The sequence below is a fragment of the Saccoglossus kowalevskii genome, chromosome 1 (assembly GCF_978046115.1).
Source record: "Saccoglossus kowalevskii chromosome 1, keSacKowa6.1, whole genome shotgun sequence".
In the NCBI taxonomy this organism is placed as follows: Eukaryota; Metazoa; Hemichordata; class Enteropneusta; family Harrimaniidae; genus Saccoglossus; species Saccoglossus kowalevskii.
The window spans coordinates 10,314,689-10,386,777 of record NC_140641.1 but is presented as its reverse complement, the minus strand read 5'-3'; the positions used below and the strand labels follow the sequence as shown (position 1 = coordinate 10,386,777).

The 72,089-nt window shown below is 36.8% G+C and overlaps 1 protein-coding gene across 2 annotated transcripts; it reads left to right on the top strand.

The window, feature by feature from the left end:
* Positions 1 to 30,630: 30,630 nt before the first annotated feature.
* On the top strand, positions 30,631 to 53,806 carry LOC100372818 (choline/ethanolamine kinase-like). 2 transcript variants are annotated; one of them, XM_085498680.1, is made up of 10 exons: positions 30,631 to 30,761; positions 31,947 to 32,166; positions 37,131 to 37,264; positions 40,130 to 40,237; positions 40,888 to 40,946; positions 44,558 to 44,639; positions 45,220 to 45,429; positions 48,059 to 48,140; positions 49,231 to 49,266; positions 51,755 to 53,806. In XM_085498680.1, the coding sequence occupies exons 1-10, from the start codon at positions 30,640 to 30,642 to the stop codon at positions 51,812 to 51,814; spliced, it is 1,113 nt and encodes a 370-aa protein (XP_085354806.1). In that variant the 5' UTR covers positions 30,631 to 30,639; the 3' UTR covers positions 51,815 to 53,806. The 2 variants fall into 2 exon arrangements, with proteins under 2 accessions (XP_085354806.1, XP_006816045.1); XM_006815982.3 differs by lacking the exon at positions 49,231 to 49,266.
* The last annotated feature ends 18,283 nt before the right edge of the window (positions 53,807 to 72,089 follow it).

Sequence of the window (72,089 nt, the reverse complement as noted above, 5' to 3'; positions counted from 1 at the left end):
ATCGCTACACTGAAAAGTAAGCAACCGACAGCCTGTATAAAAGGGGGCCTGTGATTGGCTGTTACTTACGCGAGATTTGAACGAGACTTACAGTTATTATTTTCAGTTTTTTTGCTGTGACAACCATTTTCTGTATATATGGTTGGTACCAGTATGCTACCATATTTCAACCAATTTGAATTCTTCCCTTTAGGTTGTAGATGAAAACATTTTCTCAGTTTTTATTCATGACCTTGTTCTGACCATTATGGAATTTGAAAGTTATTTTTATTCTTGCATGGTGTATCATTGTTATATCTTAACTTGTGAATATTGAGGATCATGCATGTATATATACTAGGACAACTACAGAAATAAGTTGTGCATATTAACAACTCCTTCTACTGCAATGCATTTTGTTACAGGTGATGTTTTCATTGAAGAGGAAGAGAAGATGACTGTAGATCTAAAGGATGTTCTTCAGTTCATAACTGGTGCCCGGTCCATTCCTCCACTGAGGTTTCAATTCAAGATAAACATCAAATTTCAAGATTTGAATGATCATGGCAACCTCCCATTGGTTTCAACTTGCACAAATACCATATGGTTGCCAGTCAAGTTCCAGGATCCAGATACTTTCAATGAGAAGCTTGCATATGCAATATTGAATGAACCAGGTTTTGGCCAAATTTAGGAACTTTTTAGGTGCGAGTCACATAAATGTCCAGTGATTTAGACAGTAGCTTATTTTTTGTTTGTTGTATTAACAGTTGACACACTTGCATTCTGTTGTGATTCTGATAAAAATTCTTGAAAAACAAATGTCGATTGCGTAAACCAGGGGTGAACGCAAAATAGCTGTGATAGCAAAATAGGTAATTTTGTGCCCTGCCTTCAGGGCAGCGTGTTTGCAGCTGTTTACATAATTTACATTTATCTTTCAAAATTTGTTATCAGAATTATAACAATCAGCAAGTATAAAAAAGATGTAAATTAAAGCAGAAATGGTAGTTCTCTTTTTGACTCCCATGTGCGAAGCACATAATGGGAGTCTTTGCAGTTAGTGTGTCTGTCTGTGTGTGTGTATGTATGTATGTGTGTCCGACTGTTCCACTGCTATCTCAAGAACCATACATCGGTTTTTGATGAAACTTGGTGCATAGATGCTCTGGGCCAATGCGCAGATTTGATTAGGTTTTGGTAAAAATCCATGCTCGTTAATTACCTAATTTGCATGATAATTAGCTAATTTTTAGCTGTTCTATGACTGTTCCACTGATATCTAAAGAACCACTCATTGGATTTTGATGAAACTTGGTACATAGATGCTCTGAACATATGCGCAGATTTGATTAGTTTTTGGTAAAAATCTGTGCATATTAATTACCTAATTTGCATGATAATTAGCTGATTTTTAGCTGTTCCATGATTGTTCCACTGATATCTAAACAACCACTCATTTGATTTTGATGAAACTTTGTACATACATGCTCTGAACTAATGCTAAGTTTTGATTAGTTTTTGGTAATAATCCGTGGATACTAATTACCTAATTTGCATAATGATTAGTCAATTTTCGGTTACTAATCATCGCATTTCAATGAAACTTGGTACATAGATCCTTTAGGACTATGCAGAGACCTGATTAGTTTTAGGGCAAATAATTGTGCATATTAATTAACTAATTTGCATAATTAATTTTCAGCTTTTCTACTGATATCTAAAGTACTAATCATCACATTTCAATGAATCTAGAATTATGCAGACCCAATTAGTTTCCGGTAAATATTTGTGCATATTAATCACCTAATTTGCATAATTAACCAACTTTCACACTGATATCTCAGGTACTAAACATCACATATCAATAAATGTACATGGATGCTGTAGGACAATAGACAGACCTGGATAATTGTGGGTTAAAATCTGTACATATTAATTACCTAATTTGCATAATTAACCAATTTTAAGCTTTCACACTGATATCTAAAGTACTAATTATTCTATTTCAATGAAACTTAGTACAAAGATGCTCTAGGAGAATGTACAAATCTAATTAGTTTGGGGTAAAAATTTGTTCATATTAATTCCCTAATAAGCATAATAATTCATAATTTTTTGGTTCTAATCACATTTCAATTAAACTTGGAAACATAGATTTTCTGTTACATTGCGCAGACCTCATTAGTTTTACACTCAAATCTGTTTATATTAATTTTCTGATTTGCATAATTAGTTTTCAGCTAAGTAATTTCGAATTATATTTAATGTGTCTCCAATACTCTCAGCACATGGGAGTTCTTTCTAAGCTTTCTTTGATTGAAATATATCGCAGCCCTGAAAGGGGCTGTTTGGTTTGTGCTTCCTTAGAAACGATTCCAGCAAATCTTACAGTATCGAGATCCGTGAAGCAAGTGTCACACTTGTTCAATGACGAGAGTGAAACTAGCAACCCATACTAGGAAGAGTTGTTGAAATTATGTTTTTGGTTTGATAACATATTTGGTAGCAGCTTGCGAATCCATAACTGGGGCCAGCAATTTTGCAATGTCACGCCGAAGACGCCAACTTTTTACCATCTTTCATCATAGCTTTTGCATTTCTGTCATGAAAAATATTCTGATGTGGGAGAAAATAAATCCAATTGTGTTCGTTTTAATCTGAGTATATCGTTACTAAAAAAAACAAGTTATTGAAAATGACGTGCTCGTCATATTGAAGCGGAGGGGTTGTCACAAGCATGTCCTTGGAACTTTAGTCCCAAGTGGCGTATACAACTTGAACAGTTTGTTTATTTACATCAAATTTGAACACTGTTGCGTGATGGTGTAAGATATAGCAAAGAAAAACATAGATCACAGTGAAAGTAAAACAAATTGAGGTGCATGTCTGTTATTTCACTTGCTAAAATTGTTTAAATGTACGGTTGAGAAAATGCATGTCTGAGGATGGGAATGAGGCACTAAAATTACATCTCATGAATATGAATGCTTGTTTCCATGGTGCCCTACAATAAATCTTTACATGTGGCTTACAATGTAAACATGTGTGTAATGACAGAATTTGAGATTCTGGGATAGGGAATACAGCAATTGCAACTCTTTGTAATTGTATTGTTTGTTCTGGACTAAAGTGCCTAATACACCCTTTATCCAAGTCAAGCGCCCTCTTGTGTTGAATACTATGGTGAAGGCAGTGTCCTCAAATTTGCAGTTTTAATAAATATCAGTTTAAAATGTGTTGAATAAGAGTAAGCTAGGCATAGACCCAATTCAAAAATGTCTATTAAAGCATGTCCAAGTTATCGCAATTTAAACAAACAAGATGGCCGCCAGTTGGCCATATTTAATCAAAGTGCAAATTGAATTGAATTGAATTGAATACATGTGCATGTATCCATTTATGGCATGCTAAATATCAATGAAAATGATACATGTGTGACAGATAGTCATATGGCCAAAAATAAAAACAGCCGTTATTCAGCCATCTTTGATCTGATTATGAAACACACTGATATGTATGATGTATGTGCCAAATACGAATGAAATGGTACATAAATTGTGGAAATATAGTAGTAAGGCCAAAAAGTCAGATGACTGTCAATCGACCATCCTTGATCCGATTTTGAAACAAATAGTCAAGGACATGCATCATAACATGTATAAAATATGTGCCAAATTTGAATGAAAACTGATAAAATATGTCCAAAATATGACATTTTCAAAAAACAAGATGGCTGCCAGATAGTCGTTTTGAATCAAATCCCAGAACCACAGCATGTGCATATGTCCCACATAAAGTACAAGGTACATGAACGGAATCTGTACAAAGGATTCTGAAATGTGGCTCCTGACGCACAGACGGAGACCGAATTATTTCGGACTTCGTTCGAACAGGGACTAATAATTGTATTTGGTGCACAAGGTTCGTTAATATGATTTGTTTGGAGAAAGATGCACTGGGTAATATTGTAATGAAATTTTAGGCGGTCTACTGTTTAATCCAGCAAGAAAAATGTATAAAATTTTAGATTAGCTTCTGCACTATAGTTTCTTTCATTTTGGATGGTCTAACTGCCGGCATTGAAAGTTTCAATGAAAATACAAGTCTCCAAAAATATTTGATAATTTTTTGAAAATTTTAACCCCAAATAAGCGAATTTTAACCCCGGATGAGCGAATTTATGTCAGAATCCAGAACGATGTATGTATTAAGTTTGATTGTGATTGGTCCAGGCATGTGTAGGATACAAGTCCGGACGCGCACATGGACACACAAAAGTCAAAACATAAGTCCACTTTTTCGTACTGTCAGAACAGGGACTGACAAAGTAACAGGACGCTGAGAGAAGGCCGTCAAACAGTAGTAGGTCTAAAGAGTTGTCAATGTAATCGCTTCTCTAAGTTTCAATTTTCACATACACTCAGTCTTTTTACTTGATCTCTATTTTAGCTGTGACAAGATGTTCGCTATATTGAATAGATGTGTTGATATCATACATCGTAATATCAATAGTGTGTTTATTTGAAGTGAAATTTATTGAATCATTTGTCTGAATCTCAATTTAATAGGCATAAAACATGGCAGATATTGTATTGCATTGAGCGTTTGCATGCAACTGAAAATATTCGCTTACGATTTTACTTGCATTTCATGACAATTTGTTTGCACGCTGTCACACGCAACGTAATATTACCGTAATTGGTATAGTACAGGTGTGATGGTTCAAATACCAAAATGGCAACAGTAACAAAAAGACTTCCCTGGCGGCGATGATAAAATACGAACACGGAGCCAACAGATGAGGTTTCAACTGGTACTGGTATTATTATACTCTGCAAACATCAAGTACAATAACGCGGTAAAACTCCACTACTCCAATAACTAGATACTTAAACTCCAATACAATTCAACGAGATCTCCGATCTGATCTCAGTGCTGAACAACTCCCCTATATATACCCACACTGTCTATAAATAGACCATTACATCAGCATACATAATGAGTCTGGAACTTACTACAAATTTCTAGAATGTTCCATTACCTTCTATTGCTTTCTACAGTGTCCTATTACCTATTCAACCAACTTCTAAAAATTCCACCCAGACACAGTACGGTTCTAGAACATTCTCAGTCACACGGAAGTGGTAAACAAATCGTATGCGACATGCCTCCCCTCTCAAGAATATTATAACATATAATATTACAAGACTAGCAACGACGTCAATGATACGAATACGATAACAATTTCAAATAAAACAACAATACAATATATCAAATCGAACTGAATAAAGCTCTGAGTACAAAAATTCGAAAATCACATACAGTAGAATATAATAAAATATGAAATACAGTCATAAACGAATAACATTCTACTATACTGTTCAAAAGTTCCTCAGTCCATCAATCTACTCAGGTAGTCCGCTACCACATTGTCCCGTCCAGGAATATCCTCAACAGTGAACACGATAATTATATCCTTGCAGAGTCATCGCCCATCTCATCACTCGGTCATTTGCAAACTTGGCTTTATCCAGGTAAGACAATGGTTTATGATCCGTCTGCAAAATGAACTCCACACCGGCTAAATATGGGCGAAATTTATTCACGCCCTATACAATGGCTAAACATTCCCTTTCTACAGTTGAATATTTCTTTTCTGCATCGGATAACTTCTTACTTGCATACGCAACTGGGTGAAGCTTCTCACCATGATTCTGCATAAGTACTGCTCCAATTCCTACCCGAGACGCGTCCGTCCGCAACACAAATGGTTTCTGTGGGTCTGGCAACTTCAAAATTGGTTTGCCCAATAAGTATTCCCGCAAAGTGTTGTATGCTTTCTCCTGGGCCTCTCCCCATACAACTTTGTTGGGTTGTCCTTTCCTTAGTAGATCACTCAGGGGTGCTGCAATAGTTGCGAATAAGGGGATGTGGTCTCTGTAGTAATTGACCAGCCCAAAGAATGATCGGACACCTTTCTTGGTCGCTGGTCTTTGCGCTTCTCGAATTTTTTCCATGTTGTCGTGACTCGGACTCACCCAATTGTGTCCAATTTCATGACCCAGGAATTCTACTGATATTGCACCCAGAACACACTTGGATGGTCTAGCTGTTATGTCCGCTGCCCTCGGTCTTCGTAACAACTCAGATAATACTTGAACATGCTCATCCCAGCAGCTTGAATAAACCATCAGGTCATCTATATAGCTTCCAACCCCCTCCATACCTGACAATAATTTTCTGATTCCCCGCACGAGAGTAGCTCCCGAATTCTTCATTCCAAATGGCATCCTTAAAAATTCATAAGTTCCATCAGGAGTAACAAATGCTGTCTTTGGTATATCTTCTTCAGCTACTGGTATCTGCCAATAACCCTTACTTAAATCAATTTTTGACAGGAACTTACTATTATGTAGCCTCTGAAATATGTCCCCTGTGAGGTATGTAAATGAGTCTCTAGATGGTAGTTGAGCGCGGAGTGTGTGTGTCTGATTTCAAGTAACCATAAGTCGCCAGTGTATACCTACATGAAGTTTTTGATTTACGCAAGATAAATGCCTGGATCGGCCACAATTATATTTAATAGTAATAAAGATGCAACTCTAAAGTTTGTTTTGTCTTGATTGTTTTCATTTGTCGCATCTGTAAACAACGCTCAGTGACAACGAGTTGTTGCGCACACTTGCATGAAGTGAAAGTTTAAACACAAACAATAAAGACGTTGTATTAATGAAATGTACATTCCCATTTAAATTGCTAATATGTCCGAATCAACATTCATAGATTTACAATACAGCAATGGCAGTGCGAAGTTACACGTCTTGACATTTATGCCAATACGTTTGACGTACGTGAATCATTCCGCGGTCGTACAGTTACGAATCATTTGGGACAAAACTAACGTCAGCGTTGCATCTAAATTACTATATTGTATTCGGTAGTCTACCCCAGCAGTCAAAAACTCCATGCATACAATGGCGACAAAAGTGAGCGTAAAATAATTCTGGTTTCTTGAAATGAGTCACGCATGTACTCCCCAATGTGTAATTCCATTGTTTTCCCACGCTTACTTTCACAGGCGGGCGTACGCTCTCTTTCTATGATCTCGAGTTGGACGCCATGCATATAGTACTTCGCATACTTATACTTTATTAAACACGTAAAATTCCCCAGGAGGAATTAAAATGGTTACATTTACACTAAACAAAACTAGACTAATAATAAAAAACATTAAGACTAAAGTAATGATTAAAAATATTAATAATCGAAATAAAAAACAAATAAAAAAACATGAATAGTAATAAATCTCACTAACAACAATAATAAAGGTAGAAACCATTGTTAAAAGTGAGCGTAGTCTCTCATTACCACACGCGTCCATCTTACAAGGTCATAGGGTTCAAACTGCGTGAATATTTAATTAAATATTGTTGCATCTGTTTTAAGAAACGTCCCCTCACGTAAATATGTGATATATCCAGATTGAATTTTTTAACTTAAGTTGGACCTCTGAAATGAACTTGCATCGACTTCATGTTAAACTGAGCGTAGCTTTCATTACATTATCAGCATTCCATGGTTTGTCCCCACGCTTACTTTTGAAAATGAGCGCACTCCAGCGTTCCATTGTTTGGTTCCACGCTTACTTTTGAAAGTGAGCGTACGCTCAACTCCTATCTTCGTGAAAACTGAGACGCTCAGTTACCGCGCTCAACTACCATCTAGAGACCATTTACATACATGCCCCTGTTGTTACCATTGGCTCAGGGTCGGTTACAGTGACCTTATTTAATTTCCTATAATCTACACATATGCGATTCTATCCATCCTTCTTCTTTACAATTGTCACAGATCCAAGGATTGGCTAAGCACGTGGGAGCACACAATGAATGGTGATGACAAAGTGCATACAGTTAACTAAGCTATTTTATTCTCTAAACCTCATCAACAGATATTCATACTCAGAAATTAACATGAAATTAACATGAAACTAGTGCACAAGAACTTATCACTAATAAATCACGTTAATCGACAAATCAACGACTTCAATCTATTATCCATTTATGCGAAATACAACAATATGCTTAATACATAGTTACGTAAAACTAAGTTGGGCCATACAAGGCCTTCGGGTCAGGGAATTAAGGCAAAGCAAAACTGTGATAAAGTTTACAGTATCAGTGTCCTATTGTAGTCCTGCAGTGTTCTGTTACGCTCCTCAAATCTTGGCATCAACGATACTTCAGCTACCACCCACATCAAGTCAATAGAGCTTCTAACACTGCCTGTGCCACCAGTAATCGATCCGGGTAGATATACTAGTTCAATCAGCTAATTTTCAGTCATGGGCTGTGAATGACTTTGCAGTCTTAAAACACAAGGTCACTGTTACAGCAAACAAGAAGGTGTTAAAACAAACAAAGGATGTACTGATTTCTTCAACTGAGTCTACCACAGGAAGTAAAATGGATGTCAATTCACAAAACAGTGATCAAGAAATGGAACTCTGTAACTGTAATGACAAAGAAAGTTTTGAAGATAAGCTGATTAATAAAATTCAATCAACACCAGCAAGTCCACCATTAAGTATAACTAAAGTTTTTCAGGGTCACTACAGATCTCTGGATAACAGACATAATTAACTAGAGGGTAAGCTAAACAATGTCAGTTTAGCAGTTGATATACTGGAGGAAAAGTATATATCACTTAGTGACAGTATAGATGATGAAAGAATCAAAGTGAATAATTCTATGACTGAAGAGAGGAAGGAGGATTTAGCTACCATTGAGGGAAAACTTAAATCTGTTAATATTAGGATGAACATAGAGGAAAAAAGAGTTGCAGAATTAACAAGCTCATTAAATAAACTTGCCACAAAATATGATGAAATAGAATCAAGATTGAAAGATCATGTACAGCATAGTGAAAACAAGCATGTTAAAGAGATGCAGAAAATAAAAGAATACATGATGGACTACATTAAGGAAGAATGTAGTAAAAAGATGGAGAAAATGAATGGATATTGGATGGCAAACAGTGAGAAGAAACAAGCTAATGAAATTAAGGAAATGAAAGAATACATGGAATATAACGAAATTAACCATACTAAACAGATTAAAGAAATGATAGATGCTAACTCTCTACTGATGAAAGAGAACATTGACTTGACAGCAAACAATAAAATGCTGGCTAGTCAAGTTAAGAAATTAGAAGAGAAGTATGATAACTTGGAAACAATAGTACAAGGAATGGATACTGGCTTTCAACCTGTTAAGAAGACTTCTACAGCAAGTCAATGTGATCCACATAAGCCAAGTGTAAAGAATCAAGTTGGTGAAAAACATAATACACATACTACAGAATCAGCTACCAGAGATTTGGACACCAAAGGAAGAAGAAATGTTAAAAATGACAAACAAATAAAGCCAAGTAACAGTGGTAAAAAAGATGAATCTGCTAAACAGTCCAATAAAATAGTACTGATTGGCGACTCATTATTAAAACATATTAATGAAGAACAATTATCTAGAAATCGAGTAGAGAAAGTACGCTCATCAACCTTAGCTGATGCAACTAACCACATCAATGCAATGTCGTTAAAAGATGTTGATAAAATAATACTCCATGTTGGTAGCAATGACATTGCTAACAATAGAAAAAGTGAGGATGTTGCTGAAGATATTATGAACTTGGCTCAACAAACTAAGTCTAACATGAAACCAGCCAATAAAGTCATCATATCAGGTATACTACCTAGAGGTAATACTGACATGAATAAGAAGATAAAAGAAGTTAACCTCAAAGTTAAGTCATATGTAGACAACCAAGATGGTATAGTGTTTGTTGACCACAAGAAACTATATGGTGCTAAGAAATATTACCATGTGGACAATGTACACCTCAATGATATTGGCACTAAAGTACTTGCATCTAATATAATAAATGCAATGAGAAATAAACCAAGAGCAGAAAACAGACTCTCAAGTGATAGACAACAAAGATATAATACAAAGAGACAAATAACTCAAAACTGTAGTACCGGTAGTACTAGCCACCATAACAACAACAAAAGACAAACAACCAGAAATACATCTGACAACAGCAATAAGGACAATAAAGAAATGGAAATTACCACTACCAGTCCTAATACAAACAGCAACATAGCTGAAAACCATGGGTACACTCCAATGTACCACATGCCTACACCTGACTGGTATCAACATGGGATTCACTTGTCATCGCAACAACCACCACTACCTATGCCTATGATACCAAAGTATTTTCCTTGTGCACCATACTCGTATCCTCCTTGGGGATATAGTGGATAAGTAATGAACAGATTCAAGCAACAACTGAAAGTTGCTTCTTGGAATGTACACGGTTTGAAATCTTGTATTAATGATAATCTTTTTATTGATTTTGTTAAAAACCATGATATTATATGTTTATTAGAAACATGGTTAGACAGTAGTGTTAAGATTAGCGTACCAGATAATTATTTGTATTTTAGATTAGACAGGCAGAAGAATAAAAATGCTCGGAAATCCTCTGGAGGTATAGTAATTCTATTTAAATCTACATTTAAGGAAGGTTTAAGTAAAATTACAAGCAAATGTAAGGAGTCCCTTTGGATTAAATTGCATAAAGAATTCTTTGGTTTAGATAAAGATTTATACTTATGTAGTGTATATATCCCACCATTGGGATCATCATATTATCTCAACAGTAATATTTCTGGTGAAGATATATTCGATATCATCATGGATGAAACTCTGCAATTTTCAAATTATGGAAATGTGTGCATTTTGGGCGACTTGAATTCAAGAACAGCAGAACAAAAGGATACTATGCAAGAAGAAAAAGATGCAGCTATACCATACATAGAACTCAATAATGACATTAGACAAACTATGGACAAGGTGAATAATAAATATGGCCAGTATTTATGTAGTCACTGTATAACAACAGATATGATAATTGGCAATGGTAGAATAGTAGGAGATTTATCTGGTAAAGTTACATGTTACCAGTACAATGGTGTAAGCCAGGTAGACTATTTTATTGTTCAAAAGATCTTCTTATCACAGATTAGATATTTTAGAGTTAACCAGTTAAACCACCTATCAGATCATTGTTCAATAACAGTTTCAATTAATGCCAATTATGTTACTAACAAGGACATTGACATCTCATTGTTTCCTTACAAAAAATATATCTGGAACAACTCTTCAAAATCAAGCTTCATTTCGCAACTAAATTCTCAAGAAACTACTAGTAAAATTAAACATTTTCTGGGAACTAACTTTGAACACAAAGACAGTGATAGCTTGGTATTAGAGTTCAATGACATAATTCATTCTGCTGCAGACAAATCTATGAAATTTGTCAAAATTAAGAATTCTAATAAAAATACAAAAAGAAATACTAAGCATAAATGGTTTGACAGTGACTTGGAAACTATCCGAAAGAACCTGAAAAACATTTCAAAGAAAGTTGACAAATTTCCATTTGATGTAACACTGAGAATGGAAAGACAAAAACTGAACAAGCTTTATAGAAAGCAAATCAAATTCAAAAAATGTAAATTCAAACAAAAACCGTTGAACAATTTATTAAGTATGGAGAAATATAATCCGGCACATTTTTGGCAAACCATTAAACAAATTAAAGAATTTAACAACTGTGATGGTAAACAAAGTTCACCTTCAGTTTCTGCAGCAGAATGGATTAATCATTTCTCTTCCCTCTATAACGTAAAGTCTGGAACTTCTGACAAAGCTACTGAGTTAGAAGTACAGACAGCACTAGAGGAGAGCATCACTAAACTAAGTGGTAACCCTGATCTTGATAAAAAGATTACCATTAAAGAAATTAATGGTGCTATTCACAAACTAAAAACTGGAAAATCATCTGGTCCTGATGCTATAACCAACGAGATGTTCAAATACTCCATGCCATCACTTATACTTTTTTTTTTTTGTATTTTAATATATTTTTTTATTGGGTACTCATAAAAATTTACATATCTGTGAATAAAGTGGTTATGCTTACATTCCTGTATAACTCAAAGTTTTTCAAAGTGACATTTCTCAAAGCTTCAGAAGAGGAATTGTTTATTGCTCAAACCCAGAACCTTCTATCTGTTCTAGTTCATACCATTTGCCCCTTTATTCCATATATGGTATTAAAGGGGACCACTTTTTTAAGTGCTGTATCATTTTATTGTTATGATTTGCTATCCAATTTTCACACTGGTAGACTCTTTTCATGTACGTTAGAATACCCTTGAAGTTGGGTTTTATATCATTCATTTTACAGTGGTAAATATGTTTCCTAACTAACAGGCTAATAAAATTTATTGTCAACGATTCGCCTGGATCTGATATTATTAAGCACATTCTGCTTGGTGGTGAATCTTGTTTTAATATCTTTCCCCAACTAAAAAGTAGGTCTCTCCAAAGTGCAACAACATATTCACATTCATAGAAGATATGTTCCAGAGTTTCTGGATTCTCCTGACAAAATGTGCACATCTGTGTAGGAAACTTTTCTGGGTTTATTTTATGAAGTTTGTCATTTGTATATAGAATGTTATGTAAAAGTTTAAACTGAAATTCACGTGTTTTGCTGTCGATACTCATTTTTATCATTAATTTGTACATTTTACTCCATTCTATTAGGCCAAGTTTCAGCATCTCTTCAAGTTTCTTTTGACTCACTGGAGGGATGAATTGCCTGTCTATTAATTCTTTTTTTATATAGGGTTTTGAGATTGCATCAAGCGGTGTTGGAATTCCAGACACCGATAAGCTTATCTCGTCTATGTCAGTGTTTTTGTATTTCAGATTTTCGGGGATGGCAGTAACAAGGCCAATCCATTTTAGTTTATGTAGTAGAGTCCATTCATTTTGGGTTATTGTTTCCCATGGTATAAGACCATTCTCGTTAAACAGGTCTGAAACTCTTTTAATTCCGTTTTCAGCCAATTCTCTATAAAAAATAGGTTTTCCGGCTATTTTTATATTTTCGTTATTCCAAATTACTTGGTTTGTGTTTCTGTAACTCATTTTAGTTTCAGCTTCCCAAATTTCAAGACATTCTCGCAGGAAGTCAGTACAGCGAATTGGTAAAAGTTTTGTTTTATAATTACATTGGAAGATGATATTACCTCCTATACTCTTAAGCTGCTCATCAATAAATAGTTTATATGGATGTTCATTATTTGGATCCACATATCTTTTAATCCATAGTAGCCTCTGTTGTTTTTTGAGGATATGCATGTCTGGGATACCCAAACCGCCCTGGCCCACACCTCCTATCATAGTTCTACGAGCAATTCTGTCTTTTCCTTCCCATATAAAATTATACACAGTCTTTTGAGCCTCCTGAATAAATTCATTCCCAACTGCAGTTGTACTCATAATATATGTGAACTGGGATATACCATAAGTTTTAATAATTTGGACTTTGCCAAAAAGAGAAAGTTTCCTGCTCTTCCAAGAGTTCAAAATAATTTTCATATTGTCCATAGCTTTTTTAACATTTATTTTCCTATTTTCCTTTTGATTGTGAGAAAAGTAAATTCCTACAATTTTGATAGGAGATGTGGGCCATCTAACCCCGAACAGTTTATCTTGCCTATATTTCCATTTACCGAGCCAGACAGCTTCAGTTTTGTCCATGTTAATTCTCAGCCCTGAGCATTTCTCAAAATCCCCCAATAAGTTAAATAGCACCTCAGCAGATTTTTCGTTTGAAATGAAGCATGACATGTCATCCGCAAATGCTGCTTCTTTAATTTCTTTTCCCGATATGATAATGCCTTTGATTTCTTGTTTTGATCTAATAGCCACCAGCAGAGTTTCTAAAACTAAAATGAAGAGCATCGGAGACAGAGGGTCTCCTTGTCTGACCCCCCTTTGCAACTCAAAGTATCCCGTACTATATCCGTTATTCATCACGCAACATACAATATTTGTATACAATGATTTCACCCACCTTTGAAATTGAGGACCGAATTGAAATTTCTCTAATGCCCTATCAAGATACTCCCAACTGACCGTATCAAAGGCCTTTTCAAAATCTACTGCTATTAGCAGAGCCTCCTTATCAGTTTGTTCTATGTAGTGATACACCTCACTAATTAATCTTGCATAATCACTAATATTGCGGCCTTTAACAAAAGCTGCCTGGGTTTCGCCAATTAATTCAGGGAGAACAGATTCCAATCGCTTAGCAAGACATTTGGATGCCAATTTTGCATCCACGTTCATTAATGAAATTGGCCTCCAGTTTTTCAATAAACGTTTATCTCGTCCAGGTTTTTCTATTAGTGTAATGATACTTTGTTTCTGAGAGGTCGAAAATTCTCCCTGCTCAAACGCCAAGTTTAATGAGTTCACTACCAGATTTCTTACCAGTGGCCAATATGCCTTATAAAACTCAACCGTTAAGCCATCGTTTCCTGGGCTTTTATTTTCTTTCATTGAAGTTAATGTATCAAAAATTTCCCTTGAAGTTAGAAGTCCCTCACATTTTGCCTGTGAACTTTCTGCCAGCACTGGAATTGCAGTATTATTAAGAAATTTAGTGGCCTCTATCGAATCCTTATTTGAGTACAGCCTAGAGTAAAAGGTTTTTATTTCTGTTAAAATGTCATTTGGTTGTTCTATAGTTTTATCCCCTTCTACTTTTAATTGTTTGATGCAGGATTTCTTTCTGTTATTTTTTTCCAAATTCAGAAAATATCTGTTGTTTTTTTCCCCTTTTTCATACCACCTAGCCCGTGATCTTATTATAGCACCTTCTACCTTATAATTATAATGGTCTTCTAATTTCCTTTTCATTTCTTCCATATTGCTATAATTGTCCTCATTTGGGCTGTCACTACACATCTGTTGAGTATCTTTAAGCTGTTTTTCCAAGTCCTCAATTTCCTGTTTACGGTTTCTTGCTTTTTCTTTAGTGTAATCAATTGTAAATTTTTTAATCTGGTATTTAATTAAGTCCCATAACTGACTTCTATCTATATCTTTAAATTCTTCCTGCCAGTTTTCAATCTTTTCCTTTATTAAGTTTCCATACTCTTTATCTTTGGTTAGAGTGGAGTTGAATCTCCAGTGAGCAGGACCATGTTTCTGACAAGAATTTTTTAAATGTAGCCAAACAGCGGAGTGATCCGAAGCTAAACCTGGTATAATTTCAACTTTTTTAACAATATTTTGCAAAACATCTGAAATTATTAGATAGTCCAGTCTACTTTGTTGAATAGTAGGGCGTTTTCTACGCCAAGTAAACTGTTTTTTGTTCTCATTTCTTATTCGCCAAATGTCAACTAAGCTAAATTGTTCAGTGATATCCTCAAAAATGTCTACCGATTTAGTCCAGGCTTGGGGGTTCCCTCCTGATCTGTCCATCAAGTTATCCACTGTAAAATTCAGATCACCTCCCCAGATTATCGTACTGTTTGGATCTGGGATCATATTAGTTAACCTAATTTTTAAATCAGTTAAGAATTCAGCATGTTGTGATTTTCTATTGGGTGCATACGTGTTTAGTAGAATACATTGAGAGTTATCAATTTCAGTTTGAATCATTAAGATTCTCCCATCCGTATCCTGTGTTAGTTTATTAACTTTATCAGTATTTCTAATTATAGTCATCACTCCTCTACTGGTGGTCGTTCCATGTGAATAACTACATTTCCCCTTAAATTGAGAAGACCAGAAAATCTCATCTGCCGAGGTGCTATGTGTTTCTTGCAAATATGCTATATCAAAGTGTTTTTCTTTCAGCCAATTAGAAATTTTCTTTCTCTTGTTGTAGTCCCTGAGGCCTCTAACATTGAGGGTCACAATAGACAACTGCTCTTCTATGAATGCACATGTTTGTACTTGGTTTTACAGGAAATTTCAAAGTTGAATAAGCCCAATTTTTTTAAGTAACACAAACAAAAACAGTAAACATTAAGGACATTGGCAAAAGCCAACGGACACACGGTAACTGGAAGAAACAGTAGAGTACTGCAGCATGGGACGGCTCCCAGGTACTCAATATGAATATGTTTTTAATTATTTCATACTTATGTTGCCCGTCTAATTGTAAATATTTCCTTGTGACCCTAATTACAAGTTCTGTAATGTGAAGTCAGAGATAAACTTAATAAATGCCATGAGGGCTTCATATAATAAAAGTCTTAACTGATAGTTGGCAAGTCCTTTACCATCACAGCCTTCATTTTTCCTCTGTCGTCTTCGATCATGCAGGTCGCCGGTACACGCCACGCTATGTAACACTTTTTCTTTGGGTTTTCCCTTTGAAATTTCTTTCGGTAGAGAGCCAGTCTTTTTCTTTCGTTTAGTACACTCCTGCTCACATCGTCGGTCACGAATATTTCCTTTCCAGCATACGGGTTGTTCCGAAGACATTTAGGAGCAGCGAACAAAATATTTCTGGCAATACTGGCGTCCACGAATCCCACCTTTATAGGCCGTGGTTTCCCTGAACGAAGTGGCTGCGCTGGCACTCTATGTGCGCGTTGGATGGCCACGCGATCTCCAACGCCCCTCACTTCCATGTGGGATATGATGAATTTCACTATGAACTGGGCACAGGATTTTTCTTCTCTTTCTACCCCTTCTTCAAAGTTGAAGAAGTTCAGGTTTATTCTTCTCCCTCTGTTTTCTAAGTCTTCATTCTTTATTTCTGTTATCTTCATTCTGTTTTCTAGCTCCTTTATTTTGTCCGCCAGTTCTTCTACGTCGGCTGCTTTGGTCACGTGTTCTAGACTTTTCTCTACTTCATCGATGCGATCACTCATCTGGTTTAAATATACCTCAATGTCCGATACTTTCTTGGTTGTTTCTGTAAGTTGCTCCTTCAGTGGGTCGATTTTCGAGACTTCGTTCCTAATTGAGAACAACAGTCTGAGGACTACCGCTGATCGCTGATCTTCCGCGAGTTCCATTGCTTTTTCTAGGTCGCCATCTTGGATAATACGGTCCTGGGACTCCACAAGTTTTTTGTTCGTCGTTAGCATCTCGTCGACCTTCCTCTCTGTCGTATCGGTCTCATTTTTTCCTGTGGTTGTTGTTTTTTTCTTTTGAGGCATTATTTCGTTAAAATACGTTGTTTTTAGGCTAGTGATTGTGACGCATGCGCAGACCTTCTCCGCCATCACTTATACTTTGTATTTACAAACTTTTCAATCAAATCTTATCAAGTGGAAGATTTCCAACTGAGTGGAACACTAGTTATCTAGTACCACTGCATAAAGCTGGGGATATTACAGATGTTAACAACTATAGAGGAATTGCCTTATCAAATTCCATTTCAAAACTTTTTAATATTATTCTTAACAATAGGCTACAATTGTATTTGGACAACCAAAACTATATTCAAAACAAGTAACCTGTAGAATGCTGTGTGGGTAATATTTTTATATTGATTTTTGCTGCATTTGCAGCAAATAGTTACCAAACAATGAGAAATCTATTGGATTAAATATACCTCTCAGGTGGCTTCACATGCATAGTTCAAGCCTGCCTAACCGGTGCTTATACCAGTATTTAGTTACAGCTTCATGTTCCCAGTAATCGCAAGAAATTGACATGACAATAGAAATTCATGAAAGACTGGCACTCCCATGCAATTAACAGCGAGTTAAATTCTTGGGATTGAAACATATATTTTGAAGTCACTGATGTAGGCAATGAATAACTTAAAGTTGACATAAAGACGAGGTAGTTTATGATTTAATCAGTGCTCAACTAGAGGCTGAAATTATAATTAATTTGTTTATTTCAATTTCTCCTGAAGTCAAATAGAATACACTGGTGAAACACGATAGTACCCATGGGCGAAAGGATGTTTTGGGGTGTAGTTTACATTGTGTATGGAGTGGTAGGGTCGGGTGTAATTTGTTCATTTCCAACTCTTATGAAGTCACGTAGAATTTCACTTAATTTATTTTTGCTGACATGTTTTCAAGCATTACATGTGAATCCAATTTTCACTGTGCTGTGTCTCAATAGAGTGTGAGGGAAATGGCATTTTCACTGGAAAATTTTTTCAGGGGGAAAATGTTTTCAGTGATAATGAAGTATTATGACAGAACCCCATACCCTCCCCGTGGCTTTCATTGCGTATGGAAGTTATTTTCACGAGTGATGCGGTGTATCCTGCTGCCGTACTTTCACGAGCGAAGCCACTGGGAGTGTATGGGGTTCTGTTATTATTACATATGTCCCATATTTGATTATTTCATATTAAAGAAATAACGTGCAACAAATCGGGATAGAAATTTAGGTCGGGGAACCCAATTGCCCATTAATATGCTCCAAGACAGTGCTGCGACCTAGCAACGCGTGTCAGTGTAGAACGCGTGTCACTGTGCGTGTGAAAATAAAATAATCAGACGTCTAAACTTGTGTCATTGTCCGAATAAATACTGCTCAAATTGACTAAGTGTTCAAAACGTCATAAAAAAGACGCCGCCGACGATGCGCGTCGCACAATCTTTTTGCTAGCTGTCAAACAACTTGTCAAGTCAAAACATCTACGCGCCAAAGTGAAAAGGCTGATTTTACTGCGGGTCCAGGCTGCGGGTGGATGTTCAGAGAGCCCTTCAAGATTGATAAAACTCAGTTTCCAGGTGGTCAACATACATTAAGTTCTCCCAATCCTAGTATTCTATGTGATGTACATCTAACATGCCAAAAATGAACGATTGGTGAACGATTTGAACCTGACAAAAATAGCAGAAAGAAATGTGTTTACAAAATAAAAATAGTGATTACTTGATTTAGATACCAGGAAGGGGAGGGGGTAAAAGAAAAGTTATATAACATTTTATTATTCAATAATTTATTAAAATACATAAGTTTGTCCAATTCCCTGTGATACAACACCTCAGACATAGCTCATTGTACTCGGTTTGAGTGTGGGTACAAAGTTACTATTTGAATTTTTTATATCTTTTTTCATTAATGAGAAATTTGACGCCAAAGTTAGAGTAACTGTTTACCAGGAATGGCTTTTTAACTCTTCTGTGATTTTTTTTGGCTTGGCTGATTTTGTTCAAACTTGATAGGCAGATCGTACCATCACTAATTGGAAAAACAATCCTGACCCACCGCTACCATGGCAACAGCCAAAATCTGTTTTTTGAATACTTTTGCCCCAAATTTATTACCTCCTACCAGTCTTGTAATAGCAGTGGCCAAATGATCATGCCTTTTATTCTGGCTACGTTGCGCACTGGTAAGAGATCACTGGCGCCGACATTGTTACACTGTCAACGTAATCCCAATTGAACTTTGAATAAAATCTAAATGCTGCCTCCAATCTAGAAAATACTATCGCAAAACGGTTGGAAATAATACATTTAACGGCTGAATACGTCCTAGCAATAAAATAAAGTGACTTCTAAAGACTGAATGTTATTTTGCGAACCTCGTATAAGGTGCCTGGTTTTAGTTATAAACCGACGTTAGCTTCACGTTCATGTCCTACCATGGTAACAGCCGAAAACATATTGCTTGTTTTTTACCGGCTTGTTTTCATTGGCAACCGAAGTATTTTTATTTTGTAAATAAATGTTCGTCTGCTATTTTTATCCAGTTTAGCAACATTTTTTGCATATTAGGTGTACATCACATGGAATACTACGATTGACAGAACTTGGTGTATGTTGACTGAGTTTTATCATAGTACGAAGTACCAGGAGTTTTCTGCTGGCGACGTTGCGGCGTTACCCAGTTCCAAATAAAGATTACCAACGCCAAATGAGCAACATTTTAACCGGTAATCAAGATTCATTCAATCCACGGCTAGCAAGCAACATCAGAAGCGAAGTTGTAGCATGCAGTACTAGTAAGTCATCCCGTCAGTGGAGTACCACAGTAGCACGGCATGCTTGCCTTCAGCATTGTATTCAAATGAATCACGTGGTGTGTCGTTCTCGTTCAAACCCGGAATTCGATCAATAGGGGAGTTTCAGTAAAAAAAACACATTGCAAATCATGCAAGTTCAACATTTTCAAACCAATATACTAAAACAGGAATGCTCAGAGTGCAAAAGTATGATAGTTATTACTTTCCAGTATACACATCTCTGTTAATACTATCCCTCACATAGCCTTTTCATGTTGACATTCAGACTAAAATCATGTGACAGGCTGTTAAAATTGGCTGTTGCATACTCTTTCGCCGGTATGGGAAATGTGTTTAATTAGCTCTCATTCAAGCAACAATGCAGATTTCCCAGTGGGAGTGAAACTATTCGACTCTGCCATTAAAAAATAGGAGTGTTTTCAGCAAAAATCGAATAACCCTGGAATGCACACAAAATACTGAATTTCGGAACAAATCGTGCATTACTTACAGCAGCAGAATACCACAGAAATATCAGACGAAACATGAAAACACTATATATTGTATTTCGGCCTGAACCCTCTATATTGCAATTCAAGAAATTAACCCCTTATGTGCATCCATTTCCCACCTTGGTATCACCCACCCCTGAAAACAAACTCTTAATACCACGCTAATGAAGCGTTTGGTAAAAACATGGAACTTTTTAGTTCCATGGTAAAAACAATCCTGACCCACCGCTACCATGGCAACAGCCAAAGTCTTGTAATAGCAGTGCCCAAATGATCATGCCTTTTATTTTGGTTACGTTGCGCACTGGTAAGAGATCACCGGCGCCGACATTGTTACCACTGTCAACGGAATCCCAACGCAGCTTTGAACTTTGAATAAAATGTAAATGCTGCTTCCAATCTACAAAATACTATCGCAAAACGATTGGAAATTATACATTTAACGGCTGAATACGTCCTAACAATAAAATAAAGTGACTTCTAATGACTGCCATGTTATTTTGCAAACCTCGTATAAGGTGCCCGGTTTTAGTTATAAACAGACGTTAGCTTCACGTTCATGTCCCTTCCATGATAACAGCCGAAAACATATTGCTTGTTTTTTACCGGTTTTCATTGGCAACCGAAGTATTTTTATTTTGTAAACAAATTTTCGTCTGCTATTTTTATTCAGTTCAAATCGTTCAGCAACATTTTTGGCATATTAGGTGTACATCACATGGAATACTACGATTGAGAGAACTTGATGTATGTTGACTGATTTTTATCATAGTACGAAGTACCAGGAAGTTACTCAGTTCCAAATAAAGATTACCAACGTCAAATGAGCAACATTTGACTGGTAATCAAGATTCATGTAATCCATGGCTAACAAGCAACATCACAAGCGAAGTTGTAGCATGCAGTAAGTCATCCCGCCAATGGAGTACCGCAGTAATACGGCATGTTTGCCATCAGCATTGTATTCAAACGAATCACGTGGTGTGCCGTTCTCGTTCAAACCCGGGATTCGATCAATAGGGGAGTCCCATTAAAAAAACACATTGCAAATCATGCAAGTTCAACATTTTCAAACCAATATACTAAAACAGAAATGCTCAGAGATGTAAATGAAGGATAGATATTACTTTTCACTATACACATCTCTGTTGATACTATTCCTCACATATTCTACTCCCAATTACTCCTGCGTAAAATGGACTAGCCTCTTCATGTTGACATTCAGACTAAAATCACGTGACAGGCTGTTAAAATTGGCTGTTGCATACTCTTTCGCCGGTCTGGAAAATGTGTTTAATTAACTCACATTCAAGCAACAATGCAGATTTCCCAGTGGGAGTGAGACTATTCAAACTCTGCCACTAAAACATAGGGGTGTTTTCAGCAAAAAACGAATAACCCTGGAATACACACAATATACTGAATTTCGGAACAAATCGTGCATTACTTACAGCAGCAGAATACCACAGAAATATCAGACGAAACATGAAAACACTATATATTGTATTTCAGCCTGAACCCTCTATATTGCAATTCAAGGAATTAACCCCATATGTGCATCCATTTCCCACCTTGGTATCACCCACCCCTGAAAACAAACTCTTAATACCACGCTGAAGCGTTTGGTAATGAGCAATTCGGTTTTCGAAAGAACCACCGTACAACTGACAGTATTTTCATATTAAAATCACTCATTAATAAATATACCAATAAGGGGAATAAAGCATATCTATATGCTTGTTTTGTTGACCTGCGAAAGGCTTTTGACAGTGTTTGGCGGGAAGGCATGTTGTTTAAATTACTGAAAGCAGGAGTCGGGGGTAAATTTTTCCACTTGATAAGATCAATGTACTCTACCACAAAATATGCAATCAAAACAACACATGGTTGCACTGATAGATTTCTATCATCAACTGGTGTAAAACAGGGGTGCAATCTAAGCCCACTCCTGTTTAACATTTTTATTTAATGATCTTTCTAAAAATATTTATTCAAATCCTGTGAATCTGGAAGGTGTATCAATCAATTCATTACTCTTTGCTGATGATGTTGTGATACTCTCAGATACAAGTGCAGGAATGCAAAATAGTCTTGATAAACTTGAACAGTACTGCAAAAAGTGGAAACTTCAAGTCAATATCAATAAGACAAAAATTATTGTATTTAATAAATTAGGTAGGCTAATTGAAATGGATTTCTACCTAAATGATAACAAAATCCAAGTAGTTACATCATATAACTATCTTGGTATCATTTTTCAAAGTAATGGTAATTTTAAACTTGCCATTGAAAATCTGGTGATGAAAGCACAACGTGCATTAGGTATTCTTAGGCAAACTATCACTTTACATAACCAAACTCTTTCTATTAGTAATGCTTTACAGCTTTTTAAAAGTACAGTCTTACCGATCTTAATGTATGGCTCAGAAATTTGGGGGGCTTTTACCTTCAAGATTTACAAATCTAAACAGGATGATCAAATTGATACAAAAAGATTTGTTAATAATCTCTTTAATGACAGATCACAATTTGAGCAACTTCACATTAAGTTCTGTAAGAGTGTATTAGGAGTGCACAGACGTTCAAGTAATATTGCTTCTAGAGCTGAACTTGGAAGTTTTCCTGTTATTACTGAAATATGTGCACAATTATTTAAATACAAGAAAAGAATTGAAAACAACACCAGCAATTGCAGTCACTTAGTACATTGTGCTTATATCTCAGAAACCAAAATCAAAGGTAATACATGGGCAACATTTGTAAATAAATTACAGGAGATAACTAAAACTGGTGATGCTGATGACAATACTCTGCTTAAGTCAAAATTAAAAGAAATCTATGTTGAAAAAGTTTGGCTACCAACAGTCCAGACAACCCAAAACAATAAATTACGTACATACACTCAGTTCAAACCTACATATAAATTTGAACCATATTTGAATCAAGTAAAAAATGCACAACATAGAACCAGCTTCACCAAATTTAGGATATCTGCACATACCCTACCAATTGAAAAACTTAGATATCAAGGGATACCTCTAGAGGAAAGAAAGTGCCAACTTTGTAACAATGGGGCTATTGGCAATGAAATCCATGCACTTTTAGACTGTAACCATACTGGAATAACAAATGCTCGTACTGAATTTCTGAATGTAGTTAGCATTTATAATGAAAGTATCCTTAAACTATCAAAACAACAAATGTTTACAAAAATTTTAAGTTCGAGAGATGGGTTCATTGCCAATAGTGCTAGCAAATTTATTGACAGCATACTATTTTACTATAAGTAATTTTACTTAGACTTTAGTTATTTATGTATTTTCTTTTGTCTCGTGTGTGTACTTGTGTTTTATTATATTTAATGACTTTTGACCACAGATAATGTAACAAAATATATTATTTAGTGTCAAATAAAATATACTATACTATACTATAATAGAAACCATTCACCACCACCAGTTGCCAATATTAATGTACGTCCACACGACCACGATACACCAGTTCACAATTACCAAGCCAAGATTGACATGTCATCACTCCTTCCTGTTCCATTCAGCAAGGGACAGAACCACTGAAACCAACAGACTCGTCCTGTCTGTACACAGGTATAAACGTAACGCTGGTTGACTATAAGTCGGGTTCCGCAGCATGAGCAAGGTGACGAAGAGCCTGAAATGCCCTTACAAACTGCTGCTAGGCAGAGCTGAATACGGTGCTCACGCTTCGACGGCTCGTGGTGTACTGACTTGCCACGTCCACCACACAACTCACATGAATTTACATAACAAAGCCACCTGCAACCTTACATTCCTATTCATACGCAAATATCCACATCATACGCTGTACAAAGCAAATGCAACACTTGGCTTTGTTAGGCTCGACCAAGGGTCGGGCCAATTTTATTTATAAATTTAGCTTGCATTTACATAGCAGAAAACTAGGCTGATTTTCCTACAACAACAACATAGGGTGATGTGGACTTCCTGATTACTCCCATTTTTAACATATCTTCAATATCTTGCTTAAGGTTCTCCCTTATTGCATATGGTAGTGAGTATGGCTTAGATCGTATTGGTGTATCATTTGTCAGGTCAATCTTATGACTGATTATCTTGGTCCTTCCTGGCAAGTCAGTAAACACCTTATCATAAGTATTGACTAAACCCACCAGTTCTTTTCTCTGGTGTTCTGTCAGGTCTGTACCAACTTGAACATCTTTACCTGACTCCTTGGGTTTACAAGTTCCTAACTCTAGAAGATCATCTTCGTCTACAGCATTCTCTTCATCTGACTCGTTGCATCCCGCTGTAGCTGCGCGCACAGCATTCATCAAGTCTATGACCGTATTTGGTGAGTAACTTGTCTCACTTCCTTCTGGTTGAGGTGACATCTCCCGCTCAACATACAACTTTAACATATTTACATGATACGTCTTCACTTTGTCACCTACCCTCACTCGATAATCGTTTTCGCCTATTACCTGCTCCACCACATAAGGACCCTTCCACTGCATCAATAGCTTGTTGTTGTCAGCAAAATTAACACCTTATCTCCTTCCTTAAGCACTCGTTTCTTCGTTTTACGCTCATAGTAACACTTGTATCGGTTCTGTGCCTTTTGTAATTCCTCTCGAGCAATCTCTAAAGTCTGTTCTAACCAATCTCTCAACTCAAACACATACTGGTAACTATTAACTATCTCAGGAGTATCGCTCTCTTCGGTCCATAACTCTTTAAGGATCTTCATTGGGCCTCTAACAGTTCAACCATATAATAGCTCAAATGGAGAAAAAAACAGTTGACTCCTGTGGTACCTCTCTATACGCAAAGAGTAAAGCACTAATATACCGATGCCATTGCCTTGGTTGTTCATGGCACAACCGCTTTAACATCTTCTTCAAAGAACCATTAAACTTTTCCACCAGTCCATTACAGATGGGGTGATAGGGCGTAGACGTCAGTCTCTTAATGCTAAGCAATCTTGATACTTCTTGCATGCATTCTGACACAAACTGAGTCCCCATGTCACTTAGTACTTCTTCTGGAATCCCCAATCGGCTATAAAAGTCAATCAACGCCTCGACTACAGTCTCCGTATCTATATTTTTAAGTGGAATGGCCTCTGGATACCGTGTAGCATAGTCCACCATAGTTAAGATGTATCGATGAGCCCCGTCACTGGCTGGTGTAATTGGTCCAACCAAATCTATAGCCACACGCTTGAATGGCATATCAATTAAAGGCATCTTACCTAATGGGGCCTTCACAACTGATCCCTTTGAAACAGTCTTCTGGCACACATCACACGACCTACAAAAACTGGTAACATCTTGATGTAGCCCAGGCCAATAAATGCTAGTCACAATCCGGTCTTCTGTCTTCTTTATCCCCATGTGTCCACCAAATATTGAATCTTGGGCAATCTCCATAACACGAGTCCTCAACAGTTTCGGCACAACCACTTGACGTACCGTCTTGCCTCCTGGAACTGAACGATCCCGATATAGCAAGCCTCCATATACCTGGAACTCGGTTGTATGGTGCCCTCTCACTTCTGGTTCTCTCTTATTATAATATTTCTTCAACGATGTGTCTGCTTGCTGCATCTCGATTAAATTGTCTTTTGTTACATGTGCTCCAGTCTTTACATCACACACTTTGAGCGGCTTCACCTTACCAGATTACTTCGCTTGCGCTCTGGTTGTTACTGCTCCACTCACATTCCACACTGGATCCGGGTCATCTGGTGGTCTTGCTCCGGGCACATTCCCAACAATTAACTCATAGATTGGGTCCTGCACACATAATGCTTCAACCGTGCCTCTCAAATACGGCGTATCAATTTCCACCATGGCGACTGGAACCCTTCTTACAGTACGATCAACCATAAACATATGACCCATCTTTTTTGTATACTGGTCATCTGCTACCAAGCTCTTCTTGACTATAATGCCATTACATCCAGTGTCTCTCAACATGGTCACAACTGTGTCACCAACCTTCCCTTGACCCACAGGCAAAGTCCTGTCCTCCACAATGCCACTCCTTCCATACATGCACCATTCACAACCTTTAACTGCTCCCCCGATGCTAACAACAAATGGTCCTTCTCAATCATTTTAGACACATCACTGCTAATTTGAACAGCACAGCTAGCACTGATATTAGACTCCTCTTTAACCACTGCAGCTGCACCAGTAGTAGTGCTGGGTTTGACACTCTTTCTTACTTGACCCCTGTGTTGTCCACTACGACAGAACTTAGCCACATGTCCTATGGCACCACACTGAAGGCACTGTTCACCTTTGTCATGGTTGACATCAGTAACGCGGGATGGACATTGTACTGCTCGATGACCAACACCCTGACATACATAACACCGAATACTACTACCCTGTCCCACATCAGTATTTCTAATGGCCGTCTTATTATCGTTACGCCTCACCTGCTCCTTTGTGGATAACTGTCGACCATGTGCCACTAGGTACTGCTTTGTTATTACCGCCAACTCATCTAAATCTTTGGGTGCTCTTTCTTTAAGATAAACTGCAAGATCTTTTGTACAGGCACCAATAAACTGCTCCTTTACCATCAAGTCGGTAACACCATCATATGTTGCTGCAGTGCCTGACAACTCAACCCATTTAAGCCGCACAATTAACTGGTCAGGACTCTCGAAACTTTCAGGTTTAATTTCACGGAATCGCTTCCTATACCCATCCTCTGTGAAATCGTATCTTGTCAACAGCGCCACCTTCACACGATCATAGTCAACTGCATCAGTGTCGAACATCCTGGAATATACTTCCAGTGCTCTACCAGTCAACAGCACACTCAATTTTGTGGCCCCTCCATTTCTATGCCAACTCGCATTCGTTGCAAACCTTTCAAACTGCAATAAATAACTTTCAAGTTCGTCCTTACCATCAACAAATGCAGGCAATTTTGGTGACTGTGCATCACTGACCACATTTCGATGACCGCCAAAATCAGCCTGTTGGAACCCAGGCATTGCTGCTTGCAGCTCTAATTTCCTCAACTCAAATTCTCTTTCCTTTTCTTCCGCTTCCAGTCGTAACTTTTCCTTTCTTTCCTCAATCTCCATTTTCCTTACCTCTGCTTCCCTTTCCTTTTCTCACTGTTCTGCTTCCATTCGCAATTTCTCTCTTTCACCTGCTTCCGCTTCCAGCCGGAATTTTTCCTTTCTTTCCCCAATCTCCATTTTCCTCACCTCTACTTCTATTTCCATTTTTGCCTTTCTCTCTTCCCTCGCTGCTTGTCTGTCAGCTCGCTGAGAACTCAGTTGCTCCAAAATAAATTTCCTTTTGTTTTCTTCAGTCATTCCCAGTTCATCTGCCCATTCCATCAACTCTTGTTTCGACATATCTTTTATCTCGCTGGCCATGTTGTCTTCTATATGTCTTCACTGTTCCCGGACGAGCCCCCAGAATTGTCACACGCAATGTAATATTACCGTAATTGGTATAGTACAGGTGTGATGGTTCAAATACCAAAATGGCAACAGTAACAAAAAGACTTCCCTGGCGGCGATGATAAAATAAGAACACGGAGCCAACAGATGAGGTTTCAACTGGTACTGGTATTATTATACTCTGCAAACATCAAGTACAATAACGCGGTAAAACTCCACTACTCCAATAACTAGATACTTAAACTTCAATACAATTCAACGAGATCTCCGATCTGATCTTAGTGCTGAACAACTCCCCTATATATACCCATACTGTCTATAAATAGACCATTACATCAGCATACATAATGAGTCTGGAATTTACTACAAACTTCTAGAATGTTCCATTACCTTCTATTGCCTTCTACAGTGTTCTATTACCTATTCAACCAGCTTCTAAAAATTCCATCCAGACACAGTACGGTTCTAGAACATTCTCAGTCACACGGAAGTGGTAAACAAGTCGTATGCGACAATCCCTTTACGCCAGACACTGTCAAATGCTTTTTTGAAATCAACAAAGCCAACAAACACTTTTTTTTTAATTTTCTTGTGCGTTTCATTATTATTGATGTATTTATCTATAATTGTTTTTAGGATAAATAAGTTATCTGTTGTTCTACAACCTGGTCTGAAACCAGCCTGGCATGGGTTTAAGATGTTATTGCACTCAACATAGTTATGAAGTCTATTATTGAGTACAGATGTAAACAGCTTAGCCAGACAACTTGAGAGGGCTATCCCTCTATAATTATTCAGAATATTTTTATCACCTGATTTGTGCAATGGTTTAATGTAACTTGTACGCCAACTATCTGGAAATTGTTCAAGTGTTGTAATGGTATTAAAAAGTTTCATAATTGGTTTAACTAGGGCAGATTGCCCATATATAATCATTTCATTGGTGATTCTGTCATCACCGGGAGATTTCTTTTTTTTTAATTGTTTAATTGCTTTAGTTATCTCATCAATAGTAATTTCCCTATTTAATTCTTTATTTGTTTCATTATTTTCTAATGCCTTAATTTCCTCATCTAAAATTGAATCATTCTTACACACAATATTTAAATTTGAAAAATGTTTAATCCATTCATCTTCACTGATACTTTCACTAATATCATTGTTAGATGGTAATGAATTAGTATTTTTTAATTCTTTAATAATATTCCAAAATTTTGTTGGATTATTTCTTTCACTTCCATTTATATCATTTAATAGTGTCTCTTGATGCATTCTTTTTTTCAATCTAATTAGTTTTTTGTATTCCTTTTTCAGTTGAAAAAATCTAGACCTTATGTACGGTTTTCTGGGATGTTTTACTAATAATTTACTCATGCCAGTTAACTCTTGTTTAAGTATGTAACATGGCTTATCATACTCTTTATTTGTTTGGTTCTTTTTATTATTATTTTTATTTACGAGCCTGGGTTTTAAGCGACATGTCTGCTGCAGTATAAAAAATATTATTTAGTGCCTGGATAGCATCATTAATATTACATTTTGTATAATCCATATGTAAATAAGATGTAATTTTGGATCTGACTGCTGCATTATTCATTGCTGTCTTGTAATTATCAATTGAGGATGATTCCCAGATATAATTTATAGGTAATGGTTTTAAGCCCATGTTGTTATTGACATTTTTCAACTGATCTTGTATTTTCAGTGTGAATGACAATGGGCAGTGATCAGATAAATATGATACAGGGTGTACTTTCATGAATTGAATTTTTGAAAAAAGGCTTGTTTGAGCAATGATGTAATCCACCAAACTGGAGCCATTATATGCATGGCAAGTAAAATTGCCATATAAATCCCCTATTTTTCACCCATTAACAATTTTCAAGTCTGTTGACAGACAAAGATCGATTATTTTTTTCCCATATGAATTTACATTCTGATCTCTATTCAACCTCCCTTTGAAATCATCAATTTTATAATTATTTGGCAGTGGTATACGACTTACAGAATCATTCAAAATGTAGTCTTCCAATCTTGATGTTCTTGCATTCATATCCTCCATCAAAATAATATCTCCATGAGATGAGTGAGTTGTTATTTCCTTTTCAATCTGCTCAAAAAGTGTATTTTCTTTATTACTAAATATAGAAGAGTTTTCTGGTGGAAAATATGCCACACAGATATAGATATCCCTTTCCAAATTAAAGTAAGTTTTATCTAGTCTCACCCATAATGTATCTGATATAAGGTTGTTTGTAATTTTTGTACACCTTTTTGAAATTTGTGTTTGAAAAGGAACACAACGCCACCAGAATTACGCCTTGCCTTTCTGTTTTTCTTCCTATCACTACGAAAATAACTAAATTCTACTAATGAAAAATTATCTACTAAATCTAACCAACTCTCCTCTAAAGCTACAAAGTCAAAAGGTAAAATAATATTTAAAAAATCAATATCAAGCAATTTTTGCTCTTAACCTGAATTTCCCACTCGCGACTTCTGATATCTTTGTATTTTGCCAAAAAGCTAACAAAACACTAATTCACTGTGTGTGAAGTGATGCAATTTATTTGGACGGCCATTTCAAATATTTAGGGAACTACTTTGACTTGCCTGAAGTAGACTATTTTATGTGAACACCAAAACCTACGTGACCTCTGCCTCGTTCCCAGGTACCCAGGTTATATTGCAGTTTCATATATGCAAATAATAGGCCACGTCACAACTAAACAGCCACGCGTCTCATCCGCAGCTGTGGTAATGGTTATAAACAACGGCGCATGTCACACAGTGCGTTTTACTAATAAACGGTCAGAAATCAGTTGTGCCTTCATCTTGAACCATGGGTTCTCGTTCTGGTTTGAATCCAGATTTCGTCGACAAAGCATATACATGGTGTAGACAGTATCTTCGTGGACCTTGGGCGAGAGTTGAAAAACATGAATTTAATGTTGAAAATTTTGCGTAAGTATAACTGCAGTTTCTGTGTCAGTGTATATGGACCGTGGAATCTTTACCACGTTATCGAGTAATAACATTACACAAATCGCAATGTGTTTGATCTAGTCTAAAGGTCCAATGTCTATAAATCACAAAACAGCGTTGTCGGAAGGAAAGGGTATACACCGGCGTATCACTGTGACCTACCCATTATAAAAAGGGACTCTTACATAAACGAATGACGCCATTATTTCATCTTCTTGTGTCGACCAGTTCTCGACAATCAACCACTGCGCACGCGCACGTTCGTAAAACTTATACATTCAAGTTGTACTGCTATGTATGCCTTCACTGACGTGCCAGGACTACAAAACTCGATTCACCTATTGTAGGTCTGAGACCGGGAGTGCACTGCAGGATGTTACATGAGCTACAATATTTGGTTTCGCGGCTCCAACGCCCTGTTTTATTCGATCATCAAAACATGACTCGGGAGCCGCATAATCACATCTCGATCGAGCTCAATGTATTTTATGTTTTATCAGGTGGTACTTGTTAAGTAATACATGTAGTTATTGTTAGTCAGCTTTCATGTCGTAGAATATTACTTATTAAAATAAAAAAAGGAAAAAAAAAAACCTTTGTGGTAAAAATAAATGTTATAAAATATTTTCCACTATTTTGTTGTAGTGGTTTATAACAAATCGATCATTTCATTCATTCATTTATTATTTTTTGACAGGAGGCACAATTTGACCTTTGCAGTCAAATCTGAAGTGAATCCCTTCATTTTTTTGAAAAATTTCATCTTCATTTTTTGATTTAAATAAATTGCTGAATTCTGAACTTTTCAAAACAAAAGATTATTATTTAAGCTTTGAACATTTAGTTTATGAATTTACGTTCATGCTTGGTTATCCAATACTGTAAAATACTTTATTTTTGCTGTAATTAATTTTCCCTGAAAAGACTTTTTGGGTGTGTTGTATGAAATTTATTTTCAATGAATTTGAAAAGTTTAATGTAAAATATTGGAAAATAGGTTTTTTGCTGGATTTTATTTTCACTAAATCATTCCTTCAGTGAAAATAGCGAAAATTAATTGCAAGTGAAAATAAAGTATTTTACAGTATGTATGACATTATATCACAAATGATTATACATGTATCATAAATATGAAAGATTATAATTCTATTTTCATATTCACAGTGGTGCTGGACTGAGTAATTATTTATATATATGCAGTATACCCGCCAACAAAACACAGACTGGGCCAAATAAAGTTCTGTTACGTATACACGGGGAAATCCTGGATGATTCATCCATTGCGTTGACAGAGTCAATTGTATTCTCACTGCTTGCTGAGAGAAAAATTGCACCTAAATTATATGGAATATTCCAAGGTGGAAGAATTGAAGAATATATACCTGTAAGTTAAATGTTAATTTCATTGTGAAAGAAAGTGAAATGTTCTCCTTCTCTTTCACGTGCAGAAACTCGGGAACCAGATACATGTATGTGAACGGCAGAACATGTTAAAAAAAATTGATCTCGAGAACGAGATCTCTTAAGATGAACGTAGCAATTGTAAGGAAAATAGCTTGGTGATGTGACTGATTTAATTTTTCGTGGGTGGCAAGATGGTTACAATGCTAAACCCCAAAACAAAATCATCTTTTCTGAGGTGGTCCTCAAGGATAAGCCCATTCACAGGATAACATGGATACGTGTAATTGTCAAGTTGGCATTTAAAATTTATTGTTCAAAATATAGCACCTTAGTGACAAGCTTATGTTAAAGGGGAACTAAATAGAGCCTAATTTGGTGTATGTAATCAATATTGAAACAATGAACAATAAATTTTAAATGCCAACTTGACAATTACACGTATCCATGTTTTTTTTTATCAATTATTATCATTGTTCCTAATGTTTTTTGGATAATTTTTGCCTTCGAGAAATAGGATGATGACTGCTATTATTTTGACCCCACTATTTATTTATTTTTACTTTGCAATTCAATCACCTGGCAGTATACAGCCAAAACAACTTCCAGTCTTTTTTTGATGTTTTTTCATATTGACTAGAAATGAAACTTTATGGTTTTACATTTTGAGACACTCCCTTTTTCTGTTAAAAAAAGCTATTTTTTCTAACCCAAAATTATTAACACAATGAATGAATGAATGAATTACTGTGTATGGAACAAAATAAACATTTACATGGAATTTGATCTTTGTCATACCGTGGTTATGTCTTATCTTTCTTTTGATCACTGTGTTTTAATTTTACGAATTTGTCCAGGAAACAATGAGTTTTATTGTTATTTTACATGTTCGTGTAGATTTAATTTAAGTAGATTTTACTTATCAGCTAAAATAGCGAAATTAAAACCCAGTGAATAATTAATACATTTACGGTATTCACGGTAAGTTGAGGTTTTTTTTATGAGGGAAAAAATCTTGCAGAAGTCATTTACCACTGTTTTGAATATACAAAAGTTTCTACACATTTTGGGGCATAGCCTGGCTCACGAAATAAAGTGGGTTTACCTCCTAGATGAACTACAGCCCTACAGATGTTTACTTTGGTTGATAATGATCATTTTATAAATATTTGTGATGTTTAGAGAAGTGCTACACTGTACAAGATGGTACACATGTTAATCAGTTTGACCCTTGACTTCTTGTCATTCAGGCATTATATTCAAAGTGTGATTATATCTGACGACACACAATGGTGTTATTGTTTAGTTTTCTAATTCCATCATATCTCGTGGAGAGGTGCATGGAGAGGTCAAAAAACAAATTTGAGGAAAGTCTCTTCAGGAAGGTTAGGAAGTCTAATAGTGTTGTTTAAAGATACATCATCACTGCTCATGAATAATTAATCTTGACTTCCACTGTTGTTGACAAGCATCACTTCCTGACTGGCTGTTTGCAATAGAAATGATTGTGATTTTGCTGACTATAGATGATGTTCTGGGTGCAAAATTTATACACATGTAGTGTGAAATTAAAAAGATGTTTTTCATGTCATAAAATACTCGTGTGTTGTACAACAATGAATGTCACAGAAGGTGAGCATTCTTTGTGTTGTGTACTGTTGAACCATGCACTGTTTTGAATGGTGGATGGCAATCATTTGCCAACCTGGAAGTTTTGGTCACACGCTAGTTATTGATTGAGTTCTAGCGATTATAGATTCATATTTATTAACATATTAAAATTCAGCGTATTTCTAATTATTTAGTTTTAAATATTTATTTACTAATAACTTGTGCGTTGCAAGTACAGCACATTTTCCTTTATTCACTAATAACTCATAAGTTTCAAGAATCGTGTATCTCTAATTGACTCTTGTGTGCAAAGCACACACTGGGAGTCTTTGCAGTTAGTGTGTCTGTATGTGTACGTGTGTGTGTGTGTCTGTATGTGTGTGTGTGTGTGTGTCCATCTGTTCCACTGATATCTCAATAACCATATGATGGTTTTTGATGAAACTTGATGCATAGCTGAATCTTGAATCATTCTAACAGTCACCATAGCAACAATGCTTTGTAGTAACCAATAGTTCAATATTCATAAAAGTTTTAGGTTTTGGTACATATTTACGTTAATCCTACGAAGCAGTTGACTGCGTTCCAATATGGCGACTGTGCATGCACAACAAAAATTCTATTTATAGTTTCAAAAGGGAAACTGACCAATGCAATTGACAGATACCAGCAAATGCTATTTCAACATCTACTGAGCTGCTATTAAAGGTTCAAAATATTGACTGTACTCGCGAAATTCATCGGGCAATTCACAAGAAATGAAGTACAATTACTGTATTTGTTTCATATGAAATTATGTCAGTGAATTGATATACCGGTACCTTGATGGTTTGTAAAGGATGGACCACACCAGCGTGTAAATATGGTGACCAACTGCATGTTGCAGTTGTTTACTTGGTACATAGCTGTTATCATTTCAACTGAAGGTGTTAATGGTTTCAGCGACTAAACCGAGTGGAAAGTTATAATAAGATTGACATATATTTTGGACAACTTCTTACAAATTGATACCTGATAAAATACACTAAGAGGAGCATCGATCAGTTCTTCGCTTGAGTTATGCAAATGTCGACTATGTAAATATTTTCCCATGATGCAATGCGCTAAACACAGAACGAACCCCGCTATTATCATGACCAGCCAAGACCACGTAACATCTGCAAATAAACTAATCTAGGGCATACCTACAGCTTGGTTCGTCTTGGGTTGAAAACCATCCATTTTCTCTTCTGGTAACTGACCTAGTTCACCTATGTTTCCGCTGAAAAAGTTTACAAGCCTTGTAACTGCGAACGTCTTTTTTTTTGCGCACATACACTAAAGAAGTTATTGGAAACTACTGTCTGAATCATGCTTTCCCGTAGTTTTTACATGGAAATCACACCGAGATTGCTCCAAACTTGTAAATTAACATCAAAATTGTATCGTGGATATATTCATGTTTGTGTATGACATCAAAATTAAGCACCACGGGCATTGATTGTTTTTGCAGAGCACCCTGAAGCGATGTTTCACGAAGCGATGTTTCACGAAGCAATGTTTCACGCTTCAGTGTTATTTTTCATACTGAAAACAGACAGCCATCTTTCCTTTTATATATCTGGACCTGCGGTTTAACAACATCCGTTGAAACGTTCTCCATTGTTGCCTCTCTCTTGCCATATTTAGGTCCCTTTTTGCCAATATACTGTTCTCACTTTAATAGTTACACTGGTGCTTATCCCATTCAGATTAGGGGGGCTTAAACTCTGTCATATTTAAGTCCCTTTAAGCCCCAATGTTTTTTTTTTACGCCTGTTGTAAGTTGCAATGGATTACAGGTACAAATGTACACAAAAAAACAGATTGGAACACGAGGATTGCAAGCAAAGGAATTGACCTTTGACTTCTTGTCATTATATTCAAAGTGTGATTTTATCTTACAACACAATGATGTTATTGTTTACTTTTCAAATCCCATCATATCTCATCTCTGCATGGAGTGCGTGGAAAGGTCAAAAAACAATTTAGGTTAAAGAAGTTAATCAACAGTTGCGTGCAATACTGTAAAACCATTTGTTTTCACTATTTTGATGTTTTGAGCATATTCACTGTGTTTTTATGAATTTGTCAAGGAAACGATGAGTTTTATTGTTATTTAACATGTTCATGTAGATTTAATTTAGCAGATTTACTTATCAGCGAAAATAGCGAAATTAAAACTTGGTGAATAATTTATGCATTTACAGTATAATATAAAATATAGTAGCTTTGTATTTTTTAAGTTCAAAGTAATATCTACACACATAAAATTAATCAGGTGTTCAATATAATGAATAAAGTTACTATTTATTTCAATGTATTTTCCTGAGATCTTTACCTTATTTTTACCTTACAGAATCAGTCTTTGTTTAGTTGTCATTGCAGGTGTTGCGAGAACACTGCCTTTGAAACATAGCTCCACAATTCTTGGGATTGCACCAGTGCATCATGGGAAATATAATTTGAAATGCGTACAGATTGTGTTATTAGAGATATTAACTCCATGTGCTAACATAATACGTACACCATATTCTTCCATGAAAGGACCTAGTGCCATTAATAAACCTGTGATTGACAGTCATTTGAAAGACTTGTATGACAACATGCCTTATTGTCAACTTTTAGATGAGACTTGGTGAACTAACGTCACAATGATATTCTACAAATAGTTATTACATTTTTACACAACACTCCCATCTGACACATTTCACAGTTATGACTTATGACTTGTCTTTTGACTGAATGACCTTTATCATGTATGTAGGTATCTCAATGTTGACATGTGATGTGGTTGTTATAGACTAACAAAGATAAGCTGGACAGCTAATAAATACAACTCTTGCATTTTACTACACTTGTTAAAAATCATGTATTCACAGTTTGAATTTACTTGTAATTTAAGACTCAAATAACTGGTCTAGGACTTAAATTTATGCTGTAATTAGACATGAGCAAAATGTGTGCTTGGTTTATAGAATTTGGTTAAAAAAATAGTGTCCTCCACTTGTATCTAAAATGGTGGGCTGCTATATGTATACATAAGGGGTACGCAAGCCAAGTATATTTGCAAGGTCTACAGAGTTATTGAGCAATTGTTGAATCTTGCTCTAATCCATGTTGATCAAAGATTAAAGCGGTTTACAGTACAAGTGGCTAAATACAATACAATCAATTTCACAAAAAAGCTCGCTAATTTCCTTGAAAAGAAAACATTTAATAAAAAATCAAACAATCAAATCAGTAACCTCTTTAAAATTCCAATAAGGGATTAATCGTGCAAGCTTATAACATTTTTTTGTTGTTGGTTTTTTACAGTCTAGGAGTTTAACTGTAGAAGAGATGGGTTATGAAAGTTACAACATTGAGATAGCCCAGAAATTGGCAGGATTTCATGGTATGGATTTACCACTATCAAAAGAACCAACATGGGTGATCAACATGTGTCACAGGTTTGTTTGTTTGAGTGTTTATTTCCTCCAGGTCACCACTGGAAAGTGAATTTCAGAATACAAAACAATAATGGCCACATCTAAATTAGCAAATATAGTAGTTAAATACATAGCAATACAGTAAATTTCATAAAGGCATGAAAGTGTTTTCATATGAAATAAATACAATTTCAAATGACTGTTACAAACAATAGATAGTAAATTGCTAATGATTGAAGAAACCATTAACATTCATGAGCAATGAACTTTACCAGATAGCTTCTATAACCAATGAAATCATGGGTTTTTTTTTCCAGAGTAAATGTGATATAAATATTTTATAAATTCCATAATAAAATATTCATGCCTTCATGAAATTCACTTTCTGTTTTGTATGAGCCAAACTGTTTTTTTGTTGTACCAAACTAACTGCACACCCAGCTATACACCTGCAAACACCACCTAGACAGCACAAAGGCTACACACATAAACAGTACCTAGACAGTTTCGAAGTACACATGTAAACAGCAGGCAGGTGATACATGTAGTTTTTACATATGTAAACAGCACCGAGACAACTGATACATGTGGGCTATACGCATGTAAACAGCACCTAGACAGCTGATACATGTAGGCTATGCACATGTAAACAGCACCAAGACAACTGATACATGTAGGCCTTACACATGTAAACAGCACCTAGACAGCTGATACATGTAGGCTATACACATGTAAACAGCACCTAGACAGCTGATACATGTAGGCTATACACATGTAAACAGCACCTAGACAGCTGATACATGTAGGCTATACACATGTAAACAGCACCTAGACAGCTGACACATGTAGGCTATACACATGTAAACATCACCTAGACAGCCGACACATGTAGGCCTTACAGATGTAAACAGCACCTAGACAGCTAATACATGTAGGCCTTACACATGTAAACAGCACCTATACAGCTGATACATGTAGGCTATACACATGTAAACAGCACCAAGACAGCTGACACATGTAGGCTATACACATGTAAACAGCACCAAGACAGATGATACATGTAGACCTTATACATGTAAACAGCACCAAGACAGCTGACACATGTAGGCTATACACATGTAAACAGCGCCTAGACAGCTGATACATGTAGGCTATACACATGTAAACAGAACCTAGACAGCAGATACATGTAGGCTATACACATGTAAACAGCACCTAGACAGCTGATACATGTAGTCTATACACATGTAAACAGCACCTTAACAGCTGATACATGTATGCTATACACATATAAACAGCACCTAGACAGCTGATACATGTAGGCCTTACACATGTAAACAGCACCTAGACAGCTGATACATGTAGGCTATACACATGTAAACAGCACCTAGACAGCTGATACATGTAGGCTATACACATGTAAACAGAACCTAGACAGCAGATACATGTAGGCTATACACATGTAGACAGCTGATACATGTAGTCTATACACATGTAAACAGCACCTTGACAGCTGATACATGTATGCTATACACATATAAACAGCACCTAGACAGCTGATACATGTAGGCCTTACACATGTAAACAGCACCTAGACAGCTGATACATGTAGGCCTTACACATGTAAACAGAACCTAGACAGCAGATACATGTAGGCTATACACATGTAAACAGCACCTAGACAGCTGATACATGTAAGCTATACACATGTAAACAGCACCTAGACAGCTGATACATGTAGGCTATACACATGTAAACAGAACCTAGACAGCAGATACATGTAGGCTATACACATGTAAACAGCACCTAGACAGCTGATACATGTAAGTTATACACATGTAAACAGAACCTAGACAGCAGATACATGTAGGCTATACACATGTAAACAGCACCTAGACAGCTGATACATGTAGGCTATACACATGTAAACAGAACCTAGACAGCTGATACATGTAGGCTATACACATGTAAACAGAACCTAGACAGCAGATACATGTAGGCTATACACATGTAAACAGAACCTAGACAGCAGATACATGTAGGCTATACACATGTAAACAGCACCTAGACAGCTGATACATGTAAGTTATACACATGTAAACAGAACCTAGACAGCAGATACATGTAGGCTATACACATGTAAACAGCACCTAGACAGCTGATACATGTAGGCTATACACATGTAAACAGAACCTAGACAGCTGATACATGTAGGCTATACACATGTAAACAGAACCTAGACAGCAGATACATGTAGGCTATACACATGTAAACAGCACCTAGACAGCTGATACATGTAAGTTATACACATATAAACAGCACCTAGATAGCTGATACATGTAGGCCTTACACATGTAAACAGCACCTAGACAGCTGATACATGTAGGCTATACACATGTAAACAGCACCTAAACAGCTGATACATGTAGGCTATACACATGTAAACAGAACCTAGACAGCAGATACATGTAGGCTATACACATGTAAACAGCACCTAGACAGCTGATACATGTAGTCTATACACATGTAAACAGCACCTTGACAGCTGATACATGTATGCTATACACATATAAACAGCACCTAGACAGCTGATACATGTAGGCCTTACACATGTAAACAGCACCTAGACAGCTGATACATGTAGGCCTTACACATGTAAACAGCACCTAGACAGCTGATACATGTAGGCCATACACATGTAAACAGCACCTAGACAGCTGATACATGTAGGCTATACACATGTAAACAGCACCTAGACAGCTGGGAGATTAACTCATTTGTATGTAGTGACAAGTGTTGTTAAATAACTACAATTTAGTTTATACAAATTGTCTAGAATTACATAAACCATATCCTAAATGTTTCTGATCATTTATTTGATTTTAGGTGGTTACACGAAGTTCTGCATAGTATCTCGTTCACTACTCCTGAACTTGACACCAAGTATAATAAATTACTGTCATATGGTTTGCCAGAAGAGCTCAAGTACCTAGAGTAAGTAACAATTGAGTGATTTTTGTGGCATTCGTGAAGACAAAGTTACGTGAAACCCACTGTGCTCCGTATCGTACAACCCGATATCAAATTTCACCATTTTCATTTTCTTGTAAAAAAAAATTTTCTGACGAAATTAAAACAGTTAAAATTATTTCACTAGTCTCATATAGTGTTGAAATGACTCGAGCTGAACCAGTCAGTTGAATTGAGATTTTGTTATAAAATACCAGCTTTGGTTTAGTATGTACCAAACAGATACACGCTTCAGTTTTAGGCATGGAGGTATAAACAGCAGTCACAACTGGTTTAAGCCTATTAAATGTCTTTTGTTTCTAGTCGAATTAATCCTCCTATTTTACCTGTTTAAACGTCCTTTGAACCGCATTATCATTTCCGCCGTTCGCGTTCACTGTCCTCTTAACTAAAGTCGGGCCTTTTTATTTCTCTGTTGTTATGCGGTGTTTTACGAGAATAAGAGTAAATTTACTTGTGCAATGTGTCTAACAAGTTTATTCATGTTTGAATTTTTAAAATCAGACGATCTATCAGTAAGTTATGTTGTTTTTCTGTTTTTTCTCTTTATACCTCCATGCCTAGAAAAAGGTTTGTTGTAATTATATAATAATAACTACGTCTTTATTTTTCAGAAAAATGATAGAAGTAACTTCATCACCAACAGTTTTTTGTCATAATGACCTCAATGAAGGTAAGAGAATTGTTTGACTGATATATATCATTTTGGGGAGATTCAATTCATACATAGACCAAGCTGGTAATGAACACTCTTATTAGCAGTAGGAGATTACTGTAACCTCAGCATGTCATGTAAATAGGATCTACCTACCTATTAGAATTTGCAAAAATTATTCAAACTGTGAAATAGTTTTTCAATTCCTTTTCAAAAATGATGGGACACACATGATTAAAACAGCTTTAGACAGGTTAATAAGTGTTAGAACTTATTATAATATTAATTGAAAATATAATTATTTGATATTTCTTGAAGTCAATAGGAACATAATTAACATTAATTTATATTTAGGTTAATAACGTAAGCGCTGAGTTTGTATTTGATGCGTTTATTACTGTCGGCCACAAAGCTTCTCAAAACCACGGACTGCTTATTATTCACTCTTAGCTCAGCAAAGCCACACAGGTCAAGAGTTCAGTTAAAAGGAGATACAAGGGTGTGTCACCAAAGGGGGTGGGGGGTCCACCACTGAGGTTAGTTTGGTCAACCTCAAACTGTCTGTATTGAAGCAGTGACAATTTCTCATGGGAAAACATTTTATACAATATACATCCAAAACAAGATCTTTTAATTGATATGTTGACTGGAAATATAACCAGCTAATCCTGTTAGTATCTATGACCTTTAAAGCTATTTATATAGAAAACTATAGAGAAGGTCTGGATGAATAGTTTAATACAATATTTGGTTACTAAAAACAAATTTCTACTATGACATATGAATTCTAAACTTTAATTTTGAGAGAGATAATCTATTAATTTCATGAGATTATGTTAAAAAACAAAACAAAAATATCATAGAAAATATCAAAATATCACCAAATTTTCTGTTTTTGTTATCTCCAATAATATATATATTTTGTTTTTTTGTTATCCAACATAATGAAACTAAAAAAACTTGATTTGTAAATTGTGTGAATGAGAGGGAGCTTAGGCATCATTTTTTTTTTCATTTGGCAGTCCGGAATTGGGTTAGTGTCCGGGGTACTGGGAGCTCACAAGTTTAACCAAGGAGTTGCCATTAACAAAAGTGAATAGAACTCCAATAAAATTAGTTAAAATGTGAATTCAATAGTCTGTACAAAGAGACATTGTTAAATTGTCAAATTAAATAGGTTTGATTGACAGTGTGAGAAAAAGTAGATTTGAGGATCTGACATCTTAGGAAATACATCCTGTACATCCAGTAATAAATGATTTTTTAATAATGAAATCTTCAATTCTCTGTTTATTAAATATTGTGATTGTTACATGAGTGATACCTTGAATGCAGCTGCCTCAGATTTTGTGTTCATTTCCTGATGTTATCTCGGTTTTGCCACAAGTTTAAGTTTGAATGTTAAAAGAAACTCGCATATCTTTTTTTAAAAAGAATCAAGTAATAATGACCTCTGATTTTTGGGATTAGGTATAATCTTTTAATGTTGATGTTATGTATTTGTCACATAGTTAAAATGGTGTTGCTATAAACAGTAACAAATACATGCATGTTTAAGTTAATACAATAAACTAAACCATATTGCAGTGCCTGTTCTGTTCATGTGTGTCCTGCTTTCATTTTGAAGAGAAAGGAAAAATCTTATTTTGACCATCCACTGTTCGCATTTGACTGATCCACTATACTCACATGGCTAATCTACTGTCCACACATGGCTAATCTACTGTCCACGCATGGCTAATCTACTGTCCACGCATGGCTAATCTACTGTCCACGCATGGCTAATCTACTGTCCACGCATGGATAATCTACTGTCCACGCATGGATAATCTACTGTCCACGCATGGTTAATCTACTGTCCACACATGGCTCATCTACTGTCCACACATGGCTCATCTACTGTCCACACATGGCTCATCTACTGTCCACACATGGCTAATCTACTGTCCACACATGGCTAATCTACTGTCCACACATGGCTAATCTAATGTCCACACATGGCTAATCTACTGTCCACACATGGCTAATCTACTGTCCACACATGGCTAATCTACTGTCCACACATGGCTAATCTACTGTCCACACATGGCTAATCTACTGTCCACACATGGCTAATCTACTGTCCACACATGGCTAATCTACTGTCCACACATGGCTAATCTACTGTCCACACATGGCTAATCTACTGTCCACACATGGCTAATCTACTGTCCACACATGGCTAATCTACTGTCCACACATGGCTAATCTACTGTCCACACATGGCTAATCTACTGTCCACACATGGCTAATCCATTGACCACATTTGACTAATTCACTTTCTATGCATGGCTAATCCACTGTCCTCATTTGGTTAATCCACTGTCCTCATTTGGCTAATCCTATGTCCTCATTTTGTTAATCCACTGTCCTCATTTGGCTAATCCACTGTCTTTATTTGGCTAATCCACTGTCTTCATTTGGCTAATCCACTGTCTTCATTTGGCTAATCCACTGTCTTCATTTGGCTAATCCACGGTCTTCATTTGGCTAATCCAATGTCTTCATTTGGCTAATCCAATGTCCTCAGTTGGCTAACCCACTGTTCCCATTTTGCTAATCCACTGTTTATACATGGCTAATCCACTTTCCATGCATGGCTAATCCACTTTCCATGCATGGCTAATCCACTTTCCATGCATGGCTAATCCACTTTCCATGCATGGCTAATCCACTTTCCATGCATGGCTAATCCACTGTTCTTACATGACTAATCTACTGTTCTCTTTTGGCTAATCTACTGTTCTCTTTTGGCTAATCTACTGTTCTCTTTTGGCTAATCTACTGTTCTCTTTTGGCTAATCTACTGTACTTTTTTGGCTAATCTACTGTTCTCTTTTGGCTAATCTACTGTTCTTTTTTGGCTAATCTACTGTTCTCTTTTGGCTAATCTACTGTTCTCTTTTGGCTAATCTACTGTTCTCTTTTGGCTAATCTACTGTTCTCTTTTGGCTGATTCCCTGTTCTCTTTTGGCTAATCTACTGTCCTCTTTTGGCTAATCTACTGTTCTTTTTTGGCTAATCTACTGTTCTCTTTTGGCTAATCTACTGTTCTCTTTTGGCTAATCTACTGTTCTCTTTTGGCTGATTCCCTGTTCTCTTTTGGCTAATCTACTGTTCTCTTTTGGCTAATCTACTGTACTTTTTTGGCTAATCTACTGTTCTCTTTTGGCTGATTCCCTGTTCTCTTTTGGCTAATCTACTGTTCTCTTTTGGCTAATCTACTGTACTTTTTTGGCTAATCTACTGTTCTTTTTTGGCTAATCTACTGTTCTCTTTTGGCTAATCTACTGTTCTCTTTTGGCTATTCCCTGTCTTCTTTTGGCTAATTCCCTGTCCACGTGTATAATCCACTGTCTTCATTTTCATAATCTATTTCCAAACATCAAGTGGAATTAGTCCAATGTTCAGTGGGATTAATTCACTTTGTGCATTGTGTCAATTACTGGATTAAGTTAATCTGCATGGGCCTTCAGAGTTTACATTGGGTATGTTTAATGTTATTATTGTCATCTTGGTTTTGAATTCATGCAGGTAATTAGTGTCTCAGTTAACTCTTTTTTTTTTTCTACTTTTTTTCCCTATTATAGGTAATATTCTGTTGGTAAACAGTGATTCTAAATGCAACCGTCTTATGTTTATTGACTTTGAATATGCCGGCTACAACCACAGGTTTGTTTTGCGGATTGTCCCGAAGCTGCCAAACCTAAACATTTCATTATTTGCAGAATATCAGTACATATTACTTCCTGTACAGAAGATCAGGTTTTTCTTTTTCTTCTACTTCTCACATATTTCATATGTAAGAGGAGTTATTTACATTGTGTATCTGTTGCAGAACTGTTTGCTGTCTCTCTCTCTCAGTGTGCACACTAGAATATATATATATATATATATATATATGTGAGAGCAAATCAAATAACGCAATAAACTGATTGTGTTTGTATTACATAGGTGGCATGTGCTATTGTGTATTATTGCATGTTTGTTTTCATGACTACAGATGTTGCACGCCCTTGTATTTATCTACCCTTAGTAACATTGAATCGCAGAGTTAGGGAGTCAACCACCCTCAAAATTGAAAGTGAGAAAAAAGTGCCTTTTATTTACTTGATTGAACTCACTTTTGATTTAATTTGATTTAATTATTTCATTTTAATTGTAACTAATGATTTGTTTTAGCGCTGGAGCTGTTTTCTTTGGGTATGACTAAATGTTAATATGAAGTTAATGAAGATTTGTTATTTTACAGGGGTTTTGATATAGCCAATCATTTCTGTGAATGGACCTTTGACTACACGACGACAACCCCGCCGTATTATAAGTATGATCCCGAAAACTACCCAAATAAAGAGCAGCAGTTGCGATTCATCCGAGCTTATCTTAATAGTTTTGATAATGCAATGAATGACCTGGAAAGTCGTGAAACTGAGGAAGTGAAAATGCTAACTGAAATAAAAAGGTACAAAATATATTATGGGTTTAACATCCATTGAACACCACCCAATATGGCTAACTGGCTGTCATGAAAAGTTGAAAAATTTATATTCAATCTTGCAATCAAACAATGCCTACTACAGTTTCTCTGTCATGACAGGGATGATTTCAATCAAACGTTACAATTTTTTACTCGTGTTTACCCTGTTATGTGTATATGCATGTGTGTGTGCGTTTATCTTATCAATGTTGTGACAACACCTATAAAGTGACGACCCTCACTATTTTAATATTTAATCAAATTGAAGTCAAGTTTGCGTAGCTTTGGGTTAGTAAAGTGGGAAGGTATGGTTCAATTAATATTATTATTAAGTAAAAGTGGGTGGAAATAGAGGAGTGGCTTTTCAAAGTCTATTAATGTCTGAGAACTTTGTATGTATAGACACTAAGAACCGCTTTTGCTTTATATTATCAAATAGCAGTGATGCAATTGAGTTTGATTCACCGATGACCTATCTTGTTTAAAATACTAATCTTAAAACAAAAACAATGATTATTACAACTCAACAAAAAAACAGACATTTTATTAAACAAACATTAAAGCTATATTATCCTATACATTTTGTTTGTAGCATGTGGTGTATAGAGTAGAATTTGTCGTATACCAAATGCCACAGTTACAGTATTTGCAAGTTATTGTTAGCAAACAGCTGTTAGATAACAGTTATGTAGATTCTGCTATGATCAAATTTTCAGCAACTTACTGCATCAACATGTTCTTTGAATCTCACATGAAACTGACATCTCCCTAATGTGGCTTACTTATAATTATTCAAAATTTTATAAGAAGAAATTCAGGTGATTTGTTTGAACACCCAATTCTCCTCAAGTTGTACTCTTTCTAAATTCATACATGTTATACGAGATTTCATAGCATTCGTTGTCACTGCATTCAAAACGAACATGGAAAATTTCATACTTCTTAGGTTAGTAGTTTTGAGAATGTTCTAAAGTAGAATTTGAAAACAGCGTTGCATATCAAGATTTTAGGTATACCATATACAAAAAATTGTTCAGGTAAGATGAGCAATCCTGATTGATGCTTACTTGCCTATTCTTATAAATAAATGAATTTTCTGTTGATACATTTAAAGACCACTGATGGAACTATGGTTAGTAAAGTGGGAAGGTATGGTTCAATTAATATTATTATTAAGTAAAAGTGGGTGGAAATAGAGGAGTGGCTTTTCAAAGTCTATTAATGTCTGAGAACTTTGTATGTATAGACACTAAGAACCGCTTTTGCTTTATATTATCAAATAGCAGTGATGCAATTGAGTTTGATTCACCGATGACCTATCTTGTTTAAAATACTAATCTTAAAACAAAAACAATGATTATTACAACTCAACAAAAAAACAGACATTTTATTAAACAAACATTAAAGCTATATTATCCTATACATTTTGTTTGTAGCATGTGGTGTATAGAGTAGAATTTGTCGTATACCAAATGCCACAGTTACAGTATTTGCAAGTTATTGTTAGCAAACAGCTGTTAGATAACAGTTATGTAGATTCTGCTATGATCAAATTTTCAGCAACTTACTGCATCAACATGTTCTTTGAATCTCACATGAAACTGACATCTCCCTAATGTGGCTTACTTATAATTATTCAAAATTTTATAAGAAGAAATTCAGGTGATTTGTTTGAACACCCAATTCTCCTCAAGTTGTACTCTTTCTAAATTCATACATGTTATACGAGATTTCATAGCATTCGTTGTCACTGCATTCAAAACGAACATGGAAAATTTCATACTTCTTAGGTTAGTAGTTTTGAGAATGTTCTAAAGTAGAATTTGAAAACAGCGTTGCATATCAAGATTTTAGGTATACCATATACAAAAAATTGTTCAGGTAAGATGAGCAATCCTGATTGATGCTTACTTGCCTATTCTTATAAATAAATGAATTTTCTGTTGATACATTTAAAGACCACTGATGGAACTAGCCCACAATTTAGTTTTAAAAAAATTGCAAATGTGTCTAATGTAACCATAAATACATTAATGGTTTAAAATTATTTTTTTGTTTAATTGCAACCGATAAGCTGGCCATAACCCATATGCAAGAACAATGTTCCTGTATGCAAATAAATAGAACTTGCTTAGGATGCACACATGTTTAGGATGCACACATGTTTAGGATGCACACATGCTTAGGATGCACACATGCTTAGGATGTACACATGCTTAGGATGTACACATGCTTAGGATGTACACATGCTTAGGATGTACACATGCTTAGGATGCACACATGCTTAGGATGCACACATGCTTAGGATGCACACATGCTTAGGATGCACACATGCTTAGGATGCACACATGCTTAGGATGCACACATGCTTAGGATGCACACATGTTTAGGATGCACACATGCTTAGGATGTACACATGCTAGAATGAATGCATGTGACATGTTTTTGCTTATTATTAAACTTGTGTAGTATTTTTTATGTTCCTCACCAAGGGCTTGAAACCTAGTAAACTTAATACAATTGTTAAATAAATACGATATTTCATGGTCACCCATCGGATATTCTCTATATATACACATATTCTTACTAATGTGATTTGATTGGTCTTTTATAGGTTCTCTATGTTGTCTCACTTCTTCTGGGTGCTGTGGGCCATAATCCAGGGCAAGAAATCCCAACACAAGTTTTGTCATTTGGTAAGTCTTGTTGGATAATAATACACTGGTAGATCTTCAGTCAGTATGAAGCTACCTACAAGATTGTGCCTGATTGGCTACCAAACCCTGACAACTAACAGTCGGACCAATCAGAGAGTAGCTTGCTGCCAATGTTTGTTGGTTTACACATGTTTGTTTTTCTCTGTAGTATTTTTTCAAGATAGTGACAATGCAAGTTGTAGTTTTTTGGCCCCAACTGAATGCAGTCTAGGGGCTTATGAAGCACATAATCTCAACCTGTCTATTTAGTCACTTGGTTCACATACAGTTGTGTTCTAGCACTTCAATGAAAGTTAATTTGTGTCACAATCAAATCCTTGATGATTACCGGTAACCGCAACCCATTTCGTTTGACGCAAATTGTCTATTTTCATCTCTTTTTACACAACTCACTGTTCAATCAGGTCCACTGTTGGTTTACAGTCGGTTGTGTTTGAGCACATCAAAAAAGTTTATCTGTGTCGTGATCCAATCTGAGATGAGCGACAGGGTAGACATTTGATTTTACTTACACATGTTAAATTGTTTGACAGTTTGTTCAACATCATACAACATGCACATGCACTTGTAAAAAAGAAGCATGTGAATGCTGAAATTTGATTGGCAATATTGAATATTATACACCATGGTCTGCTTCATTACAACAGTCTGTCCAATCAGTGATTCCAGTAGTAGAGATTGGCTAATCATATTAACCTCTATACTGTAAATCGTTTTCCTTCATAAGAGAAGAAAATTGTGTAATTTTGTAGCAGTTTAATCTAAACGATTTACAGTATCTTGTCTGTGTCTGTGGATTTTTTGACGATTTGAATCTGAAAAGCAATGCACTAAAAGGCTTTATGCTTGGCTTATGGTGTAAAACATTTTCGTAACTCACAGTGTACGTCTGTCTCTAACATTGTCGTCGTACTTGTTGTTAACTTACAAGATACAGCTGTAATTGTATAGACTGTTCTGTCACTCTACTTTGATACTTTCCAATATGCTGGGATTAACATTGTGATTGATTTAAAAGGTTATGTTTCAAGCAGTGTGTTTAGTAAAGTATGTTAAATTTTTATTTCAGCACAAGTTCCAACAACCTGTTTTAATATCCCTTCTGGTAAGTATTTGTGTAAGGCTGTCAACATACTGCTCAAATTTACTAAGTGTTCAAAACGTCATAAAAAAGGCGCCGCCAATTAAAAACTTACACGCCAAATTAAAAAAGTTGAGGTGCAAAAAATAAAACCCGCCAACCGTATTTTCTCTAAACCACGCCCACTGACGAGAAGTCATACAAAATGGAAACTGCCAGAGGTCACTCGTTCCGAATGCCTCTTTGAGAAAATCAACTCCAATATTGACCACGAGCTAGAGAAGTATGTTCCTTCTCTGCGAAATTATGGATATACCAGTTTTCGTGTAATAACGGCAGAAGATATTCGGAAATTTTACCAGGAATTCCATCAGGTCACAAGTAACTCCCTACTTTATGAAGCAGCCAAGTTACGTACAGCAATCAAGTTGAACTTTATAATGCCTATGTTACATCGTTTAACGAAGACAGTGCTGGTAATTTAAAATGTCAAGCAGTTTCTACACATATCCCCACAACAAAACGCAAACATTGTTCACCAGACAAGACCACTGCTACGTATTCTGACAGTGCACCACGCCAATGTAAAAAACATACAATCGCCCGTCTCTCCAAAAATCACATCACATCACATCACATCACATCACATCACATCACATCACATCACTCCAGTTCTTGTCACGAGAAGTATGTGTCATTAATCAAACGAATCAAAGCCGATAAAGAAATCTCTTCAATGTTTCGATCAACTCTAAGTCACCATCCTCAAGTTATGGTAATATCCTCTGTTGCCTTGCTTGCTCTGCATAATAAACTTTGCCATATTTTGCGAACCCCCTTGTCGTGAAACAAAATTTTTCTGCTATTTCACGGAAAAAAGAAAAATGAACAGTGATCGGATCACCGCCACACAATATAATTTCGTTAACAATCGTGTTTTTTACCTCTGCTGATGTTTTTGACCCTCTCTGCAGCAGTAACGGTATTAGCCATATTCTTGGCATTTGACATTGAATATCGTGAGAAGCAACGCAGATAAACTTATTTATTCTGTAGGCATTGGTTGGCCGGTTAACTTATTTTTCGCGCGTTGTTAGACAGTTAATAAAAAGATTGTGCAACGTGCACCATCGGTGGCTTCTTTTTTATGACGTTTTGAATTTGAATTTGAGCAGTATTGTTGTTGTCCGTCAGTGCTGTTATTACAGTGTTGTTATGGTGATCTCCATTGATGCTGTTACAGCCGTCTCTGTCAGTGCTGAACAATATGACGATCCCCATCGATGTTATGACGATCTCTATTGGTGTTAGGACAATCTCCATCAATGTTATTGCGTTGTCCATTAATGCTGTTACAGTGATCTCTATCAGTTCTGAAGATTATGGCAATCTCCATCAGTGTTGTTATGGCAATCTCAATCAGTGTTATGGTAATCTACATCAGGGCTGTTATGAAGATTTTCATCAGTGTTGTTATGGTGATCTCCATCAGTGTTATGACGATCTCCATTGGTGTTATGGTGATCTTCATCAGTGTTATTATGGTGATCTTCATCAGTGTTGTTATGACGATCTTCATCAGTGTTGTTATGGCGATCTTCGTCAGTGTTATTATGGTGATCTTCATCAGTGTTATTACAATCTCTAGCAGTGTTATTGCGATGTCCATTAATGCTGTTATCTCCGTCAGTGCTGAAGATTAGGGCGATCTCCATCAGTGTTGTTATGGCGATCTCCATCAGTGTTGTGGCAATCTCAATCAGTGTTGTTATGGCAATCTACATCAGGGCTCTTATGGAGATTTTCATCAGTGTTATTATGGTGATCTCCATCAGTGTTGTTATGGTGATCTCCATCAGTGTTGTTATGGTGATCTCCATCAGTGTTGTTATGGTGATCTCCATCAGTGTTGTTATGGTGATTTCCATCAGTGTTATGGAAATCTCCATTAGTGCTGAACATTATGGCAATCCACATCAGTGTTAATATGGCGATCTCCATCAGTGTTATGGCAATCTCCATCAGTGTTATGGCGATCTCCATCAGTGTTGTTATGGTGATCTCCATCAGTGTTATGGCGTTCTCCATTAGTGCTGAACATTATGGCAATCCACTTCAGTGTTAATATGACGATCTTCATCAGTGTTGTTATGGCGATCTGTATCAGTGTTATTGCAATCCACATCAGTGTTAATATGGCGATCTTCTTCAGTGTTAATATGACGATCTTCATCAGTGTTGTTATGGCGATCTGTATCAGTGTTATTGCAATCCACATCAGTGTTAATATGGCGATCTTCATCTGTGTTATGGCAATTTTCATCAGTGTTATGGTAATCTCTAGCAGTGCTGTTATAGAGATTTTCATCAGTGTTGTTAATGCGATCTGCATCAGTGCTATTATGGCAATCATAAATCTACTAACCTGTAAATATTTTTCAGTTAAGCTCATTACATCCTACAATTGTTGCTCAATAAAGTTAACATATTACCGGTATGTTTATGTTTGCAGGATTATGCGCAGACGAGGATTGAAGCGTACTTTGAAGTAAAGAATCAAATTACATTATAAAACCACATAGATGTGCCAATTGAAACTTCATTCATGGTATTTGGACCAAGATAGCCCGTAATTATAAGTAATTACAGATTGTAAAGGAAACAGAAACTATGACAAATCATCTTCAAGAGCATTATAATTTGAGTTCCCAGTGTATGGCAGTTTTTACGTTTAAAAAAAAAACTGTTGTCAGTTCCTGGTGCTCATGTGTATATACATGGTTATATAAATGAAGATTTTTAGATTTATAAAATTTATAAGGCTGATAAAGGTATTTACTGTATTAATAGTGTAGAGTAGTGTGTCAGCAAACTGATCTTTTTATGACTGGTACAAGTTGATGTGCTCCTAATATGAATTCAGTATTGTGTATGCTATATTGTTTGCAACCTTTCAATGCAATATATTTCTATATTAACTTTCATGCTATGATTACTGTGAAATAATGTGATTACAGCCAGATATCCCACAATTCATTGCACAATAACTACCGAAGCTTACTTTGTACAATATTGATTAGATGAATCCTGTCAATTGTGACCAAAATTGATTGATTCATTAATGTTTTATGTGAATCCTGAATCAAATAGCAGATTTGTAATTTTTTGTATCTATGCGTTTTACATGTATGCCATTTTGAAGATACTGTAAACCACTGATTGGATGGGTGTCTATAAAGACATTATTTGATGAGTCACTTCCTGTCTGAAGACCCTATATGAAAATCTTCCTTTGATATATAAAAGCAGTTGTATGGTCGGTTCAGTTTGGCATCTGCTTGGTATCTATCAGCTTTAGAAAAATATTTTATTCCCTGGCAGCATCATTTTTCAAAAAAAATGTTTATTTACACAAAATATTAAATGCAATTTTTTTTCTCCATCATTTAATGTATAATTAATATTTGTGTATATATAAACAACATATCATGCTTACCTTGTCTGCATCATTATAAATGAAGGTCATGGTATACGAGTGGAAAACGTCTGTCCTCGTTATTATTGTTCTCGCTGTTGTCATTAAACTTTTTCTCAATTTTCATCCAATGTCTTTCAGACTTGGATATTATATTAACTAGTTAGGAATCTCAACCAGTTTAAATTTGGTTTGTTAAATTTTTCAGGATAATGGTAACATTTCACTTCTAGTTATTACAATAAAAACAATTTTTATGTGATCATTATTAAATTTTGAAAACAATTTTAATTACTTAAGAAATGTCAATCAAGTTTTATTTTGGTGTAACAAGCAAGTGCAATTTTCAAGATATGGGATCAAATTTGGTTGAAATAAAACAGTTGTTACGGTAGACGTAGAAATAAGGGGACAGAATGAAGTCAATTGTACTGATGATAATAAGAACCAGATGTTAGTTATGTGATTTCCAAGATTTGTCAGATTTATTTTCATCATGTATTATAAAGTGACAATGTACTTTTCCGTCAGTTCTGGCTAGTATTTATTTCGCCAGATTTTGCTTATAAATATATTACTGTACTAATATTTTGTAATTTTTATACAATTTATGTTATGTTATTCCATAAGAGACATTGAGATTAATGCATAACATGTAGTATTAATTGAGGAACATATACCGATATATTAATTATTTTTTTATGTAGTTATGATGGCTTAGTTTTCTCGTCCAATTTTGGGCACAATTGTTTCTACCAAAATTTTAGCCCGTATTTTTCCACACAAAATGTTCATATATATTATTGCGTTATTTCTGGACTTTTACACTCACTTTTGCCATGGAGTTCAAAGTTCAAGTTAAGACTCGTAAATCATTATCTCATTAAAAATGGGTTAGAATAGATTTTAGAATTTTATGGGTTTTTGATTATTTTAAAAAACAAAAAAAAAACAAATGGGTAATTATTAATGTGTATATCACTAAATGATACTGAATCTATATTTTCTGTTCTTTAATCTGTACTCACCGTCATACAACCATCATTTGTATTCTTATGTACAATATTTGTAAATAAACTGTCGAAATAATGAACTGTGTTTTAGTGAATTCTTTTAGCTACTTAATAATATACAATTGTTCCAGGTTACCCATGGATGTTGTCATTTTATGAAAATGTTTATATATGTAGATTAAAATGAGAAGTTGTGATTTCCTATTGAAATACTATTTTGTGTCACCCTCTATGTACTGCCATGCTGATTGAACGACTCTGATGTCATTTTAAAATTGTATTCATCATCTGCAATAAAGGCACCAGATTCAGTTGTTGCAATTATGATTTGATTGCTGCATTTTACTGATATCTTACAGTTCAGTATTTAAGTACTGTAAAATACTTTATTTTTCTTTGACTTTGTCATCTTTGGCAACTTTTTCGACTTCTTGCATACTACAAATCTCATTGCTTTGATAATTGGTGCATGTGTACCTCGTGTAGACCTCACTTAGATTTGTTCATTTCATGATATCTTCAATTCTTTAATTTAGATGAATATTTTTGTCATTTTTGGAAAAAAGTGATAATTTCGACTTCTTGTTGGAAACCGAAAGGCTGATTACTTTGATATTATATATATAGGTACCACAGGTGGAGCTCTCTCAGATTTGTTCATTTCGTGATGATATATTCAATTCTCTAATTTTGATGAATATTTTTGTCATTTTGGTAAAAAGTGACTTGTTTGACATTCTGTTGAAAACTGCATGAAGGTACCTCATGTGGACCAATCTCAGATTTGTTTATTTTGTGATATTTTCAATTCTCTAATTGAAATGTGCATTGCTAACAGTGGAGCTATCATACCTCAGCCGAGAGTCTGCTTGTACATTCAACTAGTCAAAAGTCAGTAAAAGTAAAGTCCATTAAAAACAACCAAGAATCTTTTCAGTATACACGTAATTCTACAATTTTCCCAATTCTTTTACATTGCGCAGTCATTGTGGGCATTTATATTTAGTTGTTTGTTTTCACTCACACATTTTTTGAACAAGTATTTTTTCTTCCTAGTTTTAAAATTAGAAACCTCTTGGCTCTTGGATTGTGTAGTTTACAAAATACGGTCCACATTACAAAAAGCTCACAAGTTTTAGAAATGCCGTTGATTTTGTTTATATGATATCACCGTTGGTGGCGTTCTACCCATGTAAAATGTTCGGAAACTGCATACAACTACTAATATGATTGATATGAGAAGAAACAAGAAACTTCTTCAAAGTGCCATAACTACTCGACTTGACGTTGTATCGCTGCTGTGCGCATGTGCTGCGCGTCATAATACAGTGGGGGCGCTGTTCAATGATAGGATGTTTCGAAGAATGGTTGCCAAGATGGAACGCTTGTTCAACACATCAACATTGTATGAAGTGTATCACACAGCGGCGTACAGTATCTCGAACTGTCAACTCCCTCTATGTCCCTTCGTATTTTGTCAAATCGACATCTTGTAAGACTTTTACTAACAGCTGTTTTCTAGATCAATTTGTGATCATCGTCTGCCCAGTTAAAAATGGCCGGTGGAAAATTTCGACGTGGTGCCTCAAGACGTGTTCATCAGAGAACCGTAAAGCGAGCGAGGAACGAGACGACACAGGAGTGTGTTACCAGGATCCTTGCTAGTCGGGTGAGTTGTATTAAATTTATTCCTTGTTGCGAAGTTTAACCTTTCACCACCGGTTCCCTATTTTCATCATAAAGTAGTCCTGTTTATAATCTGCTCTTTCCTTCAGAAGATTGGAACAAATTTGTTTTATTAAAATCTGAAAATTGACGTAAATTTTGTCACTTGGCTCCAAAATTAGGGTTCATTTCCAGATATATTGATGAATATAAGAGAAAAGTGCAGACAAATCATTACGCTATGACTAATTGGCGTAACCGCGATATCATCAATCTTTTACTTTTACTAATCGCGGGGCCAAGGATCATGCCACAGTCACTTGGGGGCTGAAAATCAATAAATACTAATTTTTAAAAAAAAATCATCCGCTATACGTATATAAATAAACAAGTTGTGAAACACGGCACCTAGTAAATCGACACCCTGTCGGTTTCAAATGTCGATTTCTTACCTTAAAATGCGAAACAAAAAGTGCAGAGGGGGTCAGGTGTTACGTTAATAACCATTGTTCATAATCGCTAACTTGGTTTTATTCAAAACTGCACAAATGGCTGCTGGCCATTTTCGTTCATGAAATCGTCAGATATCATCAGAAAACGCAGGATTTGTGCAGTTTTGAATAAAACCGAGTTAGCGATTATGAACAATGGTTATAAACGTAACACCTGACCCTCTCTGCACTTTTTGTTTCGCATTTTAAGGTAAGAAATCGACATTTGAAACCGATAGGGTGTCGATTTACTAGGTGCCGTGTTTCACAACTTGTTTATTTATATACGTATAGCGGATGATTTTTTAAAAAAAAATTAGTATTTATTGATTTTCAGCCCCCAAGTGACTGTGGATCATGCGTTCAGGTACCCGCTTCCAATATTTTGTCTCATTCATCAAGGGGGATTCGCACAGAATTCTGGGTAAATCAAGTGCGCATACTAATTTTCATCCAAATAGGCGTGCCGTAACAGCGAGCATTTCCTTGATTTACCCAGAACTCTGTGCCAATCCCCCTTGATTCTGGCTGCTGGCCATTTTCGTTCATGAAATTGTCGGATATCATCAGAAAACGTGGGATTTGTGCAGTTTTGAATAAAACCAAGTTAGCGACTATGAACAATGGTTAGTAACGTAACACCTAATCCCCTTTAAAATTTTTGTTTCGCGTTTTAAGGTAAGAAATCAAAATTTGAAACCGACAGGGTGTCGATTTACTAGGTGCCATGTTTCACAACTTGTTTATATATTGATTTTCAGCCCCCAAGTGACTGTGTGTTAAATATACTAATATTTGTAACCATTTGTCCATACAAAATGTTACAGATCGCTGTGCTGTTTGCTCGAGAAAAAGCTCAGGAGCGGCGGACACTGAGAGGCATTGTGAAAATCCCACGTCTTTTGCTGCCAATATTTGAAATAGTCGTACAACCAGAAATGGGTAAGTAAAAGTAAAGCAATGTAACGAATCATTCAGGTAATTTATTTTGACAATTGTAACCTCTTGCAGCTTGTCAAAACCTGCAGTATAAACATACGGGTACAAGTGAAGATTTGAAAAAGTAAATAAATAAATAAACACATGTTTTCTTGTTCACAGCTCTTCAGTCATTTGAACATGATGGTAGATCTTGTTGCGTCACCTCTTCACCTGATAATATGATTGTATTTTCTCAGGTAAATACATTTTCTGTTCTTTTCTTAAACTGACAGGTACATGTTGGATACTGAAAATACCTATGGTATTAACTTTGTGTTTATATATTCCATAAAGACATGGATGTTGATTACATATTGAATCTCGCTTCTGTTGCAAAAAATAGCGATGAAAGCACAGACTATATAATTAAAATACATGTAGAAATACATTAATTCTGCTTAGACAAAAACTGTGCACAACTGAAAATTGTGTCTGATTGTACATAATCTATTGAATTGACTGAAATTTCTTGTTATTGTAGAATTTTAAGCAAATTCTGGATTCTGTGAGAATTATGTTTGGTGCTAGCCGACAATCACCTGTTGATACTTCTACTATCAGTTGTGAATTACCAAATGGATATCGATTAATGATCGGTGTTGGTAAAAATGGTTATTATCACTTTGAAGGTAAATAATGTTTTATGATATCTTAGCAATCCTCCTTTGTTAAACTCACTAAGGCCTAAATCAATGACTGTTACAAACATGGAAAATTATCAACTCGCCTAAAATAAAACCAGATGTTTCCACGCATGTGCAGAATTGTTTACATCTCATGTGAAGAAAGGTCAGCCAAGTAATATACACTATAACTTATCTTGCGTAATCATGTGGCTCAGCATATGGAACAGACAACATGAAGAAATTTTCAACAACATAGTTACTTCATTTGAATTATTAATTAAATTGCATAATATTTAAACTGCTGTCATTTTAGATTGGTCCACAGTCTACAGATTTCTTCTTTTTTTTTCATTGTTAAAATTCACATAGTTATATCATAGTTATGTATATTCAATATCAACACAGTTTTGTACTGGAGATATGTTGATTTATTTGAAAAACCTGTTTTATTATTTACAGTAACTAATTATTTGAGACATGGTGAGCTTGCTGTTGTATCTGGATCATCCGATGGAGTTAATTCTAGCATCGTGCCTCATGGAACAATCAAAGTTGCTGAAGTAGGTACACTAGGAAACTTGACTTCTGGATGTATATGTTATTACATTAATTAACAGCTTTACTGTTCTAAATCAGAATGTGTTACAACTAGAATACTTAATTGGCAAGCTAAACATTTATTGATTAATTTTTCTGTTATACACTAGGATTTGACAAATGTAAGGCTAACAGTGACTAGAGACTCTGTCAATCAACACCCAACTGTGGTTATTTGTGGTGCTACGTCATTCATTGGACACCAACCTTCAACTATTACTGTAGTCAGTGATTGTGATTTCAAGGGTACATTTGGTGTATATGGAAAAGGTGAGTTAGTGATCAATGTACAAACAATTATGCTTTATAATATTTACATCCATGTCTATCTATTTACTAAACTGAAAACAATCAAAATCAATTTCACTATTTCAAGAAATGCAAAACAATTGTCTAACAAAGGACTTGTACATTCATATCTACCAGTACTTTAAAAATAAACGTTTTGACAAGATGTTTACTGTTGAGCAAGGATTTATGAATAAAATTTATTTATATTGTCTACAGGTACTGCAACTACACCTTTAGGTAGAAGTATCAAAGCGTTGTCTCAGGTATGTTTGTATAAATCAATTCATTTTCCGAAGATACAAAATAGTCTTCATTTTGTAGTTCAAGTAAATCCAAACATTTGCAGATTCCCTCCACTCAGGTTGCCCTTATAATCACTTGTGTGTGTGTGTGTGTGTGTGTGTTATCTTCTCTTCTGTGATTTATTTGGCTGGGCTGATTTCATTCAAACTTGGCGAGCAGATCACACCTTTAACCTAGTTAGATGGTAAATTTGAAAAAAAAAAACACTTTTGAATACCTTCGTGCCAAATACATCTCCTCCTACAAATCTTGGAGTAAAAACATGGGGACATATCTCATTTTACTCGGCCTGAGTGTGGGTCCAAAGCTGCTATTTGTTTTTTGATATATTTTTCTCATTATTGAGAAATTTGACCTTGAATTTGGGATAACTGTGGGAAATACAGGCCATATCTGCATACTTCATATTTGGTTGTAGCTTTGGGTAAAATGTATCCTTGTACAAATCTTTGAATCAACATCTTGGACATATCTCATTCTAATTTGCTTGAGAGTGTGCCTAAACATATAAATTAAAAATAGTATTACTATTTTTGTTTTTGAATTGACGCCAGTGCTTTTACTGGATTGACACGCACAAGATGCATGATAAGTGCTAGCCTAAACCGTTATTGGTTAAAATGGTTATAATAAACCTATATAGAAGTTTCTTATCTGTATGTTCATTCAAACTCGATAGGCTGGTCACACCTGCACTCTAGATGGGTGGAAACAATTTCTGTCCTAGCATTACCATAGAAACACTCGAAAAAATGATTTTTTTTTTTAGAGAAGCGAATTGCCAATATGTGTTAACCATTCCACTATGCTGATATTCATAAAAATTGCATACAGGACATAAATTTACTTTAAATTGACCTACCCCCTTTACTAACCCTAAGCTTTGCAAACATTTCTATGTTATGTAAAGGATGTATGATGTTATTTCTAGTTTGTTGACTTGATTAGTGCAATGAAATATTACCGGATTCTGCCGTAAATTCGCCCTGGGCGATTTTCACAGCTGGTGGGCGCTTATTTAGGTTTCGAAAAAAGATCATCAAATATAAATAGAAACTATTACAGATTAGCAACTAGTAATCTAAAATTTGATAAATTTTTTTCTTGCTGAATTAAAAAAGTAGACCGCCTAAAATTTCATTACAATGTCACCCAGTGTCATTTTTCTCCAAAAACAAAAATCACATTAACCGACCTGATAAGTCAAATACTGTAAAATGACTAATTTTCTCTGGGTTTAAATTTCACTGATTTACCATTTCTGGCATATTCAGTGGGTTTTAAATTCACGGTTTTATCATTTAGACAATGTGTTCTATGCTAAATTTTACATATTCACTGGGTTTTAATTTAGCGCATTTTCCAGTCAGCGAAATAAGCCAAATTAAAACCCAGTGAATAATTAACCCCTTTACAGTAATTCTTTTTTTTTTTTATTGGTAGCAAAAGTATATTTTAACGAAGTTTCAAATAAAAACGAACACAACTGCATTACTTAGTAGCAAATGATCATGGTAGCGCAATCCGGTCATGCTGTGTTTCACAAATGTTGGTTGTTACTAGTGATTATAATAACGTACAAAAAATAAATTCGTTGAATTGTTTTGAAATGCAAATAAAATTCAACTTAGTTTCATTGTAAGCAAATGATTCAGGCCGCATATAAACGCTCGGTGCTGTAGGGTATCCGTCATGTCTTTCTCTAGCATGAGATGACCTAATAGGTCAAATAAAAAAATAGTTGTTTTCAAAAGATAAACTGAGCATTAGGAGAATAATTTAACATTGTTTACAGTGATAACAGCTAACTGTCGAAACGAGGCTAACCCATTATAAACATACTCTTAAATAAAAACTTAAAATAGACTTTATTTTAGGCCTTAGAAAAGATTGAAATGTCTGAAAAATGACTCTAAAATATTTTTTTTTTTAAATTTAAAAACTGCTGAAAAATCGCTCACTTGGCGATTTCTTGGTCCCATTTTATGTTTTTAAAAACCCAAACTGCCGTTTAACGAGCTAGGGCGAATCTATGGCAGAATCCAGTAATTTGCATAATGATTAGTAAAATTTTGGCTTCTCCATCGATATCTCAAGTACTAATCATCACATTACAATGAAACTTTGTAAATAGATAATTTAAGACAATGTACAGACCAGATAAGTTTTGGGTTAATATCTATGCTTATTAGTTACCTAATTTGCATATTTAGTAAATTTTTGGCCTTTCTGCTACAATTTCAAGTACTAATTATTACATTTCAGTACATAGATGTTCTAGGAGTATGCACAGACCTTATTAGTTTTGAATATTAATCACCTAATTTGCATAAAGATTAGTCAATGTTTGGCTTTTTCACTGATATCCCATTGATGGTCTGTGACATTGAGCAAACCTTTCACATTAAAAACTGCATACTAATTAACTGATTTGCATAATAATTAGTCAGTTTTCAGCTTTTCCATCAATATTTTAAGTTATCTTTTTTCAATAAATCTTGGTACGTAAATACACTAAGACAATGCAACTAATTTTGGGTTTATATACATCCATAATAATTCGCATAATAATTTACTTTTGGCTTTCTATAGATTTTTTAAGAATTAATCATCACATTATAATGAAACTTAGTACATATGTGCCCTAGAACAATTGTATAACACTGTATCATTATTTTTTTAATAATTAACAAGCATATATATTTTTAGTATATTCAAAATATTTTCATAACGTACTAAATTCAAATGTTCCAATAATAATGTTCATAATGTTGTAATTATCATAGCATATACAATGTCATAATAGGTACTTATTATAATCATTTTATATATTTATATTTTTGCAGAGTGAAACCACAGTCCGAATGCTGAAAGCAAGAAATGCTGTCTGCTCTGAGTCTGATACTACAATGCTAACATTGAAGCATAACGTGTATGAACGTTTGCAGATTGAACAACCTGCAAAAACTATAATGGAAATGACAGACAGAGGAGATAGTTTGTCAACAGAAGCTAAGATACAAGAAGTTGACTGTGTGACAGATGAACTACATGTTTTAAAACCATCTGCACAGCCTGTTACTCTCTTCACTGAGATTGCCCTGACTACTAAAAATGACAAATGTCATGCAGTTATGACAAAGGGTAAAAGTCATGATGCAGAGACTCTGAACTCTAAAGAACAGTCTGTAGATGAAATAGAGTCATTTTCAGAAACCATAGAAACATTATCCCTACCTTCAGATGCTGAAAACTTTCCAGGCAATGTAGATGGTGTAAACCCACAGAGCACAACTGTTCGTGTGTTTGTGTATGCTGATGTTGTAAACCAATTTCCACAGTATTATATGCCATATTTCAACCTATTTCAAGAGGGTTTGTTGACTGTTAACCCATTTCAAGGTGGAATTCAACCTTTTGGCCCCTATGCAGAGGATCTACTAAATCAGAACCTAGATTCAACTAATGTTAACGCTCTTGCTGAGAGTATAAGGACCACAAACCTACATATTTCTGTAGACACTGACAATCTGTTGGGAGAAAGTATGGAAGCTCTTGACCAAATATCAGTAGTTAGAAATCAATACGCAGAGGAAATGACAGCTCTAAGTGCTGCTGCAGATAGTGGAAAAACCCCACTTGCAGTGGATATGGCAGCTCAAAGTGCTGGTACAGACAGTGGCAATACCCCACTTGCAGTAGGTATGGCAGCTCAAAGTGCTGGGGCAGACAGTGGGAATACCCCACTTGCAGTAGATATGGCAGCTCAAAATGCTGTTGCAGACAGTGGGAATAGCCCACTTGCAGTAGATATGGCAGCTCAAAGTGCTGATGCAGACAGTGCAAAAAACCCACTTGCAGTAGATATGACAGCTCAGAATGCTGGTGCAGGCAGTGAGATGGCCCCACTTGCAGTAGATATGGCAGCTCAAAGTGATGGTGCAGACAGTGGGAATAGCCCACTTGCAGTAGATATGACAGCTCAAAGTGCTGTTGCAGACGGTGGGAATAGCCTACTTGCAGTAGATATGGCAGCTCAAAGTGCTGATGCAGACAGTGCAAAAAACCCACTTGCAGTAGATATGACAGCTCAAAGTGCTGTTGCAGACGGTGGGAATAGCCTACTTGCAGTAGATATGGCAGCTCAAAGTGATGGTGCAGACAGTGGGATGGCCCCACTTGCAGTAGATATGGCAGCTCAAAATGCTGATGCAGACAGTGCAAAAGACCCACTTGCAGTAGATATGGCAGCTCAGAATGCTGGTGCAGGCAGTGAGATGGCCCCACTTGCAGTAGATATGGCAGCTCAAAGTGATGGTGCAGACAGTGGGAAATCTCCACTTGAAGTAGATATGGCAGCTCAAAGTGCTGGTGCAGAAAATTGGAAATCCCTACTTGCAGTAGATATGGCAGCTAAAAATGCCATTGCAGACAGTGCAAAGGACCCACTTGCAGTAGATATGGAAGAACAAAGTGCTGGTGCAGCTATTGGGAATACCACACTTACAGCAGACATGACAAGACCTGATTCAGATAGTCAGAAAACTGCATTTGCAGAAGATATGGTAGCTATGAACACACTTGGAAACTTACTTGTGAAAAGTATGAAAGACATGGACCTACATTTATCACATGTGTCAGTAGAGACTGAAAACCTGCTTAAAGAGAGTATGGATTCTCTTAACCAACTTGCAGAGAGTAGAACTCAATTTACAGAGGAAATAGCAAATAATGCAGACAGTGGGAAAACCCCACTTGTAGAGAATACTGCAGCTATGAACACACTTGGTAACCTATTTGTGAAAAGTATGAAAGACATGGATCTACATTTGTCACATGTATCAGTAGAGACTGAACACCTGTTGGAAGAGAGCATTGATTCTTCTGACCAATTTTCAGAGAGTGGAAATTCATGTGCCGAATTTACACAGAGTACAGATAAAGACAGTTGTAATTCATCTGTAGAAAGTGTTTCACATACTGATGTATCTGCCAAGGCGTTTGAAGATATAAGTCTATCTTCTTCAAAAACATCTCTCCAAAGCATATCACCTGCCAAGAAACATGGTTTGTTCTGCAGGGCAAGAAAATGCCTCCGTCTATCATGTATATCAACAACAAAGTCTCGCACACCAGACACCCGGGAAATATTTGCAGAAAGCTCCAATTCACACAAAGCTGATCAACCAATTAAAAATAAGAATCAACGTAAATCACCTTCTCTCAAGAAGCGTATTCATCGTTTCTTCAAAAAATCTAGGACAAGTGTATCACTAGAAGAATCTGTTGAAAACAATGTAGAAAGTACTACTGACTCAGTGACACTATAAAGACTGCTTGTAATTAATTTTAATTATATACTTATTAAAATATGAAATCTATACTACTGCATTGTGATGTTCTTGTGTTCCAACTTGATAACCTATTCTTCATCTACAATCATATGCATCACTCCACTAATGCTTTGTTATGGTCCTGATTATTTATTACAGTGAATCCTTTATTAGTGTCAACTTGCCTTGAATGTCCACTTATATGCAGTCCCATAGCATAATCTATAAAAACCATCTTATGTGATCAATCAATATTTCTGTTGAGTTGCCTTTGTTTAGGGACCAAATTAATAATTATACAGTGTTATTTGTAGACTCCTGCAACTAATCTTTAAATGTTTCTATGAGAAGCAGAAAGAAAAACCAGTGGAAAATATTGTCTTAATCAGGCTGAATTGTATGAGATAGCTAGTCCAAGATGCTGAAAACATGGTTACAAAAATTACCACACTCATATTTTAGAAAACACTCCCAATTATGAGAAACCATGCCCAAATTAGTGACCCATACTTTAAAAAACAGTTGACCACATTTCAAGTTATGGGCAGCATAAATTTTTTGTTTTGTTTAACGTTTTATTTTTCCCATAACTCAAAGTTCGGTTGAACGTCCAACAAAAACAAAAATGTATTGTTCCAGCTATACCAGCACCACACTGTGCACATGTATGGTTCTAGCTATACCAGCACCACACTGTAAACATGTATGGTTCCAGCTAGCCCAGCACCACACCGTGAACATGTATGGTTTCAGCTATACCAGCAGCACACTGTGAACATGTATGGTTCTAGCTATACCGGCACCACACTATGAACATGTATGGTTCCAGCTATACCAGCAGCACACTGAACATGTATGGTTTCAGCTATACCAGCACCACACTGTGAACATGTATGGTTTCAGCTATACCAGCACCACACTGTGAACATGTATGGTTTCAGCAGTACCAGCACCACACTGTGAACATGTATGGTTTCAGCTATACCAGCATGACACTGTGAACATGTATGGTTCCAGCTAGGCCGAGGCCACACTGTGAACATATATGGTTCCAGCTATACCAGCACCACACTATGCACATGTGAGGTTTCAGCTATACCAGCACCACACTGTGAACATGTATGATTCCAGCTATACCAGCACCACACTAAGAACATGTATGGTTTCAGCTAGACCAAGACCACACTGTGAACATGTATGGTTCCAGTTATACCAGCACCACACTGTGAACATGTATGGTTTCAGCTATACCAGCACCACACTGTGAACATGTATGGTTCCAGCTATACCAGCACCACACTTTGAACATGTATGGTTCCAGCTATGCCAGCATCACACTGTGAACATGTATGGTTTCAGCTGTACCAGCACCACACTGTGAACAAGTATGGTTTCAGCTATACCAGCACCACACTGTGAACATGTATAGTTTCAGCTGTACGAGCACCACACTGTGAACATGTATAGTTTCAGCTATACCAGCGCCACACTGTGAACATGTATGGTTTCAGCTATACCAGCATCACACTGTGAACATGTATGGTTTCAGCAGTACCAGCACCACACTGTGAACATGTATGGTTTCAGCTATACCAGCACCACACTGTGAACATGTATGGTTCCAGCTATACCAGCACCACACTGTGAACATGTATGGTTCCAGCTATGCCAGCATCACACTGTGAACATATATGGTTTCAGCTATACCAGCACCACAATGTAAACATGTGTGGTTCCAGTTATACCAGCACCACACTGTAAACATGTATGGTTCCAGCTAGACCAGCACCACACTGTGAACATGTATGGTTTCAGCTAGGCCGAGGCCACACTGTAAACATATATGGTTCCAGCTATACCAGCACCACACTATGAACATGTATGGTTTCAGCTATACCAGCATCACACTGTGAACATGTATGGTTTCAGCTATACCAGAACCACACTGTGAACATGTATGGTTCCAGCTATACCAGCACCACACTATGAACATGTATGGTTTCAGCTATACCAGCATCACACTGTGAACATGTATGGTTTCAGCAGTACCAGCACCACACTGTGAACATATATGGTTTCAGCTATACCAGCACCACACTGTGAACATGTATGGTTCCAGCTATACCAGCACCACACTGTGAACATATATGGTTTCAGCTATACCAGCACCACACTGTGAACATGTATGGTTCCAGCTATACCAGCACCACACTGTGAACATGTATGGTTCCAGCTATGCCAGCATCACACTGTGAACATGTATGGTTTCAGCTGTACCAGCACCACACTGTGAACAAGTATGGTTTCAGCTATACCAGCACCACACTGTGAACATGTATAGTTTCAGCTGTACCAGCACCACACTGTGAACATGTATAGTTTCAGCTGTACCAGCACCACACTGTGAACATGTATGGTTTCAGCTATACCAGCACCACACTGTGAACATGTATGGTTCCAGCTATACCAGCACCACACTGTGAACATGTATGGTTTCAGCAATACCAGCACCACACTGTGAACATGTTTGGTTCCAGCTATACCAGCACCACACTGTGAACATGTATGGTTCCAGCTAGACCAAGACCACACTGTGAACATGTATGGTTTCAGCTGTACCAGCGCCACACTGTGAACATGTATGGTTTCAGCTAGACCAGCACCACACTGTGAACATGTATGATTCCAGCTATACCAGCACCACACTGTGAACATGTATGGTTTCAGCTCGGTCGAGACCACACTGTGAACATGTATGGTTTCAGCTAGACCGAGACCACACTGTGAACATGTATGGTTTCAGCTAGGCCGAGACCACACTGTGAACATGTATGGTTCCAGCTATAGCAGCACCACACTATGAACATGTATGGTTTCAGCTATGCCAGTACCACACTGTGAACATGTATGGTTTCAGCTATACCAGCACCACACTGTGATCATGTATGGTTTCAGCTGTGCCAGCACCACACTGTGAACATGTATGGTTTCAGCTAGACCGAGACCACACTGTGAACATGTATGGTTCTGGCTATACCAGCACCACACTGTAAACATGTATGGTTCCAGCTAGACCAGCACCACAATGTAAACATGTATGGTTCCAGCTATACCAGCACCACACTGTAAACATGTATGGTTCCAGCTAGACTAGCACCACACTGTGAACATGTATGGTTTCAGCAAGGCCGAGACCACACTGTGAACATATATGGTTCCAGCTATACCAGCACCACACTTTGAACATGTGAGGTTTCAGCTATACCAGAACCACACTGTGAACATGTATGATTCCAGCTATACCAGCACCACACTATGAACATGTATGGTTTCAGCTAGACCGAGACCACACTGTGAACATGTATGGTTCCAGCTATACCAGCACCACACTGTGAACATGTATGGTTCTAGCTATACCAGCACCACACTATGAACATGTATGGTTCCAGCTATACCAGCATCACACTGTGAACATGTATGGTTTCAGCTGTACCAGCACCACACTTTGAACATGTATGGTTTCAGCTATACCAGCACCACACTGTGAACATGTATAGTTTCAGCTGTACCAGCACCACACTGTGAACATGTATAGTTTCAGCTGTACCAGCACCACACTGTGAACATGTATGGTTTCAGCTATACCAGCACCACACTGTGAACATGTATGGTTCCAGCTATACCAGCACCACACTGTGAACATGTATGGTTTCAGCAATACCAGCACCACACTGTGAACATGTATGGTTCCAGCTATACCAGCACCACACTGTGAACATGTAAGGTTCCAGCTAGACCAAGACCACACTGTGAACATGTTTGGTTTCAGCTATACCAGCGCCACACTGTGAACATGTATGGTTTCAGCTAGACCAGCACCACACTGTGAACATGTATGGTTCCAGCTATACCAGCACCACACTGTGAACATGTATGGTTTCAGCAATACCAGCACCACACTGTGGAGATGTTTGGTTCCAGCTATACCAGCACCACACTGTGAACATGTATGATTCCAGCTAGACCAAGACCACACTGTGAACATGTATGGTTTCAGCTATACCAGCGCCACACTGTGAACATGTATGGTTTCAGCTAGACCAGCACCACACTGTGAACATGTATGATTCCAGCTATACTAGCATCACACTGTGAACATGTATGGTTTCAGCTATACCAGCACGACACACTGTGAACATGTATGGTTTCAGCTATGCCAGCACCACACTGTGAACATGTATGGTTTCAGCTAGACCGAGACCACACTGTGAACATGTATGGTTCTGGCTATACCAGCACCACACTGTAAACATGTATGGTTCCAGCTAGACCAGCACCACTGTGAACATGTATGGTTCCAGCTATACCAGCACCACACTGTGAACACATATGGTTTCAGCTAGACCGAGACCACACTGTGAACATGTATGGTTCTAGCTATAACAGCACCACACTGTGAACATGTGAGGTTTCAGCTAGACCGAGACCACACTGTAAACATGTATGTTTCTAGCTATACCATCACCACACTGTAAACATGTATGGTTTCAGCTATGCCAGCACCACACTGTGAACATGTATGGTTTGAGCTAGGCCGAGACCACACTGTGAACATGTATGGTTCTGGCTATACCAGCACCACACTGTAAACATGTATGGTTCCAGCTAGACCAGCACCACACTGTGAACATGTATGGTTCTGGCTATACCAGCACCACACTGTGAACATGTATGATTTTGGCTATACCAGCACCACCCTGTAAACATGTATGGTTCCAGCTAGACCAGCACCACACTGTGAACATGTATGGTTCCAGCTATACCAGCACCACACTGTGAACACGTATGGTTTCAGCTAGACCGAGACCACACTGTGAACATGTATGGTTCTAGCTATAACAGCACCACACTGTGAACATGTCTAGTTTCAGCTGTACCAGCACCACACTGTGAACATGTATGGTTCTGGCTATACCAGCACCACACTGTAAACATGTATGGTTCCAGATAGACCAGCACCACACTGTGAACATGTATGGTTCCAGCTATACCAGCACCACACTGTGAACACGTATGGTTTCAGCTAGACAGAGACCACACTGTGAACATGTATGGTTCTAGCTATAACAGCACCACACTGTGAACATGTATAGTTTCAGCTGTACCAGCACCACACTGTGAACATGTATGGTTTCAGCTATACCAGCACCACACTGTGAACATGTATGGTTCCAGCTATACCAGCACCACACTGTGAACATGTATGGTTTCAGCAATACCAGCACCACACTGTGAACATGTTTGGTTCCAGCTATACCTGCACCACACTGTGAACATATATGGTTCCAGCTAGACCAAGACCACACTGTGAACATGTATGGTTTCAGCTATACCAGCGCCACACTGTGAACATGTATGGTTTCAGCTAGACCAGCACCACACTGTGAACATGTATGATTCCAGCTATACCAGCACCACACTGTGAACATGTATGGTTTGAGCTATACCAGCACCACACTGTGAACATGTATGGTTTGAGCTATGCCAGCACCACACTGTGAACATGTGAGGTTTCAGCTAGACCGAGACCACACTGTAAACATGTATGTTTCTAGCTATACCATCACCACACTGTAAACATGTATGGTTTCAGCTGTGCCAGCACCACACTGTGAACATGTATGGTTTGAGCTAGGCCGAGACCACACTGTGAACATGTATGGTTCTGGCTATACCAGCACCACACTGTAAACATGTATGGTTCCAGCTAGACCAGCACCACACTGTGAACATGTATGGTTCTGGCTATACCAGCACCACACTGTGAACATGTATGATTTTGGCTATACCAGCACCACCCTGTAAACATGTATGGTTCCAGCTATACCAGCACCACACTGTGAACATGTATGGTTTGAGCTATGCCAGCACCACACTGTGAACATGTATGGTTTCAGCTAGACCGAGACCACACTGTGAACATGTATGGTTCTGGCTATACCAGCACCACACTGTAAACATGTATGGTTCCAGCTAGACCAGCACCACACTGTGAACATGTATGGTTCCAGCTATACCAGCACCACACTGTGAACACGTATGGTTTCAGCTAGACCGAGACCACACTGTGAACATGTATGGTTCTAGCTATACCCGCACCACACTGTAAACATGTATGGTTTCAGCTATGCCAGCACCACACTGTGAACATGTATGGTTTCAGTTATACCAGCACCTCACTGTAAACATGTGTGGTTCCAGCTATACCAGCACCACACTGTGGACATGTATGGTTTCAGCTATACCAGCACGACATTGTGAACATGTATGGTTTTAGCTATACCAGCACAACACTGTGAACATGTATGGTTTCAGCTAGACCGAGACCACACTGTGAACATGTATGGTTGCAGCTAGACCAGCACCATGTTCACACTGTGAACATGTATGGTTCCAGCTATACCAGCATCACACTGTGAACATGTATGGTTCCAGCTATTCCACCACCACACTGTGAACATGTATGGTTCCAGCTATACCAGCACCACATTGTGAACATGTATGGTTCTAGCTATACCAGCACCACACTGTGAACATGTGAGGTTTCAGCTATACCAGCACCACACTGTAAACATGTATGGTTTCAGCTTTACCAGCACCACAATGTAAACATGTATGGTTCCAGCTATACCAGCTCCACACTGTAAACATGTATGGTTCCTGTTAGACAAGCACCACACTGTGAACATGTATGGTTTCAGCTAGGCCGAGACCACACTGTGAACATATATGGTTCCAGCTATACCAGCACCACACAATGAACATGTGAGGTTTCAACTATACCAGCACCACACTATGAACATGTATGGTTTCAGCTAGACCGAGACCACTCTGTGAACATGTATGGTTCCAGCTATACCAGCACCACACTGTGAACATGTATGGTTCCAGCTATACCAGCACCACACTATGAACATGTATGGTTTCAGCTAGACCGAGACCACACTGTGAACATGTATGGTTCCAGCTATACCAGCACCACACTGTGAACATGTATGGTTCCAGCTATACCAGCATCACACTGTGAACATGTATGGTTTCAGCTGTACCAGCACCACACTGTGAACATGTATGGTTTCAGCTATACCAGCACCACACTGTGAACAATTATAGTTTCAGCTCTACCAGCACCACACTGTGAACATGTATGGTTCCAGCTTGACCAAAACCACACTGTGAACATGTATGGTTCCAGCTATACCAGCACCACACTGTGAACATGTATGGTTTCAGCTAGACCAGTACCACACTGTGAACATGTATGGTTCCAGCTATACCAGCATCACACTGTGAACATGTATGGTTTCCGCTGTACCAGCACAACACTGTGAACATGTATGGTTTCAGCTATACTAGCACCACACTGTGAACATGTATAGTTTCAGCTGTACCAGCACCACACTGTGAACACATATGGTTTCAGCTAGACCGAGACCACACTGTGAACATGTATGGTTCCAGCTATACCAGCACCACACTGTGAACACGTATGGTTTCAGCTAGACAGAGACCACACTGTGAACATGTATGGTTCTAGCTATAACAGCACCACACTGTGAACATGTATAGTTTCAGCTGTACCAGCACCACACTGAGAACATGTATGGTTTCAGCTATACCAGCACCACACTGTGAACATGTATGGTTCCAGCTATACCAGCACCACACTGTGAACATGTATGGTTTCAGCAATACCAGCACCACACTGTGAACATGTTTGGTTCCAGCTATACCTGCACCACACTGTGAACATATATGGTTCCAGCTAGACCAAGACCACACTGTGAACATGTATGGTTTCAGCTATACCAGCGCCACACTGTGAACATGTATGGTTTCAGCTAGACCAGCACCACACTGTGAACATGTATGATTCCAGCTATACCAGCACCACACTGTGAACATGTATGGTTTGAGCTATACCAGCACCACACTGTGAACATGTATGGTTTGAGCTATGCCAGCACCACACTGTGAACATGTGAGGTTTCAGCTAGACCGAGTCCACACTG

Coding starts and splice junctions, on each gene's coding strand:
- LOC100372818 (XM_085498680.1), top strand. CDS start 30,640: ATGGGTTCTCGTTCTGGTTTGAATCCAGATTTCGTCGACAAAGCATAT. Junction 32,167..37,130: donor GAATTGAAGAATATATACCT/GTAAGTTAAATG, acceptor GGTTTTTTACAG/TCTAGGAGTTTAACTGTAGA. Junction 49,267..51,754: donor CTGTTTTAATATCCCTTCTG/GTAAGTATTTGT, acceptor TTATGTTTGCAG/GATTATGCGCAGACGAGGAT.